The following is a 72089-nucleotide window of genomic DNA, read 5'->3' on the forward strand; positions in this document are numbered from 1 at the left end:
TTTGGGCTCCTGTTTACAGCGTCAAAATCTGGTTTTTTCTTCTCCTTTTCATGGAAAAGTCTGGTCATCATCCTCTTCCCCCCGTCTGTGGGTTTAGGCCTTTCTTGGTAGCTGATGCCTCATTTAGGTTGTTGGTGGAGACGGCAGATGCTGGGCCTCGAGTCCGCCCAGCATCTCTCGGCTGGGAGAGCAGCCCACTCAGCCTGATGAGACTGAGCTCACCTGTTGCCAGCAATGACAAAGTTTATTTTCTTATAATTGGGCATATTATTCAAGTGGGACAAGATATTTTATCGTGTTTTTTAGAAAAATTGCACTTCCCTTCCAGTGAACCCTTGGAGTAGATCTTAGAGTCGTTTTTATTCTGGAGAGCTACCTTTGTATTACAGGTATGTTAACGGGTTCTACAACAACAACCACGTTTGGAGGACTCACAGATCTCCCACCTGAGTTTCTGATCCTGGCCTCCCTCATATCCCTGCCCACCTCTATCCCCTGACCACGAGCGACTCATTTTACTTCTCTGAGCTTCTCCCTCTATTAAATTATAGTATTTAGATTAGATGCATCTTTCCCACTCAAGAATTCTATGATTTCCAACATGGAATATCTGAAAAGCACTAGGGTTTCATTTAACATAGTTTTCAATAATATTTCTTTTTATAACATTTTCTGATTACAAAAGTAATGTACGTTTATTGGATATAATTTGGATAACACAGATAAGCAGAAAGAAGCAGGTAAAACTGCGTCCTGCACCCACCACCTAGAAAGCGCAATGGCTATCATATTGGTGTATTTCTTTCCATCTTCTTTTCGAGGGTGTGTGTGTATTTGCATGTTTATGGGTGTGTTTTCCAAAATTGAGGTCCTACTGTACATACAGTGTTAGATCCTCTTCAAATTAAGCGGTATTTGAAAAGACTACTAAATTATTATTTGATCTTGAGTTGTTTTAATATCTGTCCTCTTTTCCTGACGTGAACTTCTGCAATGTTTTCTTCGGCAAAGTACTCCCAAGCTGGAGGTATTGTGAAGAACTAGGTTAAGTCTTGGGAAATGTCACAAATGATTTGACAGCTTTGGTGTCAGAGTATGAACCCAGCAGAGAAGGTAAGTGCTTCAGAAATCTTGACGGCCCAGAGATAAGCAGGGCTTCCTGTTTCTTTTCTAACATCAAGATGGTGGTTTCCTGTATGCTGTTGATGTTGTAATGATTAGAATTTCTTTGATAGCACATTGAGAAAGTATTTTAATTAGACCAAAGTACCACACATTGGATGGATAAGGAGGCAAAGCAGTCCCATCCAACTCTAGGACTGAGTTGGCAAATATTATTTTGCCTGTAATAGGAAGAAAAAGAGAAAAAAAACGAACAAATCATGAACTTAAAAGAAGTTTTCTAATGCATCAAATAAGTCTATTAGACTTCATATCTATAGGCTCCTTTCACAGATGGAATGGGAAATACTTGTATTTGAATTTTCAAGTTCTCTAACAAAGCATCAGAAATTCATCTGTAAGAACTTACTTATGAGCAAATTGGTATTCATCATGTGATTGTATGTTTGCAAACAGATACATGTATCTTCCAGCTGTAATTTTTTTTTTATTCTGGACATGATTTCCTTGATACTGTTACTTCAAAAAAAATGTCTCTGTTGCAGACAAGGAGAAAAAGACTCAAAGAAGGTAAGCAAGTCATTATGGGTTTTGGCAAAGCAGGCACCCAAACCAGAGCCTTTAGACTCCCAATCCATTGTTCCTCATTCTCTATTACACTGCATTCTGGGAGACATATTCCAGGCGCTACCAGATGTTCTAGTTTCTGTAACATGGCTCCACAACATGGACTGCCCCACCTCACCTCATTCCTATAACAGAACAAGGATGGATTTGATTTTTGAACATACTTCATAAAGAGTCATAGGAGTCAGAGTAAACAAATCAAGAGTTGGCCCCTTCAAGGCTAGGCAAGCTGGTGGCACCTATAGGGAGATTACCTTGTTGGGGCCCATTTGTAGAATAAGATCTGGCCCTTGCTTATTTAGGAACCACAAGCCTGAAATATTAACTAGTCTGTAAAGATCAACCTAGTTATATAATAAATAATTGCTGAATTTCACAAAGCCTAACAACTTGCTATTTTAAGTTCCAGGAAGACATTCAGGTCTGTAATTGTTTATTGAGCATATACTAGTGCCAGGTTCTATGCTATGGTCTGGGGATACTACGAACTGGCAGTCCTTTCCCTGAGTTGTTCCCTTATTCATTTATTTATTAACCTGATATCTGCTATGTCCTAGGCACTGTGAGAGGAACTGGGGAAAAACAGACACGGTTCACCTCACAAAGCTTGAAGTCCAGTGGGAAAGAAGAGGTCTAAATGATTAGGTTTAATGTGGATCCAATTCTTATTTGTCTTCTTTCTGATTCTGGGCACCAAGATTCCCCACCACCTATGTAAGAGCCTGGCATCCGTATTACTAATACATAACCTTTAGTTATTGTATAACCTCCAGTATTTACTGTAAAAGTCAATGTCTCAAACTGTGGGGAAAACAAAAATTCTGAAAAACTGTAAAAGGTGGGAAATCTAAATAGCTCTTTCTTAAAAATCTGTGGAGTATACGCTGATCAAAAGGGCCTGAGAGCTGGCTAAAGGAGGCAGAGTAATTAGATGAACTACAAGTTTATCTCTACCACCAACACTTTCTCCTGCCAGTCAGCAACAAAATACTCCCATTTTCATAACTTCAATCACGTCTGTAAATTGCTACCCTGGCAGACTCCCCAAAAGAACAGTAGAAATGTTAAAAATTAAACAAAAGGCCTGAGAAATCTGCAAATTTTCCCATGCAGCAAAATAATGAAGAGAGGTGGGCTGTGGTCAGAAGCTCTCTTTCTTCTTTGCTCAGTGACATAGCTGTTGAGAGCACACTACCAGTACGTAGTAGGATCTTTCTCCTTCTCGCTCTTTAATCCCCCCACAAATAATTGCAAATTTTCCTGAAGAAAGAGCAATTTTCAAACTAAAGAGGTATTGAATTTTAGTTATGCTTGTACAACACTAGTTGTCTTTTCTTATCTCTGCAAGTTTCTGACGCTTGATCTCTTAAAAATCTATATTACAGCTTTCAAGTCCTCATAATTGCCATCTTCCAAGTCTATCCAATAAATACCATATGAACCTGCTTTTAAGGAGGGGTTCCAGAAATCAAATCTATTCAAGCAGAGAACATGACCCCAGGACAGGACTTAAAGGCTCACTCGTCTGCCTAGAGTTGTCGCTTCAGATTCCTTTAATATGAATCAAAGATGAGCTAGAAGGTAATTCGGTTCTTTGGTGCAATTAAGATTCTAATATGTGCTGTGGCCTCGAGCCCTTGCAAAGGTTCTGAGTTTTCATCAGTGTTCATTTTTAAGTGGTTTAATGTGGCCTCTGATTGCCAGGTGCTAAAATATGAACCTTCACACTTGTGAGTCACCCAATTTAACCAAGCTGTGGCTTTACCCTCAGAGAGTTTCCTAGGTGTGAACCAACTGTGCCCTGGACCCACAAAAACATTTTAGTCAAGATTTCCAGGGTAAATTCTAGCCCACCCTTGTCAAAACCACACAGACCCCAACCCCTACCTCCCCACAGAGAGTTACTCCTACAACCCTGAGCTTAGCAAGAAGACCCTTACAGCAAAAGTGGGGGAGTTAAAAGGCATGATTTGCCCTTCAAGAAGTTCTCTGCTTTCTTTTTTCTGTTCCCGGCAGCTCCAACATACCCAAAGCATCCCAAATAGGTTGACCCAAAACGAAAGATAGAAAGTAGAAACCAAAGTTGATCTCATGTTAACTGGATTGCTCTAAAATAGGACATGAGATATAAATCATTCACCCAATTGACAAGCACTTATTGAGCACCTACTATGTGCAGAGAATGATAAGTAGCTTTATGGGGAATTCAAAAGCAGTAGTAAGGCCCAGTCTATGACTTGGAGAGAGCAGATGCAAGATGGCACAGTTGAAAGACGAAGGACACTGGAACCAGACAGACTTGAGCTTAGGTCCTGCTTCTCCTACTAAGCTGTCTATAGGACCTTTGGCAAATAACTTCACCTCCCTGAGCCTCAGTTACCTGGTTTGTGAGATGAGAATAATCTATCACACAGACTTGTGGAAAGAATTCAGAATAAAATAGTGTGTATAAAGTGCCTGGCATCTACTAGGGACTCTCTTTGCCTCAAGAAATTTAAAATTCTAATTAGAAAAACAAAATGTGGACATGAGAAGCAATTGAAATACATATAAGACAGACAATTAGCAAATGAGGTATGGCTTTAGTTATGGTATGCTAGATTACTGTCTTTCATTTATCTAAAATTCCATCTCTTGTAAAAGGAGCTTCAATTTCAAAAATATAAAATGTGGAGAAAATATGGATATTAGAAAAAATTAAATTATGTAAGTGGTAACTTGTAAGAAAACATTCTTGCAAATAAGTTCAAGAAAATGGAAGCTATTTGCAAGTTGTAGACTCATAAAGCTCTGTTTTTATTTTTCCTTCTCTTGCTTTTTTCACCTACTTCTCTTTTTTTATCTTGGTACAATCCGTGTATGTTTGTTGAGTCATTAAAACTATCTTGGAACAAGGTGGGAAATAGATTTCTAGATAGAGAGAGAGTTGAACTTATTGAACTCACTTCAGCCTTGCTCTTGGCAAAAGCAAACCGTCAGACTGGCTTCCTAAGCCCAAAATGGGCTATGATTTGTGGTTTTCCAAATTCTCAGGCAAAAGAAAACATGTAAATTTACTGCCAAAATCAGTTTCCACCTAGTAAACTTGTTGCTGGATGGAAGCATAAAGCTTACAGAATTCTTTTAGATCCATCTTTTCTTCTTCCTGTAGCTCATATGTGTTGTTAGCATAGTCACACTACCAGACCTTTAATTTCACCTTGAGGCAACCATACTCGTTGCCCGCACGAAGTAGCGTGTCTATTATGTATTAAGGTAATGCCTCCATGCGCTCCATTGGATAATGTTCTACCATCTCATCACCCAAATCTTATTGAATGAACCAGAAATAATTCGTTCTCAGCCCAGAGACTATAAATGTGTTTGGGCATTTTGGACAAATGTCTTTACTAGGAAGAAGGGGGCAGGGCCTGTAGTTTTGAGCCGGAGACTAGACTTGAAGCTCTAGGAGGTAAAGGACCAGGGTCTAGTCCAGCGCCTGATCCATGAAAGGTGCATAACAAGTATTTGTTGAATGAGTGAATGAGACAGAGGGTAGCTGGAGAAAAAGAAAAAGAATGTGAGCAGTGGTTTAGGAGAGATTTGGATTTCAAGTAATCCTAACAGAAAAACATAATCAAAATTTATCCCAAGCACTAAGAGCAGAATAGGACAAGGTTAACTGTAGAGAAATTTGTAAACTGTGTTTTCATAAATTTTTGCCTTCTGATAAATACTCTGAAACCCTTTGTCAGGAATATTATCTATCTTACAGGCCTTATCAAGATACGCCTTCAGGGGAAAATCTGCTAACCTTGCTTACACTGAGGATTTAGTGACTGAGAAGGCTTTAAGCCTGCTCTCAGGTATTTGCAACTTCAGATGATCTCACTACACTTTGGTCTTCTCAAATGATGGAGTTTCGAATGTGGATTCCCCCAGAGATGGCTGAGGCGAGTAGTAACACTGATGGGGTAATGGATGGGTAGATGGGTGGATGGATGAATGGATGGATGGATGAAAGGAAGGAAGTCAAGTCTCTGTTTAGGGTTTTAGAGCCATACACTGTGCTACTCCAGAGGTTACCACTCACATGATCTAGGGTGTGATCCCACTGCCCAGACCTGTGCACTATACAACCTGCATGGCAGTACTTGGTGGCTGTGGCATGGAAAATAACTACAAAATTTTATACCATTCAAGTTACCAGACACAAGCCTAGCAGTGGAGCTGGGGACCAGGCGGGGCATATTTCTGGATAGCCCAGGAAGGGAAGAGCAGCCTGCACCAAGAATAAAAGCAGATTGGAATTTTAGAAGATAATAGACATCTCCAGAAGAAAGAAGGGACCTGGGCCAGAAATAATTGAGGTAGGCGAATGGCAGTAAAGCACACACTAAGCCCTCAGCAGAGCTGCGGTTCCAGCCTTCGGGGTATTTGTAAATCGGATGAAGAGGTGTGATGCTTAATTGTATGTGTCAACTTGGTTAAGCTACAATACACTTATTTAATCACATGCTAACCTAGGTGTTGATGTGAAGGTATTTTGTAGATGTGGTTAACATCTACAATCACTTGATTTTAGTGTAAAAGAGACTAACCCTCAATAATGTAGTGGGCTTCATCCAACGGGTTGAAGGCCTTAAAAGCAAAATCTGAGGTTTCCCAGAGAAGAAGAAATTCTGCCTCAACACTACAGCATCAGCTCCCGCCTGAGAGTGTCAAGCCTGATGGCCTGCCTTACAAATTTCAAACTTGCCAGATACCGCAATCAGGTGAGCCAATTCCTTAAAAATCAATTTCTCTCAACAGGTAGATGATTTATTGATAGATAGATAGACAGATGGATAGCGAGATATAGATGGATAGATGATAGACAGATGATAGATAGATGTCTTTGTTTTCCTTCTTAAATTTAGAATCTTGTTAGCAATATATTAACATCATTAATAGAAAAAAACCCCACCATTTACACAGTAACTGAAAAACCAGCCACTTAAGAAGATAATGTAGTAATCAGCCATTACCAGAGAAAATAGGTCCTCTCATTCAATTCTACTGGCAAGCCCAGGTGATACCATATATATATATATCCCAAATATATATATCCTAGATCAATATCCCTCCCTTCAGGAGGGCCCTGAAGATTTCCACATGCTGAGTGAGGCACCTTTGGCCCAGCCCTGGACCCTGGAGAAGCACAAGGAGCAGCTGCTGAGCACCAAGCCCATGCGAGCCAAGCTGGACTTACATTGCAAGGTCTTCCGGCCTTCACCCCTGGCCTCCTAATTCCGCCTGCCCCTGGAATTCTTCAGCCTCATGGGGGAGGAGGTCAAGCTGGAGCAGAGGCTCAGGTCTGGGGTGGTGGAGTGGCTGAGTGGGCTATGGATCAAGGCCGTGTGAGAAAAGGAGGAGCAGAGAGAGATGCACAGCAGCACATCCACTTCCCCAAAGGCTACCTCCTGCAGGGGACCTTCTACATCCGGAGTGGATATTAGCTCATTCAGGAGGTCTTGCAGAGTGACTAGCTGCCTTTTGAGCTGCTGGCTATGGGAAAGCAGAAGTTGTCAGAGGACAAGAACCTGGCCTTCAACAAGTATGGCCTGTTGTATATCTATGCCTGACTGATAGGGAAGACTACATAGAATTATACAGGCAGAATATATTAGCCCTCATTCAACAGTCAACATATCTTTCTTGAGTGCGTACTATGTGCCCTCTGAATGCAGCTGAGTATAAGTGATGCAGAGCAGAGAAGGAAGTCAATATGAGATGGCATTATAGGCTATGAGGAGGTGGAGTCAGTCCTGCTCTTGAAGGAATAGTGAGATTGAGATAGGCAGAAGATGGAGAGCTGCCTTTGCCTCAGCCCAGGAAGCAGCCATGCCAAGTTACCAAACTTGACTTGTAGGTGGAAAGAAGCTATACCAAGGAGTCTGCTGAATCATAGTCAAGACTAACCATGGTACCTTCTGCAAACTCCTTTCCTTTTCATCTATTCACCCATTATGCTAAACATCTGTGTGAAGAAAACAATTTCTTTCATGGTTGCTGAAATCTGGAGTTCGATTGGGTTTATTTCAGCAAGTTACTAACCACTTTCTTTTCTGAACCAAATTACTGAAGAAGCTGAGAATTGCTGGTTTCCTTTGATGCTTGCAAGAGAGAAGACTTACTGTCATGCATTCAAGAATCAGAGTCAAAGATTGGGTTTGGAGGATCCTATAAGAAACTCTGAAGCCTGTAGGAGCAAATGTCCTATTTCTTTCCTCTCTTTGTATTCACCTTCAGACATGGAGAAAGTGCCAAAATGACAATGGTTAGGGTTTATGTCATCCAGAATCTCACATGATTTGAGCTCTAAACCACCATCACCAATCCCAAACATTTCCCGCAGTGAGGAGAAGGCCATGGGAGAAATGTTGATGAGAAAGAGCACAAGGAAATTATCTTGTATTTGCATCCTGGTAGAGAATTTTGCTTTTGGAGTCATTTGGATCTTTTAAGCTTTTAATGAAAAGCAGATCTGGTTATTGAGATTGGAAATAAACATAGGAAAGTACCAAACTTTTCCCTTTTTTCTCCAGCTTTTTTGAGATATGATTGACATGTAATATTATGTACATTTAAGGTGTACAATGTTTTGATTTGATACACTTATATATTGCAAAATGATTACCACCATAGTGCGGGCTAACACCTCCATCAAAAGGGCTATAATTCTTGTTCAGAAGCTCAGTGATATTCAGTGGGTCTCTAGAGGAATGAGCACTTTCACAGTGGAGGACCTGTGATTGTAAAAGAGGAGGACCATCTCTACATGTTGATCTGGGGAGAGCTCCAGGGTATATTGTTAACTGAAAGGACAAAGTGAAGATTAGTATACATAGCGTGCTAGAGTTGATGAAAAAAAAAGCTATATGAATAAATATTTGTATTTGCTTGTATTTCATAAATATGTAACAGAAAAATCAGCAATAAATTCCTAAAGTGTTTACCTCTGAGTCAGGGTGGAGGAGGGGATTAGGTGGAGGGTGTACACACATGGATCAAGACACTTGTCTCACTGTGTCTTTTCATATTTGACTCTTTTTTTATAGTAAAATACACATAAAATTTACTCTTTTAACCATTTTAAAGTATGTAATTCGATGACGTTAAGTACAATATTGTACAGCCATTGTAACAATCTAGTTCCAGAACTTTTTCGTCACCCCAATAAGAAGCCCCATACCTACTATTAAGTAATCATTCTCCATTCTCCCTTCTCCCCAGCCCCTAGAAACCACAGTCTGTTTTCTGTCTCTATGCTTTACTTATTCTAGACATTTCGTATAAGTGGAATCATACAATATGTGGCCTTTTGTGTCTGGCTTCCATAACATGAGGTTCAACCACATTGTAGCATGCATCTGTACTTCATTTCCTTTTATGGCTAAATAATATTCAACTATATGGATACAACATGTTTTTTAATCCATTCATCTATTGATGGACATTTGCATTGTTTCCATCTTTTGCCTATTGTGAATAGTGCTGCTATGAACATTTGTATACAAGCTTTTGTTTGCATACCAATTTTCAATTCTTTGGGGTATATACCAAGGAGTAGAATTTCTGAGTCATGCCCTAATTCTATGTTTAACTTGTGAGGAACCATCAAACTTTTCTCCATAGAAGCTGTACCATATTGCGTTCCCACTGACAATATATGAGGGTTCCAATTCCTCCACATCTTTGCCAACACTTGTTAATTTCCTTTTTTGTCTGTTTGGTTTTTGGTAAGGAAGATTCACCCTAAGCTAACATCTGTTGCCAATCTTCCTCTTTTTTTTCTCTTGAGGAAGATTAGCCCTGAGCTAACTTTTGTGCCAGTCTTCCTCTAGTTTGTACTTTGTACATGGGATGCCTCCACAGCACGGCAGAGGTGTAGAGCAGATCCACACCTGGAATCTGAACCCACGAGCCTGGGCCACTGAAGTGAAGCATGTGCAACTTTAACTACTAGGCCACGGGGCCAGCCCCTCCTTTTTAAAGAAATTACAGCCATCATATAGAGTATGAAGTGATATCATTGTGGTTTTGATTTGAATTTCCCTAATGACTAATAATGTTGACTATCTCTTCATGTGCTTGCTGGCCATTTGTATATCTGCTTTGGAGAAATGTTATTCAAGTTCTTTGTGCATTTTTAATTTGATTGTCTTTTTATTGCTGAATTGTAGGTGTTCTTTATATATTCTGGATATTAGATTCTTATCGGATATGTGATTTGTGAATATTTTCTCCCATTTTGTGGGTTGTTTCTCCACTCTCTTGGTAATATCCTTTGATGCACAAAATTTTTAATTTTGATGAATTCCAATATATCTATTTTTTCTTGTGTTGCTTGTGCTTTTGATGTCATATCTAAGAATGCATTGCCATATACAAGGTAATGAAGATTTACTCTTATGTTTTCTTCTAAGAGCTTTATAGTTTTGGCTCTTACGTTTTGTTCTTTGATTTTGAGTTAGTTTTTGTATATAGTGTGAGGTAAATGTCCAATTTCATTTACTTGCATGTGGATATCCAGTTCTCAGCATTGTTTGTTGAAGAGGCTGTTCTTTCCTCCATTGAATGGTTCTAATCCCCTTGTCAAATATCAGTTAAGCATAGATAGATGGGTTTATTTATGGACTTTCAATTCTATTCCATTGATCTCTCTATATATCTTTATGCCAGTACCACACAGACTATAATAGCTTTATAGTAAGTTTTGAGATGAGGAAAAGTTAGTCCCCCAACTTCGTTAATTTTTCCAAGATTGTTTTGGCTATTTGGAGCCCCTTGCAATTCCATATATTTTAGAACCAGCTTTTCCATTTCTTCAAAAAAAGCCATTGGGATATTGACAGGGATCACATTGAATCTGTTCATCACTTTGGTGAATATCACCATCTTAACAATATTATGTCTTCCAATCCATGCACATGAAATGTCTTTCCACTTATTTAGGTCTTCTTAAATTTCTTTCAGCAATGTTTTATAGTTTTCAGTGTACAAGTCTTTTGCCTGCTTGGTTAAATTTACTCAAGTATTTTACTATTGCCGATGCTTTATAAATAGAATTGTTTTAATTTCATTTTTGGATTGTTTATTGCTAGCATATAGAAATACAACTGATTTTTGTGTGTGGATCATGTATCCTGCAATTTTGCTGAATTTGTTTATTACCTTTAATAGTTTTTTTGTGCATTCTTCAGGATTTTCTATACATAAGATCATGTCATCTGTAAATAAAGATAGTCTCACTTTTTCCATTCTTATTTAGATGTCTTTTATATTTTTTTCTTAACTGATTTCTCTGACTAGAACTTCCATTACAATGTTGGATAGAAATGGTGAGAGTGAACATCCTTGTCTTATTTCTGATCCAATGGGAAAATTTTTCTGTCTTTTACCATTGAATATGATGTTAGCTGTAATCTTTTCATATATGACTTTTATCATACTGAGGAAATTCTCTTCTATTTCTAGGTTGTCAAGTGTTTTTATTATGAGAGGGTTTTTAAATTTTGTCAAAGGCTTTTTCTGCATTAATTGAGGTGATCATACATGTTTATTTTTTTCCTTCATTATATTACATTGATTGATTTTCATATGTGAAACCACCCTTGCATCACTAGGATAAATCCCATTTGGTCATGGTACATAACCCTTTTAGTATACTACTGGATTCAGTTTGCAAGTATTTTGTTGAGGATTTTTTGCACCTATATTCAAAAGAAATATTGGTCTTTTCCCTTTTCTTGTGACGTCTTTATCTGGTTTTGGTATCAGGGTAATGCTGGCCTGTTAGAATGAATTAGGTAGTATTTCCACTTCTTCTATTTTTTATAAGGGTTTGAGAAGGATTGGTGTTTTGATAGAATTCACTAGTGAAGCCATCTGGTCCAGGGATTTTCTTTGTTGGAAGGTTTTTGACTACGGATTCAATCTCTTTACTTGTATAGGTCTATTAGATTTTCTATTTCTTCTTGAGTCAGTTTCAGTAGTTTGTGTGTTTTAAGGAATATGACCATTTCATCTATGTTATCTAATTTGTTGGTGTACACTGTCTATATTATTCTCTTTTAATTATTTTTATTTCTGTAAGGTTGGTAGTATTGTTCCCACTTTCATTTCTGATTTTAGTAATTTGAGTCTTCTCTCTCTTTTACTTTTTCCTAAAGGTGTGTCAATTTCATTAATCTTTTCAAAGGATCAACTTCTGGTTCCATTGATCTTCTTCATTGTTTTTTATACTCTATTTCACTTATCTCCAATCTTATATTTAATATTTCCTTCTTTCTGTTAGTGTTGGGTGGTTTGCTCTTTTGTTCTAGTTCCTTAAGTTATAAAGTTTGGTTTTTGATTTGTGATCTTTCTTCTTTTTTAATGTAGTCATTTACAGTTATAAATTTCCCTCTGAGTACTGCTTTAGCTGCATCTCATAAGTTTTGGTATGTTGTGTGTTTATTTTCATCCATCTCAGAATATTTTCTCATTTCCCTTGTGATTTTTTCCTTGAGCCATTGGTTGCTCATGTATGTGTTATTTAATTTCCACATATTTGTGAATTTTTCAGTTTTCCTTCTGTTATTGATTTCCAGCATCATTCCATTGTGGTCAGAGAAAGTACTTTGATGATTTCAATCTTTTTAAATTTATTGAGACTTGTTTTGTGGCTATCCTGGATGTGTTCTATTCTGGAAGATGTTCCATGTGTACTTGAGAAGAATGTATATTCTGTTGTTGTTGGATAGATAGTTCAGTATATGTCTGTTGGATCTAATTGGTTTGTAGTGTTGCACAAGTTTTCTATTTTTATATTGACCTTTTGTCTGGTTGTTCTATCCTTTATTGAAAGTAGAGTATTGAAGTCTAAAACTATTATTATACAACTATTTATTTCTCCCTTTATTTCCGTTAACTTTTGCTTCATATATTTTGGGGCTCTCTGTTGGGTGTATATATGTTTATAATTGTTCTATTTTCTTGATGGATTGACCCTTTTATCAAAATATAATGTCCCTTTTTCTCTTTTGTAACAACTTTTGCTTTAAAGTCTATTTTATCTGATATTTGTAAAGCTAGCCATCCTACCTCTCTTTTGGTTGCTATTTGCATGTAATATCTTTTCCCATCCTTTTACTTTCAACCACATTGTGTCTTTGGCTCTGAAGTGAATCTCTGTAGACAGGAAATAGATGCATCATGTTAATTATTTTTAATCCATTCTGCCAATCTCTGCTATTAAATCAGAGATTTTAATCTATTTACATTTAAAGTAATTATGATAAAGAAGGGTTTGTGCCATTTTGCTATTTGTCTTCAATGGGTAATATATTTTTCCTTCCTCAATTCCTCTATTACTGATTTCTTTTATGTTTAATTAATATTTTTGTGTAGTGTATCATTTTGATTTATTTCTCATTACCTTTTCCATAGATTTTTAAATTATATTCTTAGTGGTTATCTTATGGATTACAATTAACATCTTATACTTATAACAATGTAGTTTGAATTAATAACAACTTTGCTTTAATAGTATACAACCTTGTACTCCTATCCGTCTCCATCCTTCCTTTTTATGTTGTTATTGCTATATATGTGTGCCCATTACATATGTTTATAATTATTGTTTTATATCTTTGAATTTTAAGTCATATAACTAAAAAACAGGATTACAAATGAAAATACAGTAATAATGGCTTTGTATTTACCTATGCAACTACCTTTACCATTGTTCTTTATTTCTTCATATGGCTTTCAAGTACTGTCTAATGATCTTTCATTTCAGTCTGAAGGGCAACCTTGAGCATTTCTTGTAGGGCAGGTCTACTAGTAATGAATTCCCTCATCTTGTGTTTATTTGGGAATGTCTTAATTTCTCCTTCATTTTTGAAGGATAGTTTTGAAAGATATAAAATTCTTGGTTGACAGTTTTTTCCTTTCAGCACTTTAAACATCCCACTGCCTTCATGGTTTCTGATGAGAAACTGGCTGTTAATCTTTAATTAAAGATCCCTTGTATATACTGAATCACATCTCTCTTGCTGCTTTCGAAGTTGTGTCTTTGTCTTTCAGCAGTTTGATTATTAGGTGTCTCCGTGTGGATCTCTTTGTGTTTATCCTGTGTATTTTGGAATTTATTGAGCTTCTTGGATGGGTTGACTCACATCTTTTATCAAATTTTGGAAGCTTTTGAGCATATTTTTTTTACAAATATTTTTTCTGCCCTTTTCTCTCTCTCCTCTCTCTGGGACCTTCTTTTTGCATATGTTGGTACACTTGATGGTGTCCCACAGGTCCCTTAGGCTCTATTTGGTTTCTTATCATTCTTCTCCTTATTTCTTTCTGCTCCACAGACTGGATAACGTCATTTCACCAATCTTCAAATTTGCTGATTTTTTTTTCTATCTGCTGAAAAACCTGTTTTTAAACCCCTCTAATGAATTTTTTATTTCAATTATTGTACTTTTCAGCTCCAAAATTTCTATTTAGATCTTCTTTATAATTTCCATCTCTTTGTTGATATTCTCTATTTGGTGAGACTTCATTGTGCTAGTTTCTTTTCATTATTTGTCTTTGGTTTTCTTTAATTCTTTAAGCATATTTAAGGCAGTTGATTTAAAATCTTTGTTTAGTAAGTCCAATGTCTGTGTTTCCTCTTGGGCAGTTTCTGTTAATTTATTGTTTTCCTTTGAGTGGGCTGTGCTTTCTTTCATTTTTATTTTATTTTTTCTGCCTTATCTCCCCAAGTCCCCCCAGTACATAGTTGTATTTCTTAGCTGTAGGTCCTTCAAGTTGTGGCATGTGGGATGCTGCCTCAATGTGGCCTGATGAGTGGTGCCAAGTCCGTGCCCAGGATTTGAACTGGCGAAACCCTGGGCCGCCACAGTGGAGCACATGAACTTAACCACTCAGCCATGGGGCCGGCCCCTGGGCTGTGCTTTCTTGTTTCTGTGTGTACCTTGTGATTTATTTTATTGAAAACTGATCAATTTGGGTATTGTGATGTGCTAACTCTGGAAATAAATTCTCTCCCTTCCCTAAATTTTCTTGTTATTGCTTGCTGTGGATTTCAGTTGGTTGTTTTTTCAGTGACTTTTAAAAATTATTTTTGTAAAGACTGTATTCCTTGTCATGAGAAGCCTCTGAAGTTTTCTATTCCTTTAACTTAGTGCTCAGCTAGTGGTTTCACAGAGATTTCCTTAAATTCCTGAAGACAAGAAAAAGAAAAAGGGCTGGAAAAGTAAAGAAAAAATTCTCCAGGTCTTTGCAGACTGGCTGTGTGTTGGGTTACTCCTTCCTTAGGCCATTTCTAAACTCTGCTTTAGCCTTTACTTCCTGCTAGCACTAAGTGTAGAGATCAGCCAGAGATAAAAGCATGTGGTTTTCTCAGATCTTGTCTAAGTGTGTGTCCTGCCTTGGACATACAAATGTCTTTCTAGATTCTCTAGTATACATGGAAACTTTTCAAAGACATTATTCCTCTCAAAAATCTCACTCCTCATCTTTTCCTCCCATGCTTTTGGTGTGTCTATTGTTTGTCCAAATTGTTACTGTTTGCCACAGACAGCAGTGGCTTGTTCTTTGTCTTTCAGTGTTTTGGAAGAATGTCCCCCATGTAGCCACTCAACCCTGATAGAGTCCCAAGTGAGGTGAAAAAAGAGGGAAGCCCCTTGCAGCAGTTATTCCGAGAAACCCCAGTCAGGTTAAAACAGACAAACACAGTTCCTTGGGAACAAGATCTTTTCTGCTCCCTCTGAAACCTGGTACCCACATTGGGAACATGGGCTTCTGTCTTTAAGACTGCTGATACATCAGGGAGAATGGTGGGGCTAGGATAAGTGAAAATGCCACAAAAATTTCCTACCATATTTCAGTGGCTTTTTCTTGGCTAAGCATTCACTTGGTTACTATAAATCTTTGATTATCTTCCAGAGGTCAGTAAGGTTAATTCTAATAGTTTTTGCCAGGTTTTTGTGCTTCTGATGAGGGACAGATCCCAAGGGTTCCCTATTCCACCATTTTCAGTGATTTCCCACATTTGCCTTTTGAGTCATGTGACTGTACTACTTATACAGAAGAGTAATTTATTTTAAAAAAATTTTTAATGAGTTTTTTGGTAGTTAGGGTCTTAACCTTCTAATATCCTGGCAGGCTGAAACTTTGCTTCCATCAAATAAATTTTGCCACCAAATTCTCGTTTACTTTCATTTTAGACAAATACAAGTACTCAAGTGAGAGGCAGGATGAATTTGTTAGTTGAGAGATTGCACTAGTCAAAACTTTGACAGACTAAGCCAGCCTCATCATAGATATCCTCTTTCCTATCCCTCTCCATCTTTGTTCTTTTTTATTCTCAAACATAAGCCTGATATTTCACCTTCTCTCCCACCACCCCCCACGATGAAACAATACTTACTGGTTAAAAATCTAACTGTTTAACGGGATGAGCAAGTTTTCATTTCATAATTTGTCTTAAAATTCTGATATTCCAAGATGAAGTAGTGTACAAGCACCAATTCATTCACAAATATAAATGAAGTTATTTTTTTCATTCTAGAAAGCTGGTTCTGAGGATTAGAGAAGGTAAGGGGGATTAAAAGAGAAGTCGAGATGCCTTGGAGGAAGAAAAGGGTGGAAAATATGTTGCTGTTGGTTAAGCATCATTTGTCTAAGTCACTGCTACATAAAATGTAGTCTCCAGATACACTGACTCAAGATCTTGGCCCCGGAATCTACATGTAACCAGCTCTACAGAGGATTCTGATATGTGCTGAAGTTTGAGAACCACTGGTCAAAGTTATACTTACTGGGTTTTTCTTGCTTGTATAATAAAAATCATAATATTCCCTTGCATTTTATAGCACTTTGCTATTTACAAAGTTTTTTTGCAGACAATAATCTTATCTGTTATCACAGAAGCCCGGGATCATTTCCTCTTTTAATAAATAATAAAACTGACTTTCAGAGAGCTTATCTGACTTTTCCACAGTGGACATTCAAACACAAGTCTCTTGACTTCAAATCCATGGATTTTCTAATTTTGCCTATATGCAAAAAAATTAAAAATAAATATAGCAAAAAAGATGTGCCTTTCCTGATGTAGTTACTCAGCCTTGTCATTCTTTTATTCATTGATTCATCCACCATTCAATCCCTTTACATATTCAGCAAATATTTATTGCAGATTCTAATAGGCCACGCTGTAAGGTATGTATAGTTTACAAATTGTGTTCATTGTAAAGTCTCAGTGAAAATTTAATAACATCTTCAAATTATTGTAACTTAGATTAGTAGAACCAGTCAGACAGGGCTACCACTCTGATTTGGAATTAATCTGCCAAATAATCTAAATGTTCACTGAAGTACGAGTTCCTTCAACTTACAAGGTAATTTCTTTCCCTTCTATGATTCTACGGCCCTCCATCTATTCATTTCCTATGACACTTCACTTTCTAAAATCTACAATATTTTATGTGTGCCTCTGAATGGCTGCTTAGGGGAGTGACTTCAGGGCCAGGAAAACATAGGTGTGAAAACTGGCTTTCTCAATTACTGGCAGTGGGACACTGAGCTTGTTACTGCATGTCTTTGAGCCTCAGTTTTCCTGTCTATAAAACAAGGGCAGTAATGCTTTGCAAGGTTGCTGTGAGTATCAGAGACAAAATATGCAAAGTACCCAAGGCCTGGCACATTGGCTCTCAACAAATGGAGTTATAGTGACGATGCTTCCTCTGTCCCACTGGTCTTAAGCTCTTTTATCCTTTTTCAAAGCATCTTCACCTTCGTTATCTCATGTAATCTTCCCCACAAAGGAGATAGACTAGAAGTTATCTCTGGGTCACAGAAGAGCAAGCTGAAGTGCCAGACAGTTAATGGGATGGATTCAAGAGACAATTATGCATTCTCTTCATAAAACATGCTTATAAAGGGAAAAATCCTAAGCAGAAATCTAATTGAGGAAAACAAAGAAACTACACACAAACACACACACACACACACACAGAAGGCTAAATGCAGTCATCCACTTTGGTAGATCTGAAAATGAATACCACTCTGAGCAAGGTCAAGGGGCGGAGTGGGGAGGGGCATGATATATGCATTTAGCCTTTAAAACTTGCATTACCAAATGAAGGATGCTACTGTGTTTGGGCAGCAGGATGGTGAGTAATGGATCTTTCTTTTTTCTCTATATTTTAAACGTAATCTGCATTTCATAGGTCTGGGCTGAAGCCTAGAAATTAGTGGTGTTAGCAATAATAATAGTTACCATTTATTGAATGTTTTCTAAATGCTAGGTACTGTTCTGGTAATTTCACAACCTAAATCCATTGAATCTTCACAGTGATCCTAGACAGTAAGGACTAGTCTCATCCCCAATTTACAGATGAGAAAACCGATAATGAAGGTAAGTAATTGACCAAGGTCAAGTTAGGAAATTACAGACATGGCATTCGACTGTGAAGAAATTCAACACAGTTAGATTTGAGAGTCTTTCCTCAAAGATTTTCTGATTAGAAAAAGGAAAGAAAAGAAAAGGAAAAAAAAAAAGCAAGCAGTCGCAAGGATAGTGGACAGTGGAGTCAGGATTCATAGCCTGAGAGGCTAGCTTCAGATCCCACGCTTTGATCCAGCTGGTTCTGTTGCAGGTGGCTCCCAGATCACACCTTAAGTTCCCATTTATAGATCTGTGGAGCCAGCAGGCTACCTGCCTAGAACTTTCTGTGGAGCTTTTTAAAGTGCAGTCTCCTGAATCCCCCTCTCTCATATTTTGACTCCTTAGGTCCAGCATGAGGCTCAGGAGTCTACATTTTAACAGGTATACTCCACCTCCAGCTGATTCTGATGCATAGCCAAGTTTGAGAACCAGTGAAAGAAGAGGAGTTTGAGGCTGGCAGCCTAGATTTGTATCCTAGCTCTGCCACTTAACATCTCTGTGTCCTCATTTGTTCATTGAACAATTAACGAATATTCAGGCACCTACTCTGTGCTGGTACTGGGTCCTGGAGATTCAATAGCAAACAGAACAGACAAAAATCCCTTCCTTTGTGGAGCTTACATTCCAGTTTATCAGAACATGATACATGCAATGGGGGAAAATCAATCAGCAGAGGGGGTCAAGAGGGTTGCAACTTTTAAATAGAGTGGCCGGAGAAGACCTCATTGGAAAGATGACATTTGAGGAAAGACTTAAAGAGGAACAGGGTTAAGCAGAGACTTGTGAGAAGGGTGTTGCTGGCAGAAGGAACAGCTAGTGCAAAGGCTCTAAAATGGGAGTGTGCTTCACAAAGAACAGCAAGAAGGGCAGTATGGAGGGAACAGAGTGAGCAAGGGGGAAGGAAGGAAGGAAATGAAATCAGAGAAGTAAGAGAGGACATGTCATCCAGAACTTTGTAGGCCACTGAAAGGACTTTGGCTTTTACTCTGAGTGAGAGCGGGAGCCAATGGATGTTTTTTGAGTGGAGTCACATGAACTGTCTTAAAAGATCCCCTGGTAGCTGGATTGATAACAGGCCGTAGTAGGATGAGGGCAGAAGCATGAAGACAAGTTAGGAGACTATTGAAAGTACCCACGTGAGAGACCATGCTGGCCTGGATCAGGCTGGTAGTAGTAAAGGTAGTGAGAAATGAATATAATCTGGATATCTTTGGAAAGCAGAGAAAGCAGGATTTGCTGAAAGTTTGGGTTTGGGTTATGAAAGAGAGAAGTCAAAGGTCTTCTTCAATAAAAATCATTCAATCACTAATTCATTTTAAAGAATATTTACTGGGCACTACACTGTGCACAATTATATACTGACCACTGTGCAGATTCTTGGGGGTACATTGGTAAACTAAATATATGATACCTGCCCTCATGGAACTTACATTCTAGTGACATGAGGACAACATATACCTAACTCTCTGGGTTGTTGTGCCAATACAAGGTGCATAATACAAAATGTGGAACATAGTAGTGTTAAATACACGGTAGGTATTACTATTATACAGGTTACTTAGCAAAACAGTAATATCTTTAGATATAGACCACAAAGGTTGGTGCAAATGAGATACAGATGAAGGGAGTATTCAAGATGGAGTGGGATGAAAAATTAAGTTAGTTCATATCCCTGTGATTTCTCAAATAACCCAACATTCATAGTCTTTGATTTTCATTTTAATATGGTGAATGGTCCAGAAGACTAGTACCAAGAAGATCAGGAGGCCACAATCATGGGACTTGGGCCCAACTCTGGAAAAGCTTTTGGGTGCCTTTTGGGATTAGAATAACATAGCTTTTGGGTGACTTGCTTCCTGGGACTAGATTTCAACTAGAGACATTTGGCAATGTCTGCAGACATTTTCAACTGTCATGAATGGGGAAATGGGGGAGGAGCGTATTACTGGCGTCTAGTGGATAGAAGCCAAGGATTCTGCTAAATGTCCTTTAATACACAGGATAGCCTCCCCCACAACTACTCACCAAAGACGTATCCAGTCCAAAACATCGATAGTGTCCAACATTGAGAAACCATGAGATGAAGGGAAAAAAATGTAAAGTTGTCATCCAAAACCATAATCTTATGCTTATGCCACATGGTCATAAGCAAAATCAGTGGTTTGAGAGGAAAAGTGTCCACACCCTAATAAATGCGATGGACCCTGGAAGGACATCATCATGTCACTTACAAAAAAGGGTACTCAGAAGAACAAGAGTGTGCTGTTTTAGCTTTATTTCCGTAAATGGCCTTCCTTGGAGGCAATTATCCACTCCTCCTGCTATCTTCACCAAAGGGTATGAGAGTACCTTTTCTTATCTTTTAAAGGTCCTGTTTGCCTAGACTGGGATGTGGGGCATTCTAGGAGCAGGGAGAGTCTGTTTGAAGATGTTTTATTCTGGGAAAATTAATGGGGCAGACAATGCAAAAGAAAAGAGACAAATTGTTCTTTTGGTTCCAAATAAATGCTTGTTTTCTGACACTGCCTGAATTTAAATGGTCCTCAGTTTGACTGTGAAATTAACACTTCTTTGAGGTTAATTGTGGGGGTGGAGTGCCATTCACACCACTGCCGGAGCTATTGTCTGTCTGGAATGCAGAGGGAGCAGCACCGGCAGGCACGTGGTGTACTTGCTTAACCAACGCTTGTTTCTGTGTCTCTTCAGCCTTCGTCCAAATGTCCCAACCCAAAGAATCAGGCACGATTCACACTGCTGACCCATTTGCCACACTTGCCTCTCTCATCCATGAAGCAAGTAAGGAAAATCCATTGACCTTGAACCAGATCACTGCATCTCTCTGCGCCTCATTTTCTTCCTCTTTGAAATGGGGAAATTGAACAAGCCCATTAAGATGCTCTCGGCCTGACTCGGCCTTGACCAACAACTTGCTTCCAGCCCTGGAGTCTTTCTTTGGGAGCTGCCTCGTTACTGAGTGCATGGGTACTGTGCAAAAGATGAAGAACGTAGTTACAGAGCCATTAACCGCAAACCCAGCTTCTCGGATATTACCTGAGGGACCTTTGGAAAATCTTTTCAACTCTTTAAGGCTGTCTGGTGACATTTTAAAATTTCCTTCCATCTCTAAAATTCTGTGATTTTATGAATCCTAGAATCAGTGACTCAAAATTACAAGGAATCTTAAACTATTTCGTGATACAGTTGCTCTGAAATTGCATTGTGAAAGGATAGTCAACAAGTGGTCTTTCGCATGTTTTTGTACATATCACTTTTCTTTCTTTGGAAAGTGAAAACTTTTTGATCATTTTTACATATTATTAGGTTTCTTTGGTAATAAATGAATACGTTTTTCCGTAGTCCATAAACCAAATAGCATTAGATTTTATCATTTTTAATAATTTTGGTTAGTTTGCTATAGTAGTAACTTTAGATTATTTAACTTGAGTATCTTCAGCCATAAAGGTGCTCACCTACATGCAACCATATTCACTTTATGTGCACTGTAATTTGGACATTTTGGAGCTGATAAGAAGCTCAGAGTAAATAGAGCTTCTTGCCTTTATCAAGTGACTTGTTTCCCCACACTGAAGATTCAGGGAAAGACTATTGAAGCTACAAACAGAATGTTATTCTAGAGGAGATTTTGGTCTCCTCTAAATTAAATAAATAAATAAAAACTAAAGGAAACAGGAGATACCTTTCTTAAATTTATTATTGAGGAAAGCTGTCAAATCTACTTCTCTCCAGTTCTTTACTGGGAGCATAATTTCTCTACCTACAGTGAAGGAGTGAGTGTAGAAGTCTTTTAAAAACAAAAGGAAAACTGGATTATTCACTGCAAGGCACCAGTCATCTCTGGATATTTGTACTGAGAGTCCTTTAAAGAGTGGAAAACGAGGGTAAAGAAAATGCACAAGAAGAATTCAAAATTGTTCCCAGACAATGTGTTTTATTAAACTTATCCCCACATCTCATCTTGCCATGAATGTGTTTTTTAAAAGAAGTCATACTCTTCAAGTTACCTTTTATCCCATTTTCTTCATTTAACAATATGCTATGTACACTTTCTGGGACAATTTTTTTTCATGGAAACCCACCCTAATTTATTTACAAATCAGGAGGTTACTTCTATTGTAGAATCCTAACAATATTTCTTACTTTCTACTGTTATAAAGTTGCCTGCAGTTAATACCTTGTCATTTCATTTTTGTGCACATTTTAATTGCTTCCTTACAGTAAATTGTGGAAGTGACACTATTGGACCAAAGGAGGATAGCCACTCCTAGGCCCTTGACACAAATTGCTGTAACTTTAAATTCACACTATTATTTCATCTCTCCAATTCCAGATGATTGACATATGAGCCTGAGAGTGCCTTGTATGGCCTTTCAAGCAGAGAAAGTCTTTGGAAATACAGTGATGATTTAGGAAGTGTAGGTGGTTCGGTTGACCGATGGCCCACAAACCATCACAGAAGTTTCAAAGGTGACATTTATGGAGAGTAACTTTATCACTGTACTATTATGATTTCTGGTAAAGAAGTGGGTGAAAGGCAAAACAGAAAGGGCTTTCCTTTGAGGAAAAAAAAACCAGACCTCACACAATAATAAATCCAGATTTCACCCATAAGGCTAAAAACGCTTCTAAATGTGGGCTTAATTAAATCAAAGATTCATTGAAAATTCAAAACGCATATACCTTGCAACTTGGAAATTCCATTCCTAAATGTGAATTATTAAATTAAATTCTAAATATTCTAGAATTCTTGCTTATAAGAATGTAAAACTGGAAAAATGAATTGGAAGCAACCTAAATGTCCATCAATAGGGAAATAGATAAATTAATTATGGTATATTCATTCAGTGGAATATTATAGAGGGGATAGAATAAATACCTCTACATAAATCACAGATAGATTTAAAAATATAATTGTAAGTAAAAACAAAAGAAAAGATAGGTGCAAATTATATATGTAGAACAATAACACAGAGAACAATATTATATATTAAGAATATATATACATGTATAATCACAACCTGAAAGACACACACCAATTTGTGGTAGTCTTTGCCTCCAGGGAGTGAAGAAAAATGAGACCAGTGGGAGTGAGAAGGAGGAGAAGAGGAGAAGAAAGATCTCCCAATTTTATCTGTAAAGTTATTTTAAAAGTAAAAATCATACTGTTTTATTAAATCTAAGATATTATCGAATGTAAAACCCAATATTATGTATCACTCAGGAAGAAAGTTGCCATAATATGCCATTAATTTTAAAATGCACCCAATTTTAGAGATGCTAAGATAAGGAAAAAAAGTGTGAAATTCTCTCTATATAAGGCAAAAATGCAAAAGGTTAAGATCTGCTAATTCACAAAGTGGTTGGGGTACATGGTTATTGGTCATATAAATCTGTGAACTTTTAAACACTTTTCCAAAGGAAGAAAAGCACATCAAATATTACAGGGAATGGAATTCCTCCATAATCGATAATATTTTAAATGCACACCGCTCCTGTAACAAACACACTGCTCTAAAGCCTGGCTGCCTTTTCGTGTGTGCTCCCCAAATGAATTAGACCGTGGTGAAGGTGGGAGACTTATCTCTGAAGCTTTGTAACTCGAGAAACATCTGGCTTATGACTTACATACTTAACATTTACTCAACAAATATTTGATTGCAGAACTGAAGTTCTCCCAGCTTAAAAGAACGATCTCAATATCCGAATCCTCTGTCTGTTCAGTAACCCATGTGCTAGGAATTTGACGCTTAGGTATCCAGCTTCACAGCTCATCACAGCTGTGCAGAAAGCTATCAATGTTCATTATAAGGTTATTCCCTGGGAGAAGAAGCAAACTGAAAACAACTCTATTCACCCGACCATTAGTCAGCAAACTGAAACCATCCTAGCTCTTTAGTTCAATATGAATTCATCGCCGTAGGTCATAGCATGAGAACTAACTTGCCTGTAATCGTGTATTCCTCCTCTTGCCTTAAAGAAAGGCTTTCTCTAGAAGGTGTTCAGAAGAGGAGAGGAGAAAAGGTCTCGAGTTAGCTTTGTCGGGTAAAATACAGATTCCTGGTTAAACGTGAATTTCAGATAAGCAATAATTTTTAGTACAAGTCTGTCCCAGTGAATTTCAGATAAACAACAAATAACGTTTGTGCTGTAAACATGTGCAGGTATTACATGGGACATATTTATACTAAAAATGTTTTCATTGGTTATCTGAGATTCAAACTTAATTGTGTTTTATTTTCTAAATATGGCTAACGTATTAGAACTAATCTGATGAGAAGAAGGGAAAAAAAGGACTGGAGGCTAAATGGGAAACAAACAAGAGAGAATGGGTTAGAAGTGGCTGCTAGAAAAAAAAGAAACCCGGAAACTACCCTGAAGGGGCATATATTTAATTTGAAAGCCATGTACATATTTTCTATTTGCATGGAGGGTTCTATTCTAAATGTGTACATATTTGGACCACTGAGCAATGAATCTGGTCTCAGCAGCCTCAGTCCTCAGTTTGTCACTGTCTAATCAACGTGTCCCCATGGATCTGCCAGCAGCAGAGGTCTCTCCCAGGAGACATGACTTGGTTTGGCAGACTGGCTCAGGGGTCGCCTTCTCAAACTGAGCTCTGCCGATACCTTGCCTTTCACTGATAAGTCAAAGAATCTTGGAGTCGTTTTTTTTAACTTTGGGTTTGAATACCATATGCAGTGTGAACTGGAGCTGCCTGTGCCTGCCTGAGAGGAGATGGCAGACGTTCCCCGAGCTGGTTAGTCAGCTCCTCCTCTGACAAGTTGGAGAACCTGAAGCCCTCGCCCCAGGTCAGAATGGTTTTCTGTGGCAAGCTCACAACCGCATCAACTTCTAGAACACAGGCAGACTCTGAATGCTGAAAAACATTTAAAAAAATATACCCCTTCCTGTTCCTCTTGAAGTTATAAAAATAGAAGGAAGTGGGGTGGGGGGAGGGAAAGAGAGGTGTCAAGCAGACATTCCCTGGGTCTGAAAGCAGCAGCAGACTCCACCATGTCTCACACCTTCCCTGGGCTTGTGTAGAGTTGTTGCTGCTTGCTTACCCTGTTGCCTGCACGCAGGTCTAGAGAGGTTAATATCTTCTCTTTCCTCTTTGGTTTTACTTGCGATGATTGTTGAGGTGAGAATTTAGTTACTGGGTTTTTTTCACCTTGTGTTTTGATCTCAAGGGGTTTAAAGTTACTTTCACTTTTGTGAACACTCTAGGCCTGCTGGGACAAAGTGCAAACTCTCACGGTGGGCCCCCTGGTAAAGGAGGCCTTGGCAGGAGGTGTCTTCAGTGTGCTTACTGTTTTCAGAGCTGTGAGAGGCAGAGCCGGCATGAAGTGGCAGGCTCTGACCATTGACCTTCCTATTGACCTCATTTAACTTCCTGCTCACAGTGGTGCTGTGGGAGAGGCAGTATTATCCCCATTTTACAGACGAGGAGACTGAGGCAGACAAAAGAGACTGGGTTATCTGGCCATCTACGTTTAAAAGACACTAAGATTGCTGGAAATGTAATGAGATGGAGAAACTGCTCTCAGGGGAAGACTTGCAAGTGCTTGAGAGGGTTGCTTTGATAAACTGCTTAGGGAAGGAAGGAAAAGGGGAAAGAGTGATACCCCCGGGGGCTTGCGATAGATGGGGCCTATGCTGTCTTCTAAGGAGAGCTGGGAAGTTTGAGCACAGGGCTTTTCTTGTGCGGAGTGGGATTTGTAAGTTTGGTATCAGAACAGAATTTTTCTGGACCATTGAGCAAGAATAGTCCTCCTTTCCTGTTCCCCTACCATACAGCTGCTTGGCCTCTGCTCTAAATTGCATATACCAGCAAGGAGAGGAGTGAAAAATCATCTCTCTTGTCATTGACACAATTCTCTTTTTGAAGAATCTGCCCTTTTTTGATAGGGATAAAATTTTGGAAGCTACAAAGCAGAAAGACGAGTATTGACTGACTTAATAAACCCAAGAAAGCTGAATTCTTAAAATTGAGCACCATATTTAGTGACTCAAGGATCATGAGATATCTAAGGAACGCCACAACAGGAAAGTCAGAAGTCAAAACAGGGAGATGACAACTTAAAAAAACCAAAAATTGTCATTAATATTCTCTGGGAGAAAAGATAATGCATACATGAAATGCAAATAGGATACTATTTTTTAAAACATGCAGATAACAGACTGAGTTTGGGAAAATAAGATCTAAAAGCAGAAATGTACGTCCCAATAAAAGTGCTAGAAGATAATTTTGAGAAGATTTCTTAGGATGTAGAGCAAAAAGACCGAGATAGAAAATAAGGGAGAAAAGATTTGCAAATTTGAGATTAGAGTGTCCAGAAAGGTAAATATCCAAACAAAAGGATTTATGGAAAGATAGAACACAGAAAATAGTCAATGAAATAGCAAATGAAAATTTTCCAGAATTAAAAACGTCTTATCAAGGTTCACCACAATAAATTAAAAGAGATCTTCACCAAAGCTACAGAAATACAGTCAAAGAGAAAAATCCCCAAAGCTTCCAGAAACAAAAAAAATAAAGTTTACTTACCAAGGGCCAAGATTCAAAATGGCTTCAGATTTCTCAATAAAACAGTAGAAACTAAAACACAATGGAGAAATTCTGAGGGAAAATGGTTTCCTGTTTAGAATGCTATGCCCAAGACAAAGGATTAAGTTTTGGTGTAGATTAGAGACATTGTTAGATATACAACTTCTTAAAATTTTATCTCCTATGTACTTTTTTCTCAGAAGTAATTCTAAGAGGTGCCATCAAAAATAAGGATCAAACCAAGAGAAGGACAGATAAGGGGACCCAAATCACAGGAGATGTAAACAGAAGCCTGAGCTGTGCAACTAAGCCAGGCCAAAATCCAAGACCACTGGCTCAGATTTGGGGCTCCTTTCATTTTATTGTTATTTTTATCAAATTATTGTGTACATAATTTAATAACAATTCAACAAGATGTATTGTGAAAATTATTGGCCCCCTGGCCCATCTTCTTTTTCCCACTGCTACCTACTTCTCAGAGGCAGCCACCTTCAACTCTTTCTCCTGTTTCTTTTGGCATTTGCCTTCAAATCATTGAATAAAATAATTATAGTCCTATTTCTTGAGTTTCCCCCCTTTCATCATTTCCTATATATTCTCTACTCTGGAAGTGAATGATGTATTTCTCTTTCATCATCACCACCCCCAACATTCACATTCCCCTCACTTTTTAGATGGGTCTGCTTATTCTTCGAAAGTTTTTTCTCACCTTCGTTTCCACACTGTGCTAAAGCTTTGGCTTTTGTTTCCTATCACTCAGCATAGTGCTTTGTATGGTGTATGCATGAGTGTGTGTAATTTGATGATTGATTCAATGGGTTTGAAGTAAAGCAAAGACAAGGAATCAGTAAAAATAAAAATTTCTATCATCAAGACAAGCAAACAAACGTGTGAATAAGATTTTCAACAGAAATATAACAGAGAACATGCAGGATATAGGGCAAAATAGAGAAAGTGATAATAAGTAGATTTATCGGGGCAGCACATGTGAGAAATAAAAGTAAGTTCAAGATCAAAGAAAACACTCAGCCTTCTTACTGTAGATACAAATTGGCAATTAGCCTAGATCACCTTGTTTGGTGACCACAGAAGGGCTACGGGATCCTAACAGGAAGTATCAGCCTTGGAAATCTTAAAAGCCCCTAACTCGAACTTCTACTCTCTGACTGCCAGGGGCAATCTCTCGTGGGGACAGACCCTCTTGTTTGGAGAACTGCTCCTCTCTCCAGGTTAACAGTATGGTTCTTGCAGAAACTTCTTGTTCTAAACATCTTATCCTCCGGCCATGTTGATTGATCCAGAGGTGGACATGTGATTCAAGCCAAGCGAATTCAAATTCTTCCCTGGGATGTTTAAAGAGCCTCACAGAGGGAAGACATTCTTTCTTCACAGTGCCACGTGGTACCTGAAAATCAGGACCTCTAAAACATGTAAGAAAAGGGAAAATGGAGATTGGGGAATGACTAGTAGCTTCTGCACAATTACCTACTAAGGTAATGTAGCAAGGTATTGTAACAGGAGCTTCTCCTGCCTCCCCCCCTTTTGTGTGTGTGTGAGGAAGATTAGCCCTGAGTTAACATCCATGCCAAGCTTCCTCCACTTTGCATGTGGGATGCCTCCACAGCATGGCTGATGAGTGGAGCAGGTCCACACCCGGGACCAGAACTCATGAACCCAGGCCGCCAAAGTGGAGCACGTGGAACTCTAATCACTTGGCCACGAGGCCGGCCCTCCTGCCCTATTTTTGACTGAGGCACTGTCAAGGAATAATTCAGAGACTTTTCGTGATTGTGTTGTTTGTTGCTATTTGTTATTATACCTGCAAATTATTAATTCCAGTGTGAGGGAATTGGATAAAGGTTGAGTCAAAGAATAGCCAAAAACAGAATTTTAGAGAGAAGTGAGAGCGGGGAGGAAAACCTGCAGAGTGCAGAAACGGGGAATCTTGTTTGCACATCTTGGGTAAACAGATTAGCTGACAGCTAGCTAAGAGATTAGAATGAACATTTCGTACTAGAATAAGCCCACTAGAGGTATGGAAGGAAACAATTTTAATTCTTTATGGATTCTCTAGAAAAACTTGAGACTTTAGCTGTAGCGTGTGTGAAACAGAGGTCTCTGGGTAAGGTCTGCCTGTCCTTCCCACATGCCTCAGCTTTAGTTAGGGCAGGTCTGCATCATTTTTAACTTTAGAATGTCTCAGCACCGATGCGACAGATTTCAGATTATGCAGATTTACAAAGGAAATGGATTTGAAAACTCATTCCATGACACTTGAATCCCTGAGGTGGCTCAGGAAGTGACAAGAGGATTAGAGAGGGGAGAAGGAGGGAGGATTTGGGGAGGTGGCTGCCACTGGAGAAAGCTCTGCTGTGAGTTCTGTGGGCCCTCCCCACCTGGGGCATGCGTCACAGGGCCCGGGCTGTAACTGCCTCTTCACCTCAAGTCCAGTGGGGAGGCTTCCATGGAACGTTAGGGACAGAACACTGGTTAAGAGATTTGTTAGGATAGAACTGTTGTCATTCTGAGGGTCCCACTCCACCGTCCTGCCTCTGGGAAGAGCTGCAGGAGGGTTGATCCTGTTTAACCAAAGGATCAAGATGGAGTCTTCAAAAGCACCCCTTGGAGAGCCTTGAGTTGGGAGGTAGAGGGAACTGGTGATTGACTTACACTAGACAAAGTTAAAGCAGCCTATGGATTGGGGTCTGACTCCCTTTTAGAAAATCTAGAGTGAGAAGGGTTGAACTAAGGCTTTGGTAGTGACACCTAGGAGCAACTGCTGGGTTGGGATGGAGTAGCCTTCTGTCGGAGCAGGGAATGTGGGATGGGGACTGTGGGGGAAGACAATCTGCAGGATGTCGACCTGGGCTTTCCGAAAGGCCTCCTTAAGAGGCAAAGAGAACTCAGCAGAAAAACGCTAGCGATGTGTGTCTGTTGACACAGAAGGCAAGTCACATCCCTCCTATGTTTAAAACCCCGCAAGCCCGAATCATTACAATGTCCTTGGAAGGTCCTCTTGTTCCTGCTTTTCCTGAAAACAACCAGGTGAAACCCACCTCAGGCCCTCTGCCTGGAATATTCTTCACTCAGGTATCTGCAAAGCATGCTCCTTTACCTCCTTAGTGTTGTCTTAGGTTGGGTTCCTTAAGCAGAGGCTGCAACAAGGAGTTTTGTGCAGGAACTTATGGAGGGAGTACTCTCAGGAGAAATCTATAAGAAGCAAGGGAAGGAGAATAAGGCAGGGGAAGTGACTAAGCAAAGATGTGATTTCAGTGGAAGTCTACTTCCTCCACCTAATCCCAAGGGAACTCTGGAGGGTGAACGGCACTACAGAATTGTCCCACCCTGATGCAAGGGGCCGGGTTATACACTGCCCTAGCAGCTGGTCACTGGTTGCAGGCTTCCATCGGTGGAGTGTATAACCTCCCAGTCATCTCCTGGCAAAATGGCTCCTGTCAGCTGAGGACAAGTCTCAGCAAAAGGATGCAGCTGTGAGCCGTTAGCAGCCAGCGCTCACAGCAGGTGGGACATGGGTGCACACTCCCAATAAAGGGGAGCTGGGAGGGGCACCAACAGTGTCTACTACAGGTGTCTGAGACCTACCTATCCTACTTCCTTGCGTTGTTTTTCTCCACTGCAGTTATCTTTTTCTCACATTAATATCTTTTACTTTTTTGATGATTTCTCACAACCGGAATGTAAGTACCATAAGGGAAGGGATTGTCTCTGTTTAGTTCACTTTTATAACTATATGTACTACCTAGATTATTACTCAGTTCAATAAGTATTTACTTGTAGGTACTAACTAGATACTTGTTGAATGAAAGACTATATGAATGAATGAACAATACCCTCGAATGGGTAAAGAAACTTCCACGCAGTTCAAGAGAACTGCAGAAAGAGGTGCCCAGCACTGAGAACTTTCTAGAAGCCCAGGGAAAATCCCAACAGAGAGTAAAGTTTCATTATTTGCCACGTGCTGAGGGTATAAAGATAGCTGACTATGACACTGATTCAAGTGAGAGCCCCGCAGTCCCTTTTCTGTCCTCCCATCCTCTCATCTGCAGTGATCCCACAAGGATGAAAGACAACTGGTTAGGGAGGAGGGGAGCAGAGAGAGAATAGAAACCAAAAGGGTCCCAATCATTTCTCAACTGCAGATTTTCAGTTTAAAACAGGTCCAACCTGGAGAAGGGCGGATTGTTGATATTAAATCAGGCTCTGAGGGACTGAGATTATTAGTTGAGACTTCTGTTCAGGTTTTGATATTCACAAAGTCATGATGAGCCTGTTGGAATTTTCATTCAGGGGCAGAAGAGATAGACCCCATTGAAGGGGAAAAAAGCTTAAAGGGATATAGAAGACAAAAATGCTGCTCTTTGGACATTATCCATGCTTTGTGCTCATTTGACATACTAATTATTTAAGTTACTAGTAATAACTCGGAAGAAAGTTTGCGCCTGGAAAGCAATGATCTTGAATGCAGAGGGAAATGTGAGGTGCTTATCTCATTCTTAGGCATTACACAGTGTATTAATTTAGTATAGGGAGCACTCTATGAGAACCCAGTGACCTGGTATACCAGAAGGCCTGAGGAGAAGTCTGGGAAGCCCAGAACTAGCCATGTAGGTATCCATTAATACATTCTACTCTTGCTACATCTATCCCAGTGGGCCTAGTTGTGTTAGCTTCGGCACTACTCTACCAGCCAGAAGCAAGCTAATGGTTGCTGGGCCCTGGAGGAAATGGCTCTGCTCAATAGCAGTGTTCTACATTGATGGTGTCAAAAGAGGCTAATCAAATCTCCCCTTTGAAAAATGAATATAGAATCCTTAACCCTGGGAACTTTAAAAAATGCTCAGGCCCAATCCAAGACCATGGAATATCTTTCCATTTCTTTGTGTCTTCTTCGATTTCTTTCAACAATGTTTTATAGATTTCGGTGTACAGATCTTTCACCTCTTTGGTTAAGTTTATTCCTAGGTATTTTATTCTTTTTGTTGCAATTGTAAATGGGATTGTATTCTTAATTTCTCTTTCTGCTACTTCGTTGTTAGTTTACAGAAATGCAACCGATTTTTGTACATTGATTTTCTATCCCACAACTTGACTGTATTCCTTTATTATTTCTAAAAGTTTTTTAGTGGACTCTTTAGGGTTTTCTAGATATAAAATCATGTCGTCTGCAAAGAGTGACAGTTTCACTTCTTATTTTTCAATGTGGATCCCTTTTATTTATTTTTCTTGCCTGATTGCTCTGGCTAGGACTTCCAATACTATGTTAAATAAGAGTGGTGACAGTGGGCATCCCTGTCTGGTTCCTGTTCTTAGAGGGATAGCTTTCAGTTTTTCTCCATTGAGAATGATATTTGCTGTGAGTTTGTCATATATGGCCTTTATTATGTTGAGGTATTTTCCTTCTATACCCATTTTATTTAGAGTTTTTATCATAAATGGATGCTGTATCTTGTCAAATGCTTTCTCTGCATCTATTGAGATGATCATGTGATTTTTATTCTTCATTTTGTTAATGTGGTGTATCACATTGATAGATTTGCAGATGTTGAACCATCCCTGCATCCCCGGAATGAAACCCACTTGATCATGATGTATGATCTTTTAATGTATTGTTGTATTTGATTTGCTAGAATTTTGTTGAGGATTTTTGCATTGATGTTCATCAGTGATATTGGCCTGTAATTTTCTTTTATTGTGTTGTCCTTGTCTGGTTTTCGTATCAGGATAATGTTTGCTTCATAGAAGGAGTTAGGAAGTCTCCCCTCCTCTTCAATTTTTTGAGCCATAATAACCAAAACAGCATGGTACTGGCACAAAAACAGACACACAGATCAATGGAACAAAATTGAGAGCCCAGAAGTAAACCCACACATTTATGGACAGCTAATATTCAACAAGGGAGCCAAGAGCATATGATGGAGAAAGGAAAGTCTCTTCAATAAATGGTGTTGGGGAAACTGGACAGCCACATGCAAAAGAATGAAAGTAGACCATTCCCTTATACCACGCACAAAAATCAACTCAAAATGGATTAAAGACTTGAATGTAAGACCCAAAACCATGAGACTTCTAGAAGAAAACATAGGCAGTACGCTCTATGACATTGGTCTGAGCAGCATATTTTCAAGTCCCATGTCTGACTGGGCAAGGGAAACAAAAGAAAAAATGAACAAATGGGACTACATCAAACTGAAAAGTTTCTGCACAGCAAAGGAAACCATCAACAAAACGAAATGACAACCTAACAAGTGGGAGAAGATATTTGCAAACCACGTATCAGATAAGGGATTGATATCCAAAATACACAAAGAACTCATACAGCTCAACAACAAAAAAACCAACAATCTGATTAGAAAATGGGCAAAAGATCTGAACAGAGATTTCTCCACAGAAGATATACAGATGGCCAACAGGCATATGAAAAGATGCTCAACATCATTAGCTATCAGGGAAATGCAAATCAAAACTACAATGAGGTATCACCTCACTCCGGTCAGAATGGCTATAATTAACAAGACAGGAAACAACAAATATTGCAGAGGGTGTGGAGAGAAGGGAACCCTTATTCACTGCTGGTGGCAGTGCAAACTGGTGCAGCCACTATGGAAAGCAGTATGGAGTATCCTCAGAAAATTAAGGATAGATCTACCATATGATCCAGCTATTTCACTGCTGGGTATTTATCCAAAGAACTTCAAAACACAAAGGCATAAAGATACTCTCACCCCTATGTTCATTGCGGCATTATACACAATAGCCAAGATGTGGAAGCAACCTAAGTGCCCATCAAGGGATGAATGGATAAAGAAGATGTGGTATTTATACACAATGGACTACTACTCAGCCATAAGAAATGACGAAATCCGGCCATTTGTGACAAAATGGATGGACCTTGAAGGTATTATGCTGAGTGAAATAAGTCGAGGGAGAAAGTCAAATACCATATGATCTCACTCATAAGTAGAAGATAAAAACGACAAAAAAAAAAACACATCGCATTGGAGATTGGACTGGCGGTTACCATTGGGGAAGGGGGGAGGGCAAAAGGGGTGATTAGGGTCACATGTGAGGGGATGCACTATAATTAGTGTTCGGATGGTGAACATGATGTAATGTATACAGAATTCAAAATATGATGTACATCCGAAAAAAATAAAAATTAAAAAAAAAATGCTCAGGCCCAAACCTAGACCAATTAAGCACGAATCTGTGCAACGGGGGCCCAGGCATTGATATATTAAAAAGGCCCTCAAGTGATTCTAGGTTCGTTCTAGGTGGTAAAGCCACTAGCAACAAAGCAGTAGGAAAGACATCGCTCAACTCGTTTGATCGACAGTGAACATTGTTTACTGGATGCTTATGGAATCTGCATGGTAGGGAGGCTGCTTTTGCAGTCTTTTCAAGAAACATTGGCCCCCAAGAAAATTTTAAGCAGCTCTTCATTGAGATTCAGGTTATGTTTCAAAACCATACACGGTCAGAGGGGCTGCAGTCTCATTATGGGTAGCATTTCACTTTCCTGGTCCGTTGGATACAATAGGAGACTTAATGACAGTCCCTGGGCCCACAGAGGTGCCCTATGGACCTCCTCCATTCCCTAATATTCACTTTTCTCTTTTCACTTTCTGCTGTCTTTAATGTTTATGCAACCCACGTATCTGCCCAACCACTCCCTGACACTCACATCCTTCTATCTTTGTGTCCTTATACCTAAGTCCTAAACCACTCAGACTTGGTGTCCACTTGAAGCTGATGGCTTTTCTCCTCCACCCAGTTTCTGTTGGCCTGCAGCAGGTAAGGACCATCTGTGATCATAGGGCCTGCAGATGCTAGAGAGTTGGGGTGGGGAAACAGGTTAGGGAGAAAGAAGGAAGGAGGGTCTTTCCTTGTGGCTTACGAAGAAACGATATGCCTGAAAGTAAATCTCACTGTGAGAATCATTCTTCCGAAAACACTTGTAAGTGTACATTTGCTTTTGGTTGCCTAGGATCTATGTACCCTTCTTAATAGCAACCCTACTTCCTTTATTGTAACTACTTCTTCCCATTTGAATATTCGCTAGAGGTACTGTGTTCAGGGATCACATCCTCTTCTAGCCAAAAGGGAGGCACATGGCTTGAGCCAGGCCAATCAGACGTTCCCTCTTGAAATATACATCTTGAGCAAGGAGACAGAGACTGACCCTGTTGCAGTTATAGTTAGCCCAGCAGAAAAGTCCTGTCCAGATTGTATCTAGTGAGAGAACATTGTGGTAGTTCCTGCTTCCCGGCCTACATAGCCAGCTTATCCCTGTGCCCCCCCCCACACCCAGTTCTCCAACCTCCTTCTTGTTGCTTCTCTGAATGGCCAATAGCCTAATAATTTTCTCTTTTGTTGTTGTTTGTTTTGTCTGTGGTTTGGTTGGTTGAAGGTTTTTCATTTGTTTGTTGTTGGTTGCTGTGTTTTTGTTTTATTCTATTTTATTTTGTTTTTGCCCAAATTAACCAAAGTATGTTTCTCCAGTTCTTAATCGATCCTCCATTTAATGTACTTAAGAAATCCAAATTCCTTCTTCGCTCTCTGTTTCTTATGAACCAACACTCAGGTCTTATCAGGCTAAAACTAAATCTATCCCTGCACATCACCCACCTACTTCCCATCCTACATACATTTCAAAGTTCTCCTACATCAGTTGATCATGAAGGATAGTCATGACCAAACTCTTCAGCCTAACATATAGGGACGGGTTAGGGGTAAGCAAAGGCACTTAAGTTAGTCGTGTACTCATAGAAAGCCTACCATGTGCCAGAAATGGGGTTCAGGTTGATATCTCTTTCCACTTCCCATGTCATCTAACAATACATTTCCATGGCTATAAGGAATCTGTGCACATTGATCTTGGTCCCTTGAGTAACCCCAGCAGCCCGGTCTTGTGTACCTGGGTTCTAGTCCTGGTGAGGTCCCTATCATGTGACCTTGAGCAAGTCACTTCACCTTTCAGACCTCAGTTTCCTTATCTATAAAACGAAAGACCTAGAGAACATGATGCCCAAGTGTAATATCTAGTGATCACAGCAAACATATATCATATAATTTGGTATCATAATCACCCAAAAGCCTGGGATTCCAGCTGGGTCCAAGGCCTGGAGACTGGCTCATCCTCTTCAGTATCTCTTCAGTCTATCTGTTTCTCTCCTTCTCTGCTACCACCCTAATAATATTGTCAGGACTACTGTAATAGCTTCCTCAAGTGTCAACTCCGCTCTCAACCAAACTCTTCTCTGCAGAGCAATTAGAGGTCTTTGTAGAAGACAAATCTGAATATGTCAGTCACATTCCTTTTAGGAAAAAGAACAAAACCATTAATCTGATCTGACCCCTTCCCATTTCTTCAGTCTCACCTCCTACCACTTTTGTTCTTGCCCTGAGTTCCAGCCTCGCTAGCCAGCTTTCAGTTCCTCCAAATACCAAAGTTTCTCCTTGCTCCAGAATTTTTGCACAAGATCTTTGCCTCTAACACTAAGTGCCCCTTGCCTAGCTACTTTACAATCCTTCAGATCTTGGTTCAAACTTTCCATCCTCAGAGAATCGTTTCCCAAATTCTTGGACAAGCCAGATAGCCCTGTGAAATGTCCCTGTATTCCCTGCAGGGTCTTTATCACAATGATTCATTATAAATTTAATTATATGTTTATTTGAAAGACATTATTTCCCCCGCTGTGTTGCTCATCACTACAACCCCAACACCTAGCACGGTACTCAGCCCACAGTCGGTCCACAATAAATGCATTGAATAAATGGGTAAAGGAGTGAAATTAGAATGTGTCCAACTGTCTTATATCCTTCTCCTGCTCTGTGCACTCTGGGTAGGATTCATATCACCACCCAAACCAATGTCCACTTACCTTGAACAACTTTCTCATCCTTACAAAACACGCTCTTGGGAAAAGCTATGGTAACTTAAAATGAAACTCACCATCAGTAATGCCTGGGCTATTACAAATCTACTAGCATTTTATTAATAATGAATAATGCATAGGTTTATCTTGAGTCCAAGGAGTATAACTATCTTAGCAAAATTTCAGAAGTTCAAAAGTCAGCCCCTCTTTGTGACATACTGTGTTTTTCTGACCCCTTAGGCCCCCAAGTATTCCCCAATAGAGGGTCTCCTTATCTGCTGGGCCCATCACAAGAAAGTTGTACAAGATATCCCCCCATCCTATCCTGTCCTACTACACTAATATGGAATTCCTTCCAGAAACACTGAAGCCACTTTTCTGTACAGCTTGAGCGCTTCCTTCCCAATAGTTCCTGCCAGCTCAGTATAAATAATGACATGGCTTTCCTCCTTTTTCTGGATGGCTTTAATTAGAATCACAGAATCACACAATATTTGAGCCAGAGACTTCTGTGAGCTCCTCCCATGTGGCAACAGACAATCTCCTTGAATGCCCTGCCTGATCAGCCACAGGCAGAGGCATCAGAAGATAAACCAGCTCTGGGTTAAATGGGAAATGAGACAACAAATGTGATGATTACTTTGTGAAGCTCAATGGAACCCAAGGTTTTCTCCTAGCTGTGGGATGTAGACACACTAGTGATCGAAGAACCCAGGCTTGGGAGCCAGACAGACCTGGGGTTAATTCCTGGCTCGGTCCTCGTAAATTTCGGCAAGCGATCCCCCTCTATGCCTCAGACTCATAACCATAAAATAAAAACAGTCGTGCCTACCTCACGTAGTAAGACGCAAAGCAGAGTCCCGGAAGCAAGAGGGGAGGTCAAAATGTAGTAGCTTAAAAATCGTAGGGTTCCCAAGTTTTCTGGCTCTGAGGACATGAAACCCCAATATCAAGAAGGAAACTTTTGCCCTCAGTCTGCCAAGGCCCTGTAACAATATATCCACCTGCTAAAAGAGAGAAGCAAGTTTAGCTTAGTCTCTACGGTTAATTTACTGGGTATCTCTACACAGCTTGCTTTACTAGTCTGTGCTTTGATTGGCTCCTCTCTCTGACTTTTTCTTTCCTAAAATGTATATAATACTGATAAATAAGGTGTTTTTAAAAAGTAAAATCCCCCCTATTATTTCATCTAATTGCTACTGGGATAGTTTTTCTAGCTAAGTTCATCTGTCATCCCTTTACGTTTCTTTTCTGTCTGAATTTAAAAGTCTATAACGATCTCACTCTCATTTATTTGTTTAGAGCATTGGTTCTCAATCTGGGTGATTTTGTGCACAAGGGACATTTGGCAATATCTGTAGACATTTTTCTTATCACAACTGGGGAAGGGGTACTACTCGCATCTGATGAATGGAGACTAGAATGCTGCTACATATCCTATAACACACAGGATAGCCCCCACCCCCCAAAGAATTTTCTGGCCCCACATGTCAATAGTACCAAAGTTGAGAAACCCTGATTTAGAGTGAGGCTGTTCAGCTTGTCAGAATCAAGAGAAACTTCGCTTGAATTTGGTAGCTCAGCAGCTTTAATTCTTGAGACAAGCACCTCCCTTTAAACTTCTTTGATTCCCTCCCTCCTCTTCAGCTCTGACAAACAGCTACTTCAAAATAGTAACATGCAAAGTCTATCTTAAACACATGGAGTCAAGAAATTCAGAGTTAAGGTTTAAAAATTCGAGGCTGGCACTCTGCTGTTAAAAAAAGACAAAGCCTGAGGTGCCAGGGTGTGAGTTGGAGACAAAGTGTCAAGCCAAGTTTTCGACTCCAACCCTGCTACTTTTGGCTTTTGTGAGCTTAGGTCAGACTCTCTCTGCTATCCTGGGGTGGTGGTTCTGTGGTTTCCTTCTGAATTCTATAGAACCTAAAGAAACAAACATTGGCAATATTCACAGCAGGTCCCAAGAGAGGGAGGCATGAGCTATTTGAGGTTTGTAATCTGAATTTGTAAATAATATTTCTTTGATAAAATCACGAAGATATGGCACTTTATGTTCTAGATTCTTCACACTTAAAACACACTATTGTTCATGTTACTTGCCTGTTCAATTAATCAATTACTTATTAATTTTGTGAGGTGTGAAAGATAAGATGGTATAGCCAAAAAGCACGGTACTGAGAGACAGAATAAAACTGGATTTCAGCCCCACCTCTACTGTTTATATTTTGAACAGGGTATATAACTTCTCCAAGTCTCATCTTCCCCTTCTATAACATGGAGAAAATGCTCGCTACCTCGTAGATGGACACTACCTATAAAATACCAATCAGAGTTCTAAACATAGAGCCTCTTAGTAAAAATTAACCCCTTAGCAAAAGGCAAGGTCCATCTCTCTGGTTATGGAATCAAACTATACATATATGAAAAGGTAAACTAAAAAATTCAAGACCATGAATGACATGGCAGCCTACCTTGAGATTCGAGAGGATTACAAACAGGTCATCCATGATTATTTAGCCCAGTGCCAATGAAGACAGAAAGAAGGACCAGGATACCAAAGATAGAAAAGCCAAGGGCATTTCAAAGACCATCGTTATCATAATTAGCTGGACTGTAGCACATTCACAAGACTAGTCAGATGTAAAGCTGGAAAAGTACTTGGTTTGTGCTAGTCAGATATCACCACAATAATGATGTAGTGTAAACCACCCCAAAATTCAGTGGTACACATCAACAAGCATCTATTCTCACGCTCATGATTCTGTGAGTCAGCTGAAGTTTGGCTGATGTAAACTGGGCCTAGCAGGGCCGGCCTGGTGGCGCAGCGGTTAAATTCACACGTTCTGCTTCTCGGCGGCCAGGGGTTTGCCCATTCAGATCCTGGGTGCGGACATGGCACCGCTTGGCAAGCCATGCTGTGGTAGGCGTCCCATGTATAAAGTAGAGGAAGATGGGCATGGATGTTAGGTCAGGGCCAGGCTTCCTCAGCAAAAAAAGAGGAGGACTGGCAGGAGTTAGCTCAGGGCTAATCTTCCTAAATAAATAAACTGGGCCTAGCTAGGTCACTCTGATTACTATGCATCAAGTGGCTTGGATCCAGGCTATGTGTCGAGCTCAGGTCTTCATGTGTGTTCATTCTGGGGCCAAGGTTACAGGGGCAGCAGGAGGCCAGGACATGTCTTCTCATATCAGATCCAGAGCATAAGAGCCAAACTATGAAAAATATATGTAAGACCTTTGCTCCAAGTCGCATGGGATAGGGAAGTATACTCCACCTGCAGTGGAAGGGCATAGCGAAAGCATAAGGCTAATGTATGGATGTATGACCCTATTACAGGGAAGTGAAGAATTGGGACTAACAACCAAATCTATCACAAGGTCATACAAGAGCAGATCTTAAACACGGAAATAATGAGGAGATTAAAAAATTGATCACAATAGGAAATCTTTTGAAGGAATGATGTGTTCAGAGGTGTAGCTGGCAGTAATGTATGGAGTAGGTGAGACAAAGGAGAAAGGATACCAGAAGCAATTAGAAAATACTTCTGTAGCCTGGGAGGAGGGACATGATGAGCGGCATTTCAGAGGAGACATTCGAAAAGGAGATGAAGTGTGATGGGGAGGATTGGGAACATGGCATTTAAACTATTTAACTATGATTGGCTGTTGAGTGGGGACTGTAGCAAAAGAAAAGAAGTGATAAAAGATAAGTTTGGAATTTGGAGATTTGGGCCTTATAGTCTAGGAGAATGGTAAAGCTACTCATAATAATAGCATATATATTTTATTGAGCACATATTGTTTACCAGACACTGTGCTAAGAATTTTATAGACATTCTTTTATTTAATCTTCACAATAACCCAATGAGATAGGTATAGTTCTTATCTCCACTTGTAAGATGTGGTAACTGGAGGAAACTGCCCAAGATCACATAGCTGGAAAGTGGTGGAATCAGGATTGAGAGTCCAGTGGTCACCTCTAATATCTATACTATGTTACCGTTCATTCATTTCCTTGTTTCTTATCCTGCTATCTTACTAAAATGTTCATATTTTATGTCATATTTAATTATACACCAAACTATTTCTCAGTAACCAATAAGAGTCTGAGTGGCAGGTGGGATTCTTTGAAGTGCTACGGATTTTTAGGATTGAAAAATGTTGGGGAATGGGGATGGCAGTAATAACTGGTGTTCTGGTCAATCAAAATGGTCATGACTGACCTAAGAGTCATATCTGCAATTATTTTGTGGAAAACTCTTTTATTTGATCATTTCAGTTAAGTGGTCCTATTTATTACTCCCCTGTAGCCTAACTACTTCCCAAGTACAAATAAAAAGAAGAGATGCCATTAGAAATAAATACCACCTAACTTTAAAATGTCCCTCTGTGTATTCTCAACACTGGAAAGCCACTCCTTGAAGGGGCAGGTGCTACATACCTTGAGGCTCTTCTTGAAACTGAAAGGAGGATAGTGGCTCGATGAGTGTGCAAAGAGCTTTCACATCTTAATTATCATCTCCAGGTTACTTCTATCCTCTCCATATTCCCATTTCACTATTTGGAGGATTAAGCCTCCACACGTTTAAAGGCTCTCTGAGCCTATGGCCAAGTCATCAGCACAATAATGGTTTTAACTTCTCCCATTTCTTCGCAGAGTTTTAGCTAATCTTTGAATCACATTGACTTTCTGCATGGAGAGGTAAACATAGAAAAGTGGAAAAAATGTTTAAAATATCCCCTTTAATTACTTTACAAAATACTTCTCTTCAATCAAGAGTTTGTTAGTTAATTATTCCCTTTTGGAAAAGCCTCTTTCGGTGATTGAGATCCAAGAAGAGCACTCTGATTTTTGATACTAAAGGGGAAAGGACACAGGGTTCTAGGAGGATGCACCACAGACACAGTGTTGGAGGCAGTTTCTCCCAGTTGACTTCAAAACAATTTAAATGGCAGCTCTTCCTGCCTACTATAGGAAGGAAGAAAAGAAGGCCATTTTTCTCTTTATTCCCAGGATCAGTAAACTTCTCATTGTGTCTCTTTGATGAAGGTACAAGCCCAGTGGCTGTCTTGAGGAGGCCAACAGATACCAAGAGTCAATCTCAGGCAGATCGTTAACACCTGTGCCTGTAGCACAGCAGGCAACAACTCTGACATCCACACACCTCAATTATTTTCAAAGTATTTCTTCTTTTTGTTTTTCTAATACACTGCCAATTTAAAAGGTGGCAATTTTGACAACCTTCTTGCTCTTTTTAAAAGAAGGCTGAGATTGGGAGGGAGGTAAAGAGGGGAATCTACCTGTGGTTTGTAGAGATGATCTCATTTTGGTTCTATGAAAGTCAATGAACTATTCAATTACAGACGAAGCAACTTTGGTTCAGGGTTGACCACAAATACCTTAGAAAGAGAACACAGGACAGTATGTGAAGCATATGAAGGGAGAAAAATGATGAGTTAAAAATGTAACAATAAATGTATAAGTGTGGCCACAACTATGTTTATAAGGATGACATGTAATGGTGGGAAGAGTTTTAAGAAGCACTCTACTCTAGTGATGAACTTACAGGGAACCAGAAGATTTTAGGCCTATCATTTGACTTCCTTGTCCTTCACTTTCCTTTTATGTCCGGTACAGGTAGTAATAACTTCCCTGTTAATTTCTTAACGTTATTTAAAATTTGAAAGTGCTTTGCAAATTGGGTAGTGCATTACTACAAAGTGTCATCATTCAGACTACAGATTACAGAAGATTACAGAAATTAGCTTAGCCTAGTGTTACATTTCATCTACTTTTATAAAAATTAATGCAAGCTATTTTGTTATGAAAAACTGTTCTAATGAGCATGATTGGGTAGAAAGAGCAGTGGTCTCAGAGTTAGAAGACTTGGGTTTAAGTGTTAGCCCCTTTAGTTTTCAGTTGTACCACTCTTGGAAATACTTCCATGTCCTCTGAGGCTCCATTTGCTCATGTCAAAAAGGAAATAATGCATGCTCTGTCAACCTTGTTGGAATGTTGTGAGTGAGAAGCATATATGGGGAAGCCTTTGAAAAAGTAAGCATTCCACAGGAGTGTAAAATTCTTTCATTCTTATCTTTATGTTGAGAATATGAATTATCCATAAGTTGGGTGACAAAATTTTTACTATAAAGATAACCACCAATATCTCTACACACTATTCCATCAACTTTCCCCTTACATCACTACATTTTCACTAACAGTAGAGATAGGTATATTAAATGTGTTATCTTATAAAATGATATTCTCAGAAGATATGGTAACAAATGTTTGCTGGTTCTTTCTCCCCGTTTCCCTTCCTAAGAGCTCTGCTAATACATATTGCAGGTCCCTATGAAATCCCTTCCCTGTGTTAATGTAAACCTAAGAGAATTCTCACATGAGCTCAGTTACTATATGACATCTACAGTCTGCCTTTTTCCCAACTCCTCTCCTGCTTAGCACCATCATGCCCACAAGGGACTGCTGCCTCTTCTGTTGGGTTCCATGGCCCCCATTGGCCACAGTTCTGGGCAGCACTGCCCAACCTGGGCTACCATCTGTCTGCCGAATATGAATTTTCTGCTGCCGTTCATATTCTGGCCCCCAAGCACTCAACGTTACAGGATGCTCTGTGTGAACTGGGAGTAGGAGTGGTAGGATTCTGTCTCCCATTTTAGATGTTACACAGTGTACAACTTGGAGAAAACTCAGTCGTAGAGAGTTTTGATGACATGAATCTTCATGAAGTTCACACTAAGATGTAGATAAATTAAATGTACCACACTGGACTTTGGATGATCTGTCCCCAGAGAGTCAAGATAAGGTAGATCCTTCTCATGGACACAGCATTGGTTCCTGCAGAGATCCCTACCCTAACAAAAAAATCCTGACTCATCAAAGAGGTCTAGACAGTCTAAGAGAAACCAGTTTCAAATTTCAAGTTCTTCTCTATGTCTAAGACTTCATTCCATCTCCCTCATTTCTCTCAAGCAAAGCCTTGTATTTTACCCTCTCCATTTTACATGCTTTGGAAAGACAGAACTAAATCTCCATCTATTCTAATAAACAGAACATGACAGATGACCAAAAGTGTGAAAGCCAAAACCATGTGAAAAACTGCCTCAAAAGATGAGAAGCCCATTTGGAGGGAAAATACGTGGGTTGCTAGTAGGAGTTTCTCACAATTTAGTTTTTTACATAGGCATTTGCAAAGTGGAAAAGGTTAAGAGGAGGTGAAGTGTGGAGATCTAGCTAAGATTTCTTTAAAACTTTTTAAAAGTCAGATTGCTATTAATCTATGGAAATATCACTTGCAAATATTAAAAATCCCCTCAAAAATAACCTCCAATTCAATCTTGTTGGAAAACCTGATATGCAAAAGAAAATTAGTCACATGTAATGAAAGATGGTAGACCCCTTTGGCCTGGAGGGTGACAAGGAATAAAACGATGAAGATGGTGCCCAGGAGGAAAACGCGGGAATGTTGTATGGGATCTTGATTCTCATCACTACAGCAATAATAACAACTGCATTGGAAACTTCTAAGTACGTAACTAAAGCTTTGAAATCTTCATCCCTGGTGACAGTCTTAACAGATCATTTCTCATACAAAATGCTGAAAGTTCATTGTCGTCATAAATACAATCTTAATTATCTTTGATGGTTGCTATTGAAAAACAGAAATGGAATTAGTTTTAAGGTTTTCGATGGTGAACAAGTTCTTACATGGTATTTTTAATTGGTTTTATTTGCGGATTTTTGTCAGATTTATCAATGAGTGCCATTTGTTCACCACAGGTAGTAACAAACCCGAACAATGCAGAATTGGATACAAAACCATCTGAATTTATTTAACTCACCATTGTAAGTTTTAAACAATGATTTACAACATTTAAAACTGCTCTTAGTTCATTCTTCAGGAACTCTGAAATAGAACCCCAGTTTTTGCTTTGTTGGTATTCCAAAATGGATCTATAATTGAGACTGATGGCCATGTACAATGCTGCTAAAGGTGACATTTTTAGACAAGGACAAGACATCCCAGAGGAAAATCTTTGCTAATAATGTTTCTTTAATCAAGAACAAAAGTTAACAACTTCTAAGATATAATGGTAGAGGAAAGCCAGATCATACACCAAAAATCTAATCTAATAAACTGAACAAAGGCAAAAGAAAAGACAAGGTATGTGTATATACATGATGGTATATATGTACCATGTATACCTTTTACTTGTTTTTCCTTCTCCATTGGCACTTGGACAAGGTACAACTTCATATCATGCTTTGAAAACATGATTTACACTTCTCAATGATTTACACATCCCCTAAACTCTAAGAAAACCCATTGAGAACCAAAACAACATTGTTGGAAGCATGAATGAAAGAAACTGATTTAGTCAAAAACCAAGTGCCAGTCATGGAGGAGAGTATTTAAATCATCAAGGATAAGGCAGAAAAAATGACGGAGGTTAAAAACTATTAAGAAGATTGGAGACAATAGGTGTGGAAGATAGAACACAATGATTAAACATACATATAATTTGCTATATAAAAACAAGAACATAAGTTGAAATAATGGAATTGAAAAGAATATTTATAGAAGTTATTCCCAAAATAATGGAAGACCTAAATCTGTACATCAATCAGAGGCAAGAAGTTTAACATGAAAAGAAAAAAAAAGAATCAGTAGGTGGGGGAGAGAGAGAAACACAGACTACTTGTCATTTATACATATTTTTAATGGTCATGAATACATGCATTAACTCAAGTGATGGGATATAAAAGAAAAATTGAGCTGCCTTCAGAATTCTCCATAACAATGTTGTCATTCAAAATTAAAGCAAGATACAGAACTTTTCAAATGTGCAAAATCTATTTGATGACAAAATTCAGCTAAAAAAGAGATGAATCAAATTAACAAAGTTAGGAAGGGAAAAATTTGCTTTAAAGAATTTGTCATAATTTTGAACCTAGTGAAACAAGGGTAAACCTCACTATGGGAATAAATATTATAGAACAGATTGAACATAATTATGGTGCACCCATATGCGACCATCAAACCAAATGAGGAAGAATTTTCATGAACTGAAATGGAAAAATGTGCATAATATATTAAGTTGAAAAAGATAAGTAAAAATAATTTTACAGTAGGACTAATTTAGAGAGAGACAGGGGTTCAGTAAAGAGTGCTTGATGTATAATAAGCAATAAATATTTAATGAATGATTAAATCTTAAATAAGTCTAAAAATTTCAGAAAGAATACACAAAGACATTCTTCATTTTCTACTCTTCTGTTTAATTTATTACCAAGTGCATGTGTTGCTCTTTTTTTTAAGTTGAAAGTTTAAAGACGATCAAATACCATCTTAGTTATCATAAATGATGCCAACTGACTATCAGAAACATTATTTCCAGGATCTGCTGGATAATTCTGGAAAAATTAAAAGCTTTATGTTCTTTAGGAATTGTAAAGCCATCGTTCATTGTATTGACAGAAAGACATCACCAAGAGCTTAGACTATACTTAATTTAACTCAGTGTCTGAAAGCCCTTCTGACTGGAAGTGGTAACGGATGCCATATTGATAGCTTTCTCAATTCTGTGGGTGGCTGATGGGGATGGTTCCTCTCAGTTGGTGGAATGATCTGCCTGGATGATGAAAGAGGCCCTGCCTTAGATTGAGTTTCCCAAAAGCAGACCCTAAGATGAGAATTTTGTTTTGGATGAAGGGCTTCCAGGGAAAACCTGAAAGGGAGTGAGGCAGCAGGACAGGGAAGGGGAGGAGGCCTGGCAGAGTGTAAAGTCCTGAGGAAAGGACCTTCCAGCTGATCAGATTGGGGGGCTGTGATGTGTAAGTTAAGCCTCACAGTCGTCTCTATGCCTTCTGCAAGGCAAGAGAAGTGGGTTTTCATATACACACAGTTGTCAGTCATTGGTTAACTGCAAGGGAAGGAGCAGCCCTGGATTTCCCTTGGTGAAGACAAAGGGAGCTGAAGGCAACTCTCCCAAAAAGAGCTGAAGGGGCAGGATGAAGAAAGCTGAAACTCACAAACCCCTCTCTCCAAAATTCTCTGGAACAAACAGTAAAAATGGATCCAAGGGGATCTTGGAGGAGCATTGACATTATCTGCTACAAACTTCACCTTAAAAAAATCAGTATTTAAAATGCTGCATTGATGCAAGAATAGATAACCAGGGGAATGGAACAGAGGAGAGAACTCTTTAATAGACTCATGCTTTTATGAGAATTTAGCATAAAATAAAAGTGGCATTTAAATCAGCAGGGAATCCAATAGTCAAGAAATAGTGGGTCAATTTGGGGGGAAAAATAGTTACATTCCATGACTCACACCATTTGCCAAAATAAATTTCAGGTGCATTAAAGATTTCGATGTTTAAAGTAAATCAGAAAACTAATAGAAAAATTCCACAGGAGAATATTTATATAATCTTTGAGTGGGATAGATCTTTCTTTAACATGATCCTATGAACAAAAATTTTAAAAGAGAATGAAAATGACTGCGCAGCTAAAGGATCATAAGAAAAGTTAATTGACAAATAATTTCATTGCTCACTTACCACAGGTACTACAATTAGAATCATTCAGAAAGAGACGACACAAAACTTTTCAAAACCTCCCTCTTGCAAGGAGCAAAAGGCGTAACTACATAATCTCCCATAGTCTCTTACACCTAATTAGTGTCTTAACCAGACATTCAGAACCACAGAATAGCAGACTGAGATGAGGCCTCAAAAATCGTCTCATCTAAGCGCCTCATTTCACAGAGGAAGATGCTGAAGCTCAGGGAAGCTGTGATGCTCCCAGCCCACACTTCTCCTTAGTTGATGAATGTGAGGTGAACATCACTGGTTTTAGTTTCTGTTTATGCCCATGAACTTTTGTAGGGGTCAAGGCAGTGTGGGAACCACTTTTTTCCCCTTGCCACCAGTTCAGATGGGACACCAAACAGGAGACAGAAGCTTTCGGTTAAATTTCATGAGGAAATTAGTCATGCCAAGAATCAACGGATAACTGATAACTCTTTGTAACTTTTTTAACACATGGGTGTCTGCACTTTCACCAACAGTATCTCACTGAGAAAATAAGAGACTACTTTATGAGCTCCAGTCACCCCTAAGATACACTTGGAATCCCAGGGACCAAGGTGAATGGGAGGCTGTCTCCTCCTAGGAATCGGAATGACTCCAAACTCTCAGACGGGCTTTCCACCTGCCCCTAGCTGCTTGTCCTCCATCTGTCAGTGCTTTATGATTTGATCAATTTGATCATTGGCCTCCTTTCCATACTGGCAAGAATATCAGCATTTTCCCTTCCCATCCTACCTCATATCCTCCCTACAAATGTACAATCACATCTTTCATAAAAAGCGGATGAGAAAACAGCCTGCACTGGGTCAGGGTAAGCTGTAAATCATAATAGTGGTTTAGCAAGAAACCACATCAGTGAGGACCTCTGGTCTCTTTTTGTCCCAGCCAGTAGGGTGGAGGAGAAAGTGGCTGTGCTGGTGCCCCTGGCCCCCACACAGCCAACCTAGGCAGCATCATTTATAGAGGATTCACTAATTTGTTCTTTCCTCTCCCTTCCTACCTTCACGTCACTGGTTTTGTTTTTCTTTTCCCTCTTTCCAGATATGTTCATTGACCAGTCTGTGCCAGACACAACAAGAGGCACTGGGACTCCGAAAGTGAACAGGCCACTGTTTGTGCCTTGAAGGAGCTTCCAGTCTTGACCCTGCTACAGGATCAGACACTGTTGGGCACAAGCCCTACTCCTGAAAAATCACAGGCACCATTTACCTTTGTTGATATCATGGTGCAATCCCGAAGGTCTGCCACTGCTTACAGTAAATGCCAAAATCCCCTGTGGGATCTGACCTCTTTCAGAGACAGTTAACACAAGTGCCACTCACATAGCGTTTAACAGACTGTGTCAAACAAAGCAAAGATTTAAATGCTGCTCCTGCGGGTACAGAACTCTCCCAAGTTTAATTTTTCTTACTTCTCTGATCTCCAGGATTCTAGCTCCGCCTACTCCTTTTGCTTTTCACTTCTCTGCCCACACTCTCCAGAGACTGGACCACTTGGCTTCTCCCAAACTTTGACCTACAGAATCTGCCTGTCTTCAAAGGGAGCCAAATTTCTAGCCTTTCCCATCAGGTTTGTCCTAATAGGACCTTTGCCATCAGATTATAAATATCCTTATTCTGGCTGCCTATTAGGCCTACATCAATTCTCTTGAAAATGTGGGAAGCTGTATTCATTAGCCCCAAGATGAAGTCTTGCTTCCTATACAGTTGGTACCACACAGGTTAACACCTCGGATGTTTCCTATGCAACTGGTACCACACAGGTTAACACCATTTTCACTGGCTTTATCATTGATCTTTGCCCCTGTTCTTCCTCATATATCACCACCGTTATTGTTGTTGTTGTCGTGGCTGCCCTTTGGTCTCTGCCTCGATTCCTCCTCAAAATTCCACCTCAAAGATTAACAATGTACAAGAATTTTATGAGTACCCTCAACACTGACAACAACAATAATGGCTAACAGAGCTGAACCTTTAGAGCAGGCCAGGCACTGTGCTAGATGCCTTACTTGCATTGTCTCATGCGGTCTTCTCAGGAATCCCATATGCACGGTTTTTCTAAGCACTGTAGGTAATTGTCTTAGTAAGAGTTCCCCCAAAAGCAGCCCCTGAAATAACGATGTCGATGTAGGTAGTTTATTTAGGATTTAGGAGGTGGTCCCAGGAAATAGAGGTAGAAATTGATGACCTGGGAGAGGGAAGGTAGGAAAGCTGTAAAGGATAAAGGGGTGGATAAGCACTGTGAGCGACTGGGCTCAATCCCCTGGAGGCTTCTGAGAAACTGTAGCATGCACCTCAGAATAATTCCAGCAAGAAACAAGGAATCTGGACTTATCTACTGGTTCCCATCCATCATTGCTAGAGGATCACCCAGGCTGATTTAACTCTTTGGAGACCTTCCAGACCCCAGGGACAGAGCACTCTCCTATGGCAGAGAGCCACCAGAAGCACTGCTGTGGACAGGAACTGTCTGTCACAGACCTCCGAGTGGGCCAAGGTCATACGGGCAAGCCGCTGATGGTGTCTGCTCCAGAAATATGGAAGAGAAAAAGGGAAAGGACAAAAATGAGAGGAAATAAGATCTGATCTTATCCTCACTAAGATTAGGAGAATGTATAAAAGAATTTAAAATTCATCTACTTAATAACTGTTAATTGAGTGCCTACTGTGTTCCACACACAATTTCCCACACTGCGAGTGTAGGAGTGAGCCAAACGGTCATTGGCCTCATGAAGTTTACATTCAAAACAATTAAGTGCTAAATAAATAGTGCTATTCAGAGGTCCACAAAGGACAGAGAGGGAAATGAGCTTGAGCTGAGATGGTCAGGAGGGTTTCGCGGAAAAGGTGGGCCTTATTCAAGATGCCTGGACAGTGAAGGGAGATTCTACTGAATGTTCTCCCTAAATGAGAGCCTGGGACAATGACCACCATGTCACCCGTGGGAAATCTAGCCCCTCATGAATCCCTGTATCTTTGGTATCTCTGTGAAGTTCTTCTGGGATGCTCTTCAAGTGGGGTCACTGGGTTAGGCCCTGAAGGCAGTTGGTGCTGCCCCTGTGGTCCTCTTTCCTCCTAGCCCTTCCTGCCTGATAGCTCATTGATCTGGTTTGTGAGAAGATGGCTGCACTTGGGACTTTGAACCCACTTTGCTTAGTGTTTGTATCCAAAAGTGGCATTTCAGATATGAGAAAAGCTTCCAACTAGTTTGTAACTGGCAAGTGAAACATACAGCAGCCTGTCAAGCTGCTTCTTGCTGTCATTTATAGATTTCCAGGTACCTCATGTGGAGATTAAATATGGAGTGATTTGGTACACATGACGCATTTGTGTCTGCCACTTCTGTTTTAGGCATTTTACTGAGGTTTCTGGTGCCTCTACTTTGCTTTTTCTCTAGTTACCAGCATGTTCTTCTCGACCCCATAAGTGCTAGACCAAAGGTTGTCAAATTGACATCTGAGGGTGACACCCACTGATCCTGCCTTGTCACTCTTAGATATTTTGATTGCCTGTCACAGATTCTTTAGCACCCAAGAAACCTCATAACACACTCCCCCCACCTCTACCCCCGATCTGGCCTCAGAAGTGGAGGGATTGGCTGCTACTGGAGAAGGGCAAAGGCCTCATGTTGGCAGAGCAGAACATGGGCTATCTGGGGGGAATGGCTCATATCTACGTATGCTCTGCTGGACCATTGCAAGAGTTTCCTACTGATCTCTCTGCCTCCTCTCTCAGCTCCTTCTGAATGAATCTGAAGTCCTTCCTGGCCAGGGCCTACAAACCTCTACATGACCCTGCCCCTCCACCTCTCTGATCTTACTTTGTACCACAGGCCCCATCTGTCATTCTGCTCCAGCCAGTCCTCCATCAAGACACACACACTCCTGCCTCAGACACTTTGCACTTTCTGGTCCCTCTATCTGGAACACTTTTCCACAGACATCTGCGTGGCTCACTCACTCCTTGCTTCATCTAGGTCTCTACTCAAATATTATCACATCAAGGTGGTCTTCCCTGATCCCCCTATAATATAAAGCACCTCCCCTTCCCCTCCATCATTCTGTAACCCCCATACTCTGTTCTGGGTTCTGCCTGACATTCTCACACATTGTTCTCTTTCTCGCCACTAGAAGGTATGCACCAGAGACCTTGCCAATTTTGCCCTTGTGTCACCAGCCTCAGAACAGGGCTGAGCATACAGTAGACCATCAATAAATATTTGTTAATGACCAAAGAAGAGGGATTTAGTGAGTATCCATGTGCTAAAGGGACTCATCCTAGAGATATTGTGGTTTGAATATTAAATATTTACGTATGAACACTTCTTACACCCATGCAGATGCCACTTCCACTGCTTTACTGCTACAGAATTTTAAAATGATCCTGGCAAAGGCAATTGTCCCGTGAGTCTTTTACGGGGAAAATGATCAACGCTATTGGTAATTAGAGAACTGTCAATTAAAGTAGTAACGCGATTCCACTACTGACCAAGATTTTCTAACTATTATCATCACCAATGTTGGGAAAGCCAGCACTGGAGTGGGGAGGACACTGGGCACTGTTACACTTCTGGCCAGAGAGGGGATGCATTCTACTGACTAACTAATATGCATGAGAAACCTCAGGATAAGCAGTTTTTGAAATGCTATGTCTGAAGAACATTTATTCATACGGAATTTTTAAATTTTTTTTACAAGCAGAAGAACAGGATAAATAAGATATGTAGAGTACAATCCCACTTTTAGTTAAGGAATTCTGTATACTGGAAGTTTGCATCCCAAAATGTTACCAGTGCTTACCTCTGGGTAGCAGTATTACAAGTCATTTTAGTCTTCTCCCTTTCATTTGCCTGTATTTTCTAAATGTTTTAAAAGTAACTTGTTTTAATTTTTCACTTTTCTATTATGCAAACATTACATGGAAAATTGAAAAATATAAGCAAAAATAAAGGGTAAATAAAAGTCACCTCTAACAGAGATAAATACTGGTAATAATACAATAATAATAAGTAATAGTTTATATTAATAAAAATAAATATTTTGATAACAAAAGATAATATATATTTTTGATGCTGGAACACCCCCAGCTTCCACTGTCTTATTAATATGAGGCCACACAGTATGGACAGACTACTGAATGCCCTGTGGAGCTCCATGATCTTGATAATTTGTGGGCGGGGGGGAAGCTTCTGTCCTGAATTCCAACTAGTGTCATTCTAGAAGAAGCAAATCTTGTTCTGATCCTCTTAGCTGAGGGTAGTCTCAAGTTAGTGGCTTTGTAAGGAAATGCCTCCCTCAGACCATGCTGGGCTGGTCCACAGAAAAGCTTTCCATCAGGTTTGACCCCCTTGGCACAGACTCTGGTATACATTACAGGTCTGGAACCTTGACTATTTAAACTGAGCCCTATGGACGGATACTTCACAGCACAGGAAGGAGACTCCGAAGGGATTACCTTATTCCATTTATCTTGGGTAAGTAAATGTCCCATCCTGCTCCCACCAGGTTGAAAATGGCCACCCACATGGGGGGCTGAATGAACTAGACCAGGTCCTGGGAGGTGTTCTCCTAACCAATTTGTTGATAATTAATAAATAATATTATCAAACATATATGGGGCTTTATAATTTAGAGAGTGCCTTTTCGTGTATTATCCTATTTGGTTTTTGCAATCCTATGACATAGGTATTAGAGCTCAATTTGGGGTGGCAGAGAATGGGAGAGTCACAGATACCTTAAAAATCTTACAATCAAAGCTATTTCAGTAACTGGACTTGTGGCCAGAAATATATCTGTGGATGGGATGCCATGAATCCTTTATTAATAATAATGGATAAGGTGAGTATGTCATTTATTCAAGATATATGTTTTCAGTAGTCTTACCCAAAATCAGGGGAAATATGTAGTTTAATTAATTTTATTTGTACCAAAGTGTGCAGTCATAGATCTTGTACTTCTAACTCATATCTTCTGATATAATTAGTAAAATACTGGTTTTTAACAAATTTGATAACACAATAGTTTTCTACTTTGTTTAGTTTTCTTTTTTTCCTTCTACAAGTAATTCATCTTTATTGTTGAAATTTTTTTAAGTACACAAAAGAAAAAAGAAGTATAAAAAAATCACTTTTAATCTTACCATCCAGAGATACACTGTCAGTGTTGGTGTATTTCTTTTCTTTGTTGTTTGTGCGTGTGTGTGTGTGTTTTCTTGCGGTAACATTGGTTTATAACATTACATAAATTTTGGGCGTACATCATTATATTTCGATTTCTGTGTAGATTATATCATGTCCACCACCCAAAGTCTTCACCACACGCATGTGCCTAATCACCCCTTTTGCCCTCCTACCTCCCCGCTTCCCCTCCGGTAACCCCCAATCCAAACTCTGCCTCTATGTGTTTGTTTGTTGTTGTTTTTATCTTCTATTTATGAGTGAGATCATATGGTATTTGACTTTCGCCCTCTGACGTATTTCACTTAGCATAACACCCCCAAGGTCTATCCATGTTGTCACAAATGGCCAGATTTCATCATTTTTTATGGCTTAGTAATATTCCATTGTGTATATATACTACATCTTCTTTATCCATTCATCTCTTGATGGGCACCTAGGTTGCTTCCAAGTCTTGGCTTTGTGAATAATGCTGCAATGAACATAGGAGTGCATGTATCTTTACACATTTGTATTTTCATGTTCTTTGGATAAGTAGGCGGCAGTGGAACAGCTGGATCACATGGGAGTTCTATTCTTCATTTTTCGAGGAATCACCATACTGTTTTCCGTAGTGGCTGCACCAGTTTGCACTCCCACCCGCAGTGTATGAGACTTCCCTTTTCTCCACATCCTCTCTCACACTTATTGTTTCCTTTCTTATTAATTATAGCCATTCTGATGGGCGTGAGATGATATCTCATTATAGTTTTGATTTGCATTTTCCTGATAATTAGTGATGTTGAACATCTTTCCATGTGCCTGTTTTTCATGTACCATCCAGAGATACAATGTCAATGTTGGTCTATTTCTTGCCAGTCTTTTTTTTTTCCCAACAAGAGGCCTCAATTCTAAATCAAGGTTTATACAACTAATAGTGACTCAGCTTCAATTCATTTTGTGAAAGAAAACCTTCCTTCACAGAATCTAGTAGAATTAAAAGTTTAAGATTCACATGCTCAAATCCAAAGAACCACAGATAATGTGCCCTTTTGTGTATACTTCACTCTCAGTTCAATTAGCTCCTCTTGATACTAAATTTCACATTGGTTTATTCAATTATTCATTCAATAAATATATATATTGAGTCCCTCCTAGACACTGGGTATTTTCTAGGTACTAGAGAAATGGCATTTAAAAAATCAGATGAAAATCGCCATAATCATTGAGCCAATATTTTTCAATGGGAGCCAGTAATAAACACGATAAGTAAGTAATGCATATATAGCAAGTTAGTCATAAGTGCTAACCACAGAACCAAAGCATGTTCAGAAACATCCTGAAGCTTGCACTCCAAAGGCAGCCATAATTGTATTTGTTGATATATTTTAAAAATAAGGGAATCTCTTTTGAAATTGTGATTTTTATCTTCAATAAGTAGCTCCGTAGTCCTTCAATATGTGTAATTTCATTGACCTCAGAGTTCTTTAATAGCATAGAATAAGAATTGCCATTTGCTTTGTTTGCTCATTTAGAATCTGTCAGCCTTCCTTCTTTGTAGATTGAGTAGTGCTATCATTTCAGGTTGACTTTGTTCAGTAAACTACAGTTTTTTGAACTAACATAGTTCTGCAAGTTGAGTCCCAAACTGTCCTCTAATTCTGAAAAGGTCTTCATCCATGGAAATTGCTCAAATAGAGCTTCAGCAACATTCTACAATCTAGTCTTACAACTGCATTAAAATAAGTCAGGCAGCTTCAAATTCTGCTATACATTTTGTAAAACAGAGAACTTCAACGGCACAAGCACAAAGAAAAGTTCGTAAGCTGAATGACTTCTTCTGTCACAACACAGAAGATATTTTTACAAGGAGGATTTACAAAGTTTGAATCACAGATTGTTTTGGTGAATGATATGATGAAAGAAAGATGCTTCATTTCTATCATCTTTTGGGCTTGACTAGAATGTTGAAACTTCATCACGTGACAATCAAAATTGATGACAAACAAATTATGACCTGGTAATTGAGGGGTGTTTTAAATTAATACTTCCCCGGAACATTTACTAATGTGAATGGCTACAAAATTAACACACAAATATCACAGCTTTTCTGTACAAACAATAACTAGTCAAGAAATATAATTGAAGGAAAAGTTCCAATTACCACAGCATCAAATGAGACAACGTATTAGAATCATCTATTTAAAAGGTGCCCAGTCTCTACAAATAAAATCTAAAAATCTACAGAGAGATACAACAGAAGATTTGCATAAATAGAAAAATCACCCTATTTTTGGATAGTATGGAAAATTGCATTTTCCTAAATACCATAACAATATTTCCCATCTTCTATGATCTTCTTTCAGTGATGCTTTAAAACTCCTTCCATTGAGAGGTGAGGTCTTTGTTCCTTTGACTTGAATCTGGGTACACTTCTGACTATGGTAGAAATGATACTATGTGACTTCTGCAACAAGGTCATAAAAAGAAATGCAGCTTCTACTTGGGTGTCTTAGAATGCTTGTTCTTGGAACTCAGCCACCATCTTGTGAGGAAGCCCAACCACATAGAGGAGCCAAAGCCCTTGCCCTCAGTCCCAGTTGAGCTCCCAGCTGACAGTCAATACTTTGCCAGATGTGTGGAGGAGCAATTTTGGATGTGGACTGTGTTTTAATTTGGCTTTTATCCCCCTTCCAACTTTCTAACTCTCTACTTCGTTGACTCATTTTCCCAAAAAAGTCCTGTATACAAGATCAGCTCATGTCTACCTCCCTCCAAACATTGCTGTTACTATTTCTGCACTTTGTAAACAAGGCGTTGGCTTGCCCCAAAGAATACAGGGGGGAAAATCTACATAATATCTTGTCTGAGTTCTTTCCCTCACTTATCCCTCAAATCAGAAAAAAATGAAAATTTACTAATGCAACTCTTACCTGACATAACAACCCTTCAGAGAATTAGCACAATTTAAAATCTTTGAATCATTCTTTTCACTGAAGCTCTGACATATAGGTTGAGGTTGTGCTCAAAATAACAGTAACAGCCTGAAGATTAATGTAATAAGAACCGCTGAAGGAGAATGAAAGCAGCAAAAAGAAGAGGAAAAGGAGGAAGGAAAAAAGAGAAGGAGAAGGAAGAGAACAAAGAGACAAGAAGAAAAGCAAGGACTATTACAGCTGCTATTATGTGGGCAGTAATTTCTATACTATCTTTAGTTTTTTTTCTCCTTTTGGGATAGATAAATGTATAATCTTTGCTACACTGATTCTTTTAGTTTATATCTTTTATTTAGTCTGGCCTCCCCCAAGTTTCGCCTGCATTTTCCTACCAACCATTCTCTAGGCATGCATGCATTTCCAAAAATGCTAGAAATCTACCGTTGGATGTTTCAGAGGCATCTCAAACCTACTATGTCCAACACTGACATTGATATTTCTTCAAAGATGCTCTACCCATCTTACCCATTTCACTAAGTAGTATGAACCTCCCATCCAGCTGTTCAGATGAGAAACTTACGAGTCATGTTTGCGTTCTTTTCCCCTTTTCCATTACTTCTGCTTCAACCAACCCAACATCTAGTCCAGTCAGCTTTGCCTCCAAAATGTAATTCCTAATATTCCACTTCTATCACCTCCACTGACAACATCAGCATGTAAATTACTGTCTCCTCACTAAGCCTATTGCACTAGCCCCATTTCTACTCCTGCCAGCTCTGAACACTTTCTGCACATCTGCTAGAGGAACCTTTGTAAATACAAAGCAGATTGATTTCTTCCCCTATTTAAATGGTCCAATGGCTTCCAGTGCAGTTAGAGTAAAATTCTAAATCTTTAATGTGATCAAGAACGTCTTACATGCCCAGCACTTTACAACCTCTCCAGCCATGTACCGCTCCCCTTCTAATTCATTCTCATCCCCAACATTGCCACCCAGCTCCTCCAACACACCAAGGGCCTTCCTAGCATGAGGCCTTCTCTCATGTTATTCCTTCTATGTGGAACATTTCTCACTTCGACTGCCTTCCTCTTGCTCATTTTTCATGTCTCAGCTGAAATGTTGCTTCCTCAAAGAAACTTTCTCCAGGCTCCAAACTAAATCAGTATCTTGTACTGGACACTATAGATTGACTCACTCAATGACTATTCTATTTTCCTTCTACTTGGAGAAGATAGAATGCTGCTAAGTGCATTGCCAATTCCCTTGCAGCTAAGGTTCTGGATACTGATTGGCTTCCACCTGACAGTTTCTACTGGCAAGCACCGTCATGAAAACATGAGGTTTCTCTGGATTGTCTCAGGTTTCAGATTCCTGACAATGAAGAAGTAGAGGGTACAGCGGCATTAGTGGTCACGGGAGCATCTTGATCTGGCTTCCTAAATCATGAATCACTGCCTTGGGTATCCAGTCAATAGCTTCCTGAGTGTTCAGAGGCAGTTTCAATAGGGGATCTATGTGGGTGGCAGTGAACTCTACATTCTGACAAAGCTCCATTGTGGTGGCTTCCCTGGTGGGATAGCTCTGCACTGTTCTGAGAGATACTCCTGAAGACCCAGGATTAAACTTCTCTTTCAGCCCTTCCAATGATTTTTACAAACACACCATTCCTTGTATTAATCTATGTCCTTCTTTAAATACCTACCATTCAAGCGGAGTTGTTTCTATTTCGTACATTGGAGCCTGACTGATATAGTCTGCCTGTTAAGCTCTCTTAGAATTCTTATCACAATTTGTAATTGTATATTTATTTGTGGGGTAGTTTGTCTCTGTCTGGGTCACTGCTGTGTCCCCTAGCATAAAGCCTGACATTTAAGAGTAGATTAATAAATATTTGCCAAACCAATGAGAGAATTTAGCCCTTTCAACTGTGTGGGTAACTCATTTGTCAAGTGATGATGAAGATAATTAGATTCACACCCCAATTACCTCTTACATCTTTAAACAATAACAGAATTGCAAAATGTTTAAAGTAATACAAATATAGATCTGCAGCCTACAACTCCGGTAAGAGAGATGGTCATCGAGAGCTAATAAAGAAATTCCATAAATTAATTCTGCTGTCATCAAATCTGATCTGATCTAATGCCTACTCAATCAAGAGACTTCATTAGGCTAACTGGAAAAGGACACCCACCATAGTGACCCACGTAACTCCAGTTATGCATCATTAAATAAAAAGGCTTTTCTAGGTCAATTGGTTCCAGGTGTAAGGTTTGCAAGTTCTTGGGTCAGGAGGAAACTTTGATATGGGCCAAAAAGTCTCCAATCTCAAGTGTGAGATTCGAAGGAAAAGAGTTAATCTGCCCCTGAATTCAATCAGTGTCTTTTTGAGTCTGAATGCTGCAAAGGAACGTGAGGGCATGGGAGCACTGGGACAGGTCCATCCAAAGCAATGTTCCGGAAGCATCAGTAGGTCAAGCAGGCACCGCAGCATGGTGGCCAAGACCGTTCCAGGGCTTTGAATGACACCAGCCCAGATGCAAATGTTGTCTCTGCCTCTTACAAGCTGAAAAACCTTGAGAAAGTCATTCAATTTTCTCATTTGTAAAATGAAAATGCTAGTCATACTTATGACTAGTCATAGCGTTTTTCTCTGGAATCACGTATGTAAAATACTTAGCTTGGAATTCAGAACATACCTTACGTGTGCTTGATAAATTACTATTATTTTTACTGTTTAATGAATACATTCTTTTTCTTTACTCCATTACAGAAGTTGAGATCTGAGCCATCTGTTCTGAATCTGGAAAAGAATTCACTGATCCTATTGTTATGTTGGTTCCAAGTGCTTCCATTGGGGTAAAAATTTCCAAAAATCTGTGGTATCATCAAGAAAGAACACAGAAACACCAAAAAGCCTTTTCTAGTTTGTGGGATGCTTGGTGCTGCCCACATCCCTTTAAAGTCAAAACCACTCCTCCCCATTCCTATAGTCCTACTGGAGTTGTCTCCTTCCTGGGGTGACCACCCAGAATACTTCAACCACCTGGATATAATGAGATCAGCATGCATCCCAAACACTGTCAATATGAGACCTTTTCTGTAATTGATATGGATGTAGACAAAAGTTTTTACTTTCTCAAACACTGCATCCTACAAAGGCAGTGTAAGCTGAGAGTAGCCTCACAGCCACCACCTTTTCTGTCTGAAAATGGGCTAATACACAAAGGGAAACAGTGGTGAGAAAGAACAAGTCAATGAGTTCAGTGGATCCAGTCATCCTTAAATAGGATTCGGCACCTTCAGACATTGCATTATATGAGTCAATGAACTAACTTTTTTCCTTTATTTTGGTCTAGGTTAGATTGTGTTAAATTGAATATTGTCACTTCTATCCGAAACAATTGTGATTCATACAGACACTAGCTCAGTTTGGTGTACCCTCAGAAACAAACCCTGAGAGAAGAATTCAAGTAGAAGTAGTTCATTTGGGAGGTAATCCCATGAAATACCGATTAGAGAGTGGAGAAGTGAGTCATGAAAGGGAAGGAAGCCAAAAAATGCTGTATAATTGAGCTGGTTATCACCGTGGGCACCTGCAGCTTAATACCACTGGGGAAACTCTGGGATCCAGTGTAGACTATAAGCCTCCCAGAGATCCCACCCAAGAGGCAGGGAAAACAGGGTATTATAGATCAACTCCCGTCAGTCATGGGTTGTGGCCTGATCTGGAGGTGTTCATTCTCTGGTACTAACCCATCTGTGCGTATATACCAGGAACTGGCTGCCAGATTAAGCTCTTGGGCAGAAGAGATGCAAATGCTGGCTGGAGATGGCCTGTGGGCACTACAATGGCAGTAAGGCTCCAGGGGATATAGGTGGGACCAACAGCATCTGCTGCAAACATAATGTTCAGAAAAAATCCAGAGAAAGATCAGTAACAATATTAACTTACGTTTATGTAAGAGTTAGGGGTTGGAAAGGGTCTTGCCATATCTTGCATGATCCAATACATTCCTACTAAGTCAATAACAGGAATCACCATCCCTATTTTACTAAGGAGAAAACTGGACTCAGAGAGGTTGAGTAAGCTGCAGGAGCACACACAGCTATTAGGCAACAGAGCCCCAAGCCTGAGTTTTCTAATTCCAAATCCAGGAATGTGCAGGATGGGCATAAGTGTGATTTCAGAGCACCTCTGGAAGAATAAGGCTTTAATAGACAGAAAATTCACCTCAAATGCAAACATGGAAGATGGCTGGAATGTAACATTTTTTCCCTAGTTTCTCTCTTTTCAAAATTCTTTGTGTTGTCAATATATTAACTTTATATTGAGAAATACATTTATGATTCTAAAAAAGATCAGGCTAGTGTGAAAACGTTTAAGCCAAAGAGTCTGCATGACTGAAGTCTACAACCACCATGTTATGCAGAGTAGAGTTGAAGCAGACACTCATAGAAGTGACCTGCGTCAGAAATGCCTGAGCCTGCTTTTCTATTGTATGAGGTTGTAGGGTAAATGTTCAAGAAAACAGTTCTTCAATATTTCATACCTTTGCCATATCAAGATGAAAAGTCTTCGCAAAAAGGTTTACAGGCTTTAAGTAAGTCACAGGATGTCACCCATGGCTTTGGTTTTAAAGAAGGAGTTTACAAGTCAAATAAGAAGATAAAATGATGGATATCACCTCTAAGAGGTTTCCAGACATTGGGACAGGCATCTGAGAAAGCTCATGGACTCCCCATTCCTAGAAAACATCAGAACTGTCTTTGGATCTGAACCTCTCCTGAGGAAAGTTAGGCATGACCTCAGCAATAAATATAAGGAGGAGCTCTGAGTGGCTATGGATCTCTGACCATCCTTTTTGGTTATTTGGAAATGATCTAAGCCGTCTGGTGAGCCTAAAACAATAATAACTGACATCCACCATGATACAACGATCTTTTTTTGTGAATATCTCATATAATTGGGTAACTAAGAGAACAGGAACTAATATTGACTGAGATAAATACCAAGCATCTATCATACACACTTAACTTGCACCTTCAACAAATGTAAATTGAGCTCCTGCTGTAGACAGGCAGTGTGCTCATTTCTGGGAAGTTAGTGGTGACCCATGCCCTCCTGCAGTTACAGCCTAGTGGAGCAGACAGGAGAAAGCAAAGAGGTGATTGCTAGCTGTTGCCAGTATTCTAAGGGATATTTTGAAAGCTGGAAACTAGGAAACCTAATTTTGACTCTGCAGAGACTTTAAGATTGATAGGAGTAGGCAAGCCAAGAGTGGACACAGTTGGCCCAGAGCTTTGGCTTGCTCTGGGGGTCACAGATGACCCAGAGCTTTCTATAGAAAACATGCATCTGGACAGACAGTGGAGTGACTCCTGTTGATGTGTGTATGCTGTGGTAAGAGGGAGAGGGTACCTTTGGCTAAATACCGTAAGTTGGTCCCTGTAACCAGTGTGGGAGGAGAGCACCCTCAATTAGGAGCCAGAGGAAACTGAGTTTGAAACCTGGCTCTGCTGTGTGGCTTTGGAAAGATGCTTTGCCTCTCAGTGCCCCAGTTTCCAGTCTGTGAACATGGGAGGTTCATAGTCTTGCAGATTAGGTTCTCTAGAGACCCTGAAACCACATTTATTAGGAATGTGTGATCTGTAATGGAAAGGGAGGGGAGCAGGATTAGACTAAGGGAGAATTCAAACTGCAGTGAAAGCCCAACACCTTGGCCAACCCTGGAGGGAGCTCTGGAGCAAATAAAACCCAATAGAGTTGTTCCCTGTTCCGCCAGAATGACTTGACCTTTAGACCCCTACTGCCCTCATCACTGGATGTGGTCTTTGCCTGAAAAGGGTGTGAATACGGGCCAGGAGGCTCTCTGCAGCTGAGGCCAACTCAGAAGGAGCTGACAGCCGAACAGAGACTGTGTTCTGACCACACTCTCTACAGCTGGGAAGCAGGTCCTCTTTGAAGGGAGAGCTGGGTTGCACATTTGTGTCTACCACAAATACCGCAATTCTGGAGGGTAAATGAGATTATGTCCTTGCAAACATCTGGCACAACGGAGATGCATAATATACGTAAGTTAAATCTTGATCATTATCACATGCTCATTACTTTATTCGACAACATTCAGTGGGCTCCTACCATCATCTTTTCAAGCATTTTTTTATTAAGCATCTGTCCTTTGGGGCTGGCCCGGTGGCACAGTGGTTAAGTTCTCACATTCCGCTTCTCAGGTGGCCTGGGGTTCGCCGGTTTGGATCCCGGGTGCAGACATGGCACCGCTTGGCAAACACCATGCTGTGGTAGGCGTCCCACGTATAAAATAGAGGAAGATGGGAATGAATGTTAGCTCAGGGCCAGTCTTCCTCAGCAAAAAGAGGAGGATTGGCAGTAGTTAGCTCGGGGCTGATCTTCCTCAAAAAAAAAGCATCTGTCCTTTGCATATTCTACAGCCTCAGAATGGAATGTTTCCCTCTCCTAAAACTTAAAAGATATCCACCTCATATGCGTTCTCCTCCATGACTCCCTTCCTGGTCCTACTTACTACCCTAAGGGATCTTAATTACTCATTTGACAAATATTTGTTGAGCCGATGGTCTCCTAAGCCTTGGAATACAATGGTGAAAAGATCCAAGTGTACCTTCAAGCTTATCTTCTCTCTTGTGGAACAGTCCTTTGCCCACTCTCACCCCACCCTGACCACAAGTACTGTGGTGCCCAGCATATGCCACCTGGAACCTGAGATTATAGTTTGGAATTATAGCTACCCCTAGCCCTGCCCTCAAGTCATTCTGTGTTCCCAGAAAGCAGAGAGAGTGCCTTACTGTTACCTGAATTACAATATCCCTCCCATCATGCAATTTACATCCTAAGTAATATGAACGGAACTGAGCTGAGTTGAGTTGAATTGAACGAAACAGAGAGTATCCTGTGTCTGACTCTAGTTCTTCTAATAAAAATTAATAGCTTAGTTTAAAAGGCAATTATCTCAACTGAACTACTGAGCTGATTAAATGTGCCATAAAATTTTTGCAGTTTATAATCCTTTGTACAGATGGAAAGAAAGACTCTCTGCAAGTTTGAAGACAGACTTTCAAATTTGTCCCTTCAGTGATCGCTGTATAAGCCAGTGTAGCTTAGTGGTTCCGAATGCTAGGCTATGGAATAAGTCTACATAGTTTCAAATCTTATCTTGGCTGCTGTGTGACCTTAGGTAAATGACTAACTTCTCTGTGGCTCAGTTTCTTTATCTGTAAGGACATTAACTTAGAAACAATAACACCTATTTTCTAGGATGTTATAAGCATTCAAAAACATAATGCAAGTAAAATGCTCAGAACACAGTATGAATTTAATAGATGTTAGTTACCATTTTCATTGTTATGAACCCAGAGAGCCATGCCCATCTGTAGCTGGACTCTCTCCCCATTCACCCACAACTGACTTCCTGTGGAAGATGAGCTAAGCCAGACCTGTAGAGTTTTTGTTTCAGATATTCTACTAAATTTGACTGTAGAAGTATATACATGTCCTAAACATAAACAGACTTCTCTCATATTTACTCCATAAGTTCTGGTGTTTTAATACTATTTTAAGGGAAGAATGACAGCACTCGTTCATCTCTTCCCTAGAAAAGCCTAAAAGCCCAGAACTTTTTAAACTATGCCTTCATTACTTTTGTAAAATATACTGTGAAGCATTATCATAAATAATTTAAATGAACTCCACCAATTTGTCAAAATTAATTAGCAACCATACATTTCTCAAATGGCAGTTGGGATTTCGAACTGGTCTCTGGGGGGTGTGTGTGCGTGTGTGTTCAATAAATGATAGATCTGGGTTTTGTCTAAATTAACCAGTGTCCAGTGAATTTAGGTAATTGAGGACTTCACTCATGTATATTTAGCAAACATTTTGTATTTGGCTATATGGAAAGCTCTTTTTCTGAGTCATTTCTTTAACAGACTGAACAGTGTCGTCAGACGTATGCAGATCTCCTTTGTGGCAGAAGAAGGGGGCCTCGTCTCTCCTCCAAACTGGCTGTTGGGCAAGGCTTGTTGCCAGGAGCCAGTCACACTTGGGTCAGGATCCTTGGGTTGGATCCAGTGGGGTGTCCTGGAACTGGGAATTACAAGTCAGTTGCTGAGGGATGAGAAGCACAGGTGTATTGAGATTGCAAATCAAGCAGTCTTCTTAGAGAAAAAGGTGTCCAAGCTGGAACTGGAATAGAGAAAGCTGGAGCGAGAGCTCACAGGAGTGAGGCCAAGGCAGCGGAAGTGTGCGGGTGAAGACCTGGAAGGACTGTGTATAACCCAGGGCTTTGCCCTAAGGACCTACAAGAAGCTATTGAAAGTTTCTAAGCAAGAGAGAGACACAATCAACTTTTCAACTTTTGCTTCCATCAAACGTTATAAGCATCTTTATCCAGCTCTCTGGATGACCACAACAGATATATAATTAAGGTTGAATTAGAAATATAATCATCAGATTTACTAGTTTGGAATGACGTCATACCCTTCTCTCCTTTGAAGGAGAAAGTATACTTTAATCCTTCCTATGTTATGATTTGTTTAAGGCAACTGCCCATGTCATAAGGAGCATACACTAGCATAATTCCTGATACATAAACAGGAAGTTTCTACACTTTTCTGGAAAGAGATCTTTTGTAAATGGATTCCAGAGTATTATCATCTCACCACAGCTTAAGATGGGAAAAATAAAAAGTGATAAAAAGCATAGCAACTTAAAAATGCTATAACTAGCTTGTGTATATACGAGTATTACTTCACAAACTTTTGGAGTTATAGAAGATCGTAGAAATTATCCAGCTCAACAGTTCTCAAACTTTTTGGTCTTACTCTTAAAAATCATGAATGACCCAAAAGAGCTTTGGTTTATGTGAGTTACATCTATTAATATTTATTAAAATTAAATATAAGAAATTTTCAAACCATAGGAAAGTACAAGCACATGTTTTATCAGCCGTCAGAGCCATGATGTCATCCCACGTTGTGTAGTTTCTAGAAAACTCCTCTACACACTCTTGAGAGAATGAGAGTTGAAAAGCTAATAATATCTGGTATTGTTATAAAAATACTTTTGTCCTCATGGACACCCTGAAAGATCTTAAGGAATCCCATGGATCCCCTTTCCATACTTTGAGAACCACTAATCTACACCAACTAGAAGATTAAGCCCAAAACATGCTTCAGATGACAGAGCTAAGGAGGATGAGAGACAAGCTTCCTCCTTTCTGATATTTTCTCATTGGCGTGCACCTATCCCAACAAGGTCACTCAGTAGTAATTTCCATGTTTATTAGTTAGGGTGATTCTAGTGGGTGGCTATAAATTAACTCCAAAGTTTTAGTGGCTTATTTCTCACTCATGTAACAGTCCAATGAAGGTGTTCCTGGTCTACGGGTACCTCTTAGCATGACTGACACATCCCATTTTGCCCAGGACAGTCCCAATTTTAAAAACAAAAGTCCCACATTCCAAAAACCCCCTCAGTGCTGAGCAAACCACAACAGTTGGTCACCTTAACTCGTCTCTTCTCCATGGTGATTCAGAGAGCAACATTCCTTTCATCTGGGGTTTCTACCATCTTCTAGGGCTTTGGTGCCTCTGCTTCTGACCAGTGGAAGAGAAAGAAGGCAGAAGACACAGCCACTTCTTAAAAACTTTAGCCCAGAAGTGACTCCCATCCCTTCCAACCAGGCTTCCTGGTGGGAAGTAGTTACATGCATGTAGGGGGGCCCAGGATAGGTAATGTAGCTGGGCAGCTAGAGCCTTTAGAAGGGAAAACACATGTGTTAGGTGGATCATTAGCCACCTTTGCCAAAAATGATATTGTCCAACTTTATCTCCATAATGCTGCTAAGAAGAAGGTAAGGTGGGCATTACAAATGCTACCCCTTGTTCTCAGAGTTATAATAAAGATGAGAAAATTGAGTCCAAGAAAGTGCAAATGTCCTAAGCAAGTAGTGGTGTTGATCTCATTTCCAACTTAATTCCTGCATAGAGGATTTGGTTTAAAACAAAGCATTGATTGTTGAAGGAGACTATTAATTCTTACAACAATCATTCTTTAAAAATATTGACCAAACAAGTCATAAGTCGTATTTTAAATGCATTAAGAAAACTCCATAAAGACATCCTCTCGATGCAAAAAAAAATCTATTTGAAAATCAAAGAAAACCAAAAAAATATTTTCCCCATTTGACCTATGTGTGTGTGTGGTGTTTTCTTAAAGTGGTATGACTCTTGCATTTTCCGCTTATTTCTAAGTCTGAACTCTAACTTCTACTATCATTGCTTTGAATTTTCAATGTCTGGTACCGCAGGCCTCCCCAAAAAAGCAGTGGCAGAGTTGAGTCTACCATCCTTGCTGAAGGTCTGCCCAATGCGTTTGCATTGATCTAAATGCAAATTCTAAAAAGTGATCCGTGAATTCTGAAATAAAAGAACATCGTTTCACCGGCAACAGAGGAAGTCGTCCTGAAGAAATCCCAGCAGTCACCTTTCAACAACCAAAGAAAAATTTAATTTCATAATTTAAAATTAATAAAAAGGAAAATAAACAAATGAAGCGAAACTGAATGGGGAGACATTTCCCCTGTCTTTCAAATCTTGCATTTAACAAGTTGAAGACATTGTCATTCATTCAAAAAGAGAGAAGAAAAGCTGCTCGAAAACTGCAAATCACTGTATACACAGAAGACACTGGTATTTGGAGATATAGTGACATTAAAAAAGACAGAAGTTAGAAATTTCTTAGAATGAACAAAGAAAATGTATTAGAATAAATTAGCATAAATTTAAATTCTTTTACAAAGTTTCCAAATTATAAATAAGTACATCAATACATCCCACACCATGTAATCCAAGTTATTTGCATTTGTAGCTCACATTTTCTGTTATCTTCACAGCTTAGCAAGGAAAGTTTTCTTTATTTTTAGAATAATTGTTCTTCCCTGACCTCATATTTTCCCTCCTGGAGTAAATTATAATTTGCCTCCCAAACAAAAGCAAACTCTACCAGAGTTTGAATGTTGTAAAAGTGTGTGTATCTAAAGCTAAGTGAATTTCCCCAGTACAGGATCTCACCCTTTCTTTTAATTTATGAGTAGCTGCCATAGTATTCTGCTGCAAGTAGGTGTAAACACTGAGATGTGGAGGCTTCATCTGAGTCATATCATTTTATTTTGACTGAAGATTGATATTCTGGTTCACGTAAATATTTATGTACTACCGAGAAAAATACAAAATGTGTTTTGTATTTACATGGTATTTTCCCTAAGAATCGATGGATAGAAGCATAGCATTTAGCATTACAAATACTTAAGATGTCCATTCCTCTTACATTACCATATAAAATTCCAGGTGGTGTTTTGCTTTTCATGGTACATCTTGTCTGAAGGAATTAATTGCTTACGAAGGACTTTTTAAAAAATTCATCTTTGGTTCTGAGATGAAGCTCTTTACTTGAAATATAACTTGCCCAGAGCATGTAAATAGAAACAGTGGCAGTTCTTCCCATGTGATTTGCCAAAGGGGTGTTAAGAAATTTCTGTTTTTTTCTATATGTGTGATTTGAAAAGAAGTGCTAAATTGCTAAAGGAAATTAAAATGGAGGGAAAAAATGGAATTCTACACTGTGTAGTCTTTGAGCAATTTCTGAGCCCTCCATACCCAGTTAAGCTGAAAATCCAAAGGTTGATAAAGGAAAGATTTGTTGGGAATAGGGAAATAAGGAGAAAAAACAACAACTAAATTGAAACAATTGAATTTGATGTCTTTAGCTGAAACAGAAATGTTTGCCATACACTGAAGGGAGCTCCCTCAGATCAGAAAAACTAAAGGGTGGAATAGCACTTGTTTGAGGGGCTTTTCCTTCAGGGGAGTGGCTTTGAATTTTCTTTTCTTTTGTTCTTATATTATAAAATAGTCATAACAGAATAATATTCAGAAAGTATAGAAAACCGGAAAGAAAGAAAACCTTGTCCACGGGCCCAGTTCTCAAGCAACGCCCACTATCATAATTTTGGTGTATTTCCTTCCAGTTACAAAACACTCCTAATGAGATGACTTCTTTCAAAAACAAAAACAAAAACTGTTTCCTAAAGCTGGTTGACGGTTCTGAGAAGTGGAGAGAGCTTTCGGTCTGGAAGAGCAATTGGTATTCATTTATTTTGTTTTTCAAAATGCAGGGATGAATCGTTCCTTTGATATGCAATCAGAGCAACAGGTGAAAAAGGGGAGCATTAGACTGCTCCATTGAACCCTGGTAGACCCTTGTCAGCATTTAAAAGCCCCCCAGGCCAGCCCAGCTTCTAAAATGGAGATTGCCCAGCTCCAATATTGAATCTGGCTTCCTTCTTCCTAATCCTCACCGAAGATCTTCTTCCGAGATCTCGTATTCATTCCACTTACCCTTTCAAATTGGTTTTCCAATCTGGCCATACCTACTTACTCCCTAATCCCCAAGAGGAAGGAAACCACAGCCCAATCTGAATTCGTGGCTCGGATCCCCGTGATACAATCTGTAGTTATGTGCCGAGTGTCTCCAGGGGACCCCAATACTCTGGACCTTGTATTTGAGAGTTACTGTCCTCATGTCTTGAGGAGTCCAACTGCCAGGGTTTATCTTAGCATTGAAAAGGGGACAGAGACAAATATAACTGAGTGTGTTGTAAGCTTCAATCACAACTCCATGAGAAAGTGCGGGAAATTAGGAAATAAAATTAACCTCTTAAAATCTTCTTTTAAAGGAATTCAGAACATCATTTCATCATGCATCATATATCATTGACTCACAACAGCCTTATATGGTTTTTGAGAATGAGAATTGATATCTTCCATAAATGAGAAAATTGAGGTTTGTTGAGCCCTAAACAACATTAGACTAGAATTTGAGGCGTCTGACCCCTACAGCAATTAAATGATGTGTATGTCTTTTGGTCAACAGGCTTTCAACTAGGCAATGCCTGTGTAGGATACACATTCTCTTTCCTCAAATAATGTATAACCTGACTAAAAAGAAAAGATATTCGACAAATAAAATGTTACTAAAGTTTGAGGTGTGTGTGTAATCGCCAAATGGATATTGCTAAAAATTTACAGAGCTGGGTGAGCACTGTTTACCAGGTAGACTTTAGAACATAGTAGGGTTTTGTGAAACTAGGCTTTCGATTTGAGGATGCAAGAATGTGCAATCTCCATATGTTAATAAGAATAGGAAAAACATCTCAAAGTAGCTCAATCCAATGTTAACTGACAGACTGAAAAAGACAAGAGAGGAAAAAATATTCTAAAGGGGCAGCTTACAACAGTCTCAAAGTATTTGAAAAGCTGTCCTCTGAAAGAGGGATGAAGTTGATGGTGTAAGACTTCCAACCAAAAGGAGGATATTCCACTGAAAGAAATTGTAGTTCACCTTTAAGTACTCCACAATGGAGACTGGTCATCTCTTAGAGATATTTCACACAGCGTGCCCACACTGAGAGGTAGCTCAAAGGAGATGACCCTTTCTTTGCAAAGTTCACTGAGCCCATAGTACATTTTGTGACGGTGTTTCAAATATCTACAGAAGTATAATTATAATACATGATGCTGACCCTCTACTAGGGAGGAAAAGGAAATGTTACGCGTTTGTGCCATTGGGCACCCCCAACCTGGACTCTTCTGCTTTTGTCCTAGGATTCAAAGAGTGATTTGCCATTTGGCGGTTGAAACCTTTCTCCTTGTGGAGCAAAACAGGCAAAAACTCTACTTGGCCAACAGAAGGAAAGTAGGTGTGAAGGCAGCTGCTGGAAGACCCCGTTCTACTTCACGATGCAAGATACAGCGATTGTGTCTAAGGAATTCAAGAAATTTGCCTAGAATTCAAGAGATTCAATGCTTGAATTGGAGATGCTTTTTCATGAAGTTTTCTGGTCCAGGAGCCCCTTCTCCAAGACAATGAAATTCTGCAGCTGTCACTCAATGGTCCTTCTCTCTGTTTAACTCCTTAACAGAGAATTTTGTTTAATGTCTGGTCTCTGTAGGTCTTTATCAATGGATACAATTAACAATATTTATAGGATAGCTACTTCATTCCAGACTCTGTGCTATCACTGGGGATAGAAGGGTGAGTAAAAAAGATTGGGCCTCGTAAAAATTATAAAGTCAGAGAGGGATACAGTCACTAATAAAATAATCATACAAATGAATATATTAGTAAGTATGTGTTAAAATGTTATTAGGGAAAACCACAGGATACCATGAACAGATATTTGACAAATCTGACCAAACCTAGGATAATCAAGGAAGACTTCCCAGAGGAAGTGATACACTGGCCGAAAGCTGAAGGGAAGGTACTGGGAGAAGGGGACATGGGCACGGAAGAAAGATCAGCATACTGCAAGACGTGGAACACAAAGGAGCAAGATGCATAATGCATTGTTGGGACTAAGAGGAGGGCCAGTGGCTGGAGGAAGGATATGAAGGGGCAGCCTTTAAGAGGCAAGGTGTCAGAGTTTGATGAGGGGCCAGTCAGCAGGCTTTGCACTTGAGCAAGAGAAGAAGCTGCTAAGGAGATGATGGTAGGCTGAGCTGGTGAGTATGTGGTAGTTGACAAGAAGAGTCTGGACTAGAGAATTATTTAGATTGTAGACTCAACAGTCTTTGGTGATGATTGAAACTTGGGTGTAGAGGAAGACAGGTATGAAGAATGACTCCCCACTTTCTGGTTATACAATTGGATGGATAGTCTGTTGTGCCCTGGGATGGGGAACTCTAAAGACCATACTGGCGGGAAGATCATGGGTTTGATTTGGGCTTGCTAGTTTGAGGTTGCTTTGAGGCATCCAAATGGAGATACGCGCTCATTATTGGATACTTGTGTGATTAGAATTCTTAGCCAATGCATGAATTTAATATTGCTATCATAAGCTCTTCAAAATAGCTCAAATGATTTGGTAAAAAGGACCTCAATGCAATCTCTTTCCCTGAAAAAAGAACCAAATAGCCTGTAATTATACTTTGAAAGGCATTGGGAAATCAGGCCTCTTTCTGCAATTACATTCATTCATTTACTCTTCTATATTCATTCAAATATCATATGCTAAATAAATAAATATTATAATTTTAGCCTAATAAATCAGTTGACCTGCAAAAGCTATTTGGACGTTTGGATGATTTATGTGAGTGTGTGTGTGTGTGTGTAGGTATATGTGTGTGTGTAATTCTACTCACTTAAAATATGCATTCATGAAGCATCCTGAAATAAAGTATATTTAACACACACATATTTGAATAAATATCAGTGAAAGTCATAAGCCCTTGTTCAGAAATCAATGTATTTTACTTAAAAGGGAGAATCAATTCCAGAGCTTCAAACACATCTGCTTTAATTGTATTCTTTAACTCAGAAGTGAACATATAATTTAGTTAAGGCTGAGTTGCTCAGAGCTGCCCTCTTCAAGATACAGTACCAAAACAGCCCCAGTCAACCAGGCTCTTGTACACCCATTCGTATCAGACCGCTATTTGCTAACAAATCCCGGGTGGTTTTCATGGGTAACGGGTTGACGTATCATCCTTGACACATGGCACATAGGGAACATGCTTGACTCGATCTTGCAGCCCTTCAGGCGGTACAGGATTACAGACGTCCACGGCCGTGCCCGCTAAGCTGCACAGGTGCCCTCCGGAACCAGTGGCGATATTATTTGTAGATTTG

The sequence above is a fragment of the Equus quagga genome, chromosome 1 (assembly GCF_021613505.1).
Source record: "Equus quagga isolate Etosha38 chromosome 1, UCLA_HA_Equagga_1.0, whole genome shotgun sequence".
Classification (NCBI taxonomy): Eukaryota; Metazoa; Chordata; class Mammalia; order Perissodactyla; family Equidae; genus Equus; species Equus quagga.